Source organism: Scardinius erythrophthalmus (assembly GCF_964197995.2).
Source record: "Scardinius erythrophthalmus genome assembly, chromosome: 14".
Lineage (NCBI taxonomy): Eukaryota > Metazoa > Chordata > Actinopteri > Cypriniformes > Leuciscidae > Scardinius > Scardinius erythrophthalmus.
This window is the reverse complement of record NC_138234.1, coordinates 25173714-25234661: the sequence shown is the minus strand read 5'-3', so window position 1 is coordinate 25234661 and position 60948 is coordinate 25173714. Positions and strand designations below refer to the sequence as shown.

At 34.8% G+C, this 60948-nt stretch overlaps 3 protein-coding genes across 9 annotated transcripts; all 3 read left to right on the top strand.

Moving 5' to 3' along the window:
* The first annotated feature begins 7792 nt into the window (after window positions 1-7792).
* On the top strand, window positions 7793-43456 carry ptprc (protein tyrosine phosphatase receptor type C). 7 transcript variants are annotated; one of them, XM_081384466.1, is made up of 34 exons: window positions 7800-7935; window positions 8024-8118; window positions 14391-14426; window positions 14729-14776; window positions 16717-16779; window positions 17200-17211; window positions 17845-17874; window positions 31631-31648; window positions 31751-32011; window positions 32696-32878; window positions 33188-33289; window positions 33415-33555; window positions 34366-34488; window positions 34741-34917; window positions 36272-36495; window positions 36594-36654; window positions 36824-36926; window positions 37027-37058; window positions 37152-37252; window positions 37339-37429; window positions 37528-37595; window positions 37679-37715; window positions 37949-38046; window positions 38302-38427; window positions 38537-38694; window positions 38787-38922; window positions 40259-40405; window positions 40506-40596; window positions 40730-40860; window positions 41057-41191; window positions 41420-41542; window positions 41647-41810; window positions 41892-42027; window positions 42510-43456. In XM_081384466.1, the coding sequence occupies exons 2-34, from the start codon at window positions 8064-8066 to the stop codon at window positions 42891-42893; spliced, it is 3795 nt and encodes a 1264-aa protein (XP_081240592.1). In that variant the 5' UTR covers window positions 7800-7935; window positions 8024-8063; the 3' UTR covers window positions 42894-43456. The 7 variants fall into 7 exon arrangements, with proteins under 7 accessions (XP_081240594.1, XP_081240595.1, XP_081240592.1 ...); XM_081384467.1 differs by lacking the exons at window positions 14391-14426; window positions 14729-14776; XM_081384468.1 differs by lacking the exons at window positions 14391-14426; window positions 14729-14776; window positions 16717-16779; window positions 17200-17211 and adding an exon at window positions 17981-18025 and having other exon boundaries at window positions 7793-7935; window positions 8024-8122.
* Window positions 18324-26404, top strand: LOC308701577 (uncharacterized protein; the record flags this gene model as incomplete). Its single annotated transcript, XM_081383932.1, has 40 exons — window positions 18324-18400; window positions 18929-18985; window positions 19080-19154; window positions 19249-19323; window positions 19418-19492; window positions 19587-19661; window positions 19771-19845; window positions 19940-20014; window positions 20109-20183; window positions 20293-20367; window positions 20478-20552; window positions 20647-20721; window positions 20845-20919; window positions 21031-21105; window positions 21217-21291; window positions 21402-21476; window positions 21586-21660; window positions 21779-21853; window positions 21968-22042; window positions 22160-22234; window positions 22344-22418; window positions 22528-22602; window positions 22720-22794; window positions 22906-22980; window positions 23091-23165; window positions 23277-23351; window positions 23462-23536; window positions 23655-23729; window positions 23849-23923; window positions 24038-24112; window positions 24223-24297; window positions 24408-24482; window positions 24594-24668; window positions 24782-24856; window positions 24969-25043; window positions 25154-25228; window positions 25347-25421; window positions 25542-25616; window positions 25727-25801; window positions 25910-26404. The coding sequence occupies 40 exons, from the start codon at window positions 18324-18326 to the stop codon at window positions 25986-25988; spliced, it is 2988 nt and encodes a 995-aa protein (XP_081240058.1). The 3' UTR covers window positions 25989-26404.
* LOC308701576 (uncharacterized protein) lies at window positions 26089-30428 on the top strand (the record flags this gene model as incomplete). Its single annotated transcript, XM_081383931.1, has 23 exons — window positions 26089-26169; window positions 26288-26355; window positions 26465-26539; window positions 26650-26724; window positions 26834-26908; window positions 27018-27092; window positions 27204-27278; window positions 27389-27463; window positions 27574-27648; window positions 27766-27840; window positions 27951-28025; window positions 28146-28220; window positions 28343-28417; window positions 28526-28600; window positions 28717-28791; window positions 28901-28975; window positions 29087-29161; window positions 29272-29346; window positions 29457-29531; window positions 29657-29731; window positions 29842-29916; window positions 30042-30116; window positions 30211-30428. The coding sequence occupies 23 exons, from the start codon at window positions 26089-26091 to the stop codon at window positions 30287-30289; spliced, it is 1728 nt and encodes a 575-aa protein (XP_081240057.1). The 3' UTR covers window positions 30290-30428.
* Window positions 43457-60948: the final 17492 nt, after the last annotated feature.

Here is a 60948-nt window from a genome sequence, read left to right as displayed (position 1 = left end):
TGAAAAATATAAAAAACACTCTGAAAATGTCATCAGTATAGTTAGAAACAGATGTCCACATGCAGGAACTTTTGTTCCTATCATACATTTTATTGAGTGAGGAAGTGAAACAACTCCTGTCCTTACGTCACCTCCCGTGTTCTTGCAAATGAACGAAACTTGAGCTCCTTTGTAAAAAAAAAACCCTGCATGCAAATGGGTGTCCAGACATTTTTAACAGATAATGTGGTAGGCCTATAAAACTAAAGAAATGTCACACGTAGTATGATATCTCACACTCTCACATCTATTTCCTCATTTCTATGTACTTCTTAAATTCTTTTTGACTAGGCCCTGTTAATAACACATTATCTACCACAACAAGAAAAAATATTTACAGGAATAATAATTATAATAATGATAATTTTTTACATTTATATAGTGCTTTTCTGGGTCCTCAAAGCGCTTCACATATGGAAGGGGGGAATCTCCTCAACCAGTAATGTGATGCTTTCGGTTATTCTGGATTGTGTTTTGAATATGGAGATATTTTGTTGCTTTTAATACGAAAGGAAATATGAAATGTTCTGGATTTGATACAGCGATGGTCCAAATAGTGAAGTATATAGGCTACTTGATGATATGGTAAAGATAAAATGTGTATAAAACGGGTATTAGCAGTGTTTGCTAAGACTCGTATCACTATTACTTTTGCTCATACTTTGGGAAAGGGGTCTTCTGTTGTTTTTATAATTGTTTGAAAAACTACTATATGCATAAAAACAAAAGTGCAACATTAAATTCACCTCGACAGTTCCACCAATGTTAATTTAGGAAGCTAAAGTTTAGCTACTTGCTAAATGTTTCATTGACCAGTGTTGGAGTAACGCATTACAAGTAACGCAAGCTATGTAATCAGATTACTTTTGTCAAGTAACTAGTAAAGTAACACATTACTTTTAAATTTACAACAAAATATCTGAGTTATTTTTTTCAAATAAGTAACTCAGGTTACTTTGTTTCTCAAAATGAATAAAAATGGTAAAATACTAACTTATGCAAACTTTTAATAATTAAATGTTAACGCAAATATACTTTGTGTTTAATCTCACTTTATTAACCAATGTCTTTGCTGCTGACCTTTGATGAATTAACCATACCAATAAAGCAAAAATGACTTTAGATAAACATCACATTTGTTTCATTTTTGAATTTTCTTCAATGGCAGCTGAAGGTTTGTGTGAGCTGCGCCCTCTACTCTACAGGTATGAATTTGCATTTCCTTCAGTCTGAGGCTTATTCATTTAACTATTGGCATGAAAGAGCCTTTACATTTGTAAAAAATATAACTTTTTTTTGCTATCAAAAAACAAACAAGCTAGTCCAGCCCAGGTGAGAAAAAGTAACGCAAAAGTAACATAACGCATTACTCTCCATAAAAAAGTAACTAACACAATTCGTTTTTTTTTTTAGGGAGTAACATAATATTGTAATGTATTACTTTTGAAAGTAACTTTCCCCAACACTGTCATTGACTTTCTCCTACATTGAAATATGTTATTAAAAGTAAGTCAAAGTAAAATACATGACTGCATTAATGATTATTTTATGGCTGTGTTATGGCAATGTATAATAAAGTATATTAATACAGTAGATTAATGTCTTTATGCAACAATCATTTTGCTCCATTTCTCCATTAGTTTTCATATGATACAATATTTTATGTTTGATTAAAAAAAAATAATAATATATATATATATACATATATAATATATATATATACATATATATATATATATTTCATGACTGCCATATTTCTTCTTTTGACAGAAGTAATCTGTATCGTTATTTGCTGTTATGTCTTTATGGCGCTCAGGTTTTGTGGGCATCCCAGCATGCGTTTCACCCCTCATCATGACCTCCATTCTCCACCTGACCTCATAAGGATGCCAGCTGCATTGCCAAGAACCTCCAGATGTCTTTGGTAGGTAAATTAAGTACAAAATAAAAGCTCCCCCCTCCAAAAAAAACCCATCTGACCACATAAAGATGTCCACATAAGGGGGTCATTGTCTGTGGGATCAAATAGCTGTTTTAAATAACAACTGAACACTTTCACTTTCTACAGTGGAAATCCAGAGATTTCACCATGGAGAAGCAAAGCAAAGAGGAAGAGTGCATGGTTTGTGTAATTTTGTGGTGTGTTTCTCAGGCCTGCCCCTCATGCTCATACTGCAACTGCAGCTGCAGCACACTCAGGTCACGCCTCTTGATTTCCACATACTTAAATGCTTCGTAGTTTAAAAATAGCAGATTTCATCAGCTGCCGACACGACAGTGATCAGGAATCTGTGTGATTCTTTAAATAAGAATAACTAAGCTGGCATAGATCATCAGCTGAACGTACAATGGGGAAATAGATATATATTATATATTACAATAGTGTTTTTTTAATATAATTACATTTATATTTTCATATTCATATGAATTCATTTCATATATCTACACCACATACTAAGGCCCGGTTTCACAGACAGGGCTTAGACTAAGCCAGGATTAGGCCTAGTTCAATTAGGACATTTAAGTTGCTTTCATAAACGTGCCTTAGAAAAAAAAGAAGAAAAAAAAACATTATGGGTGTGAATCTTGAGACAGAACAATGGCACTGACATATTTGAAGATATTTCAGTACAAGTTGCTTTCAGTTAAAACAGTTCAAGCATACATTGTAGTCTGGGACTAGCTTAAGCATTGTCTGTGAAACCAGAATTGGGAGTCTGCCATCGTATGTACACAACGCCATGCCCCTGAGATGTTTATGCAAGCAGGCGGTACACCATTGTGTGGACCAGTGCCAGACAGCCATGAAACATGATAAATATGGTTGCAAGTGCAACAAAGATTTCTTTCAGGTCAGAGGGCTGGTTCTGTCCTGAAGCAGTCCCTCCAAAGGTCGAAAGGTCTGAGAAAAACAGGGAATGGCAGCCAGCAGAATTAATTGGTACATGTGTAATTATTTATGTCCACACAACAGCTTTCAGCCCAGGTTAGACCAATTTTGATCAAATGACACTTAGGTTAGCATGTGTGCTAAAAGTAGCCTAGAATTGCAGTGTTCTTCTCATGTATTTTACAGCTGAATATTAAGATTATTTCTGTCAGCAAGGTGCTCACACTGAAGGCTGAACAATCTAAAGAATAAAATATAGTTTGCTAAAGCTTTACTAAAATGTCTGCTAATGCTATATCAGTTTTTCTGTTGCAACCCGAGGTTATAAAGATTTGAATTAAACTTTGTTGTGTAACTAATCCCTCATTGTTTGAGCAACAGACATGAATGATATATCTCAAATCACACCGCTTGAGTAGAAATGCTAATACTTCTCTTAGCGATCAGATTAGCAAATGATAAAATGCTTGAAAAATCCCATAGACTTGTACTTATTCATTGCCTGATTTAAAATCCCACAAAATGTCTTTACGTCTGATGTTATTCTAATTGTCCTTTAGTTTGTTAGTTTGACTGAAATGAAACATTGCCTGTTCTTTATTTATTTAGATCGCTTGCGTTTGGCAAACTAACAGCACGTTGTACTAGCTTAGCATACTGCTAGCCTGCTAGTTTAACTTAAGCCCCACCCAAATAGCCTATTTTTTTTAAATAAATTAATTCTTGTAATGGTGTTCAGTGTTATGTTTTTATCCATATTAATACATATTTTATACATATTTTCTTCAGAAATGTAAAAATACATTTGTTTTATTGTTAAACACACAATCACAACCACAGTCAACAACGTTGACCTTCCAGGTGCTAGAATATGTTGCTGTAATGCGTCACTATTACATTGTTTTTAGCAAGTACACATAGTGGGTCGACAGGTACGTTTTTCTTGCTTCACACCACAGTACAGGATTACTCATCGGCTATAGCAGTTTTCATAAGTGAGGATGTAGTTTACGCGTCTGATTCTGTATTTGCTTGTGCAAAATTGCAAACGTGCTTTTGAGAGAGAGAAAATACAGACTTCCGGAAGTGGTTGATCACCCTTTGAGGCAGCCAACTACCCACCGCCTACTATTTGATTGTAGACCATGTCTGTTTGAGGTTTTATTCCTTGTTTTACACGTTCATAACATATATTTTCTTCCATTTGGCCAGATGCAGTGTGTGTTTTAGTTCTTAAAAAGCTCTTTTCAAGTGATGAAACAGTTTAAAAAACTCTCCCTCATCAAAGCAGATATATTTAGCCCATGAACGTTCACACTATACTTGGTATCAATGTCACAAGTTTTAGCAGGAAGGTGATTCTACAGTCTTCGGCACGCATCTTCTGAGTATTAAGTGATGTGAGTGACAAAAAAAGTGGAAGAAATGATTCATTTTGCCTATGGTTTCTCTTAAAGTACTATAGAGAAGTAAAGAAAAGAGGAATTCACACACACATGTAATTCTTGCTGTACTTTAGATGCATTGTATTAGATTTGGTCTAAAAAATCTCTTGAATCCTGGTCCTGAATAATCAATCTCTTTGATAATCGGCCTCAGATATTTGAAGTTCATTACTGTTTTACTCTGGTATCTGTTCGTACAGTCAGTAGGTTGTCATTTTTGCATGTCTCTTTGTCTCTGTGCTACTTCCTCAAACAGGCGGGAAACCAAAAAAAAGAGGAGAGAAAAAAAAACAGGCAAGGAAGTGGTATCTTGCAGCACTGCCTACATGCAGAGGGCTTGGAAAGTGAGAAATAGTCAAGAAGCAACGCTGCTTAAGTTTTGTAAGCCATGTGAGAAGAAAATGTTTGAGTTGGTTGTCACCACTGAGCCATTAATGTTTACTGAGGATAAAATATCAATATCACAATGTTAATGAAACTTTTTTTGAGTACATGAGGCACACTTTGTTCGAAAGTGTCATTTTTCACAAAACAATCAGATTAGTTTGGTATTTTAAGCATCCAGTCAGTGCATAAATGATGCTCGTCATACAAAGAGATCTTAAAATACAATATATGCATTGCATTTATGCTATCATACTTAAGTTTTACGGTACAAACGGCTAAAGGAACCACAGCTTTAGCCATGACTCTATTCACAATATGGCTTAGGGTACCATGTCTTTTTTATAAAATAGTTACAGCGTGATAAAACCATTAAATACACAAAGTGACAGCAAAATGTTATTTAAGGAAACAATGGTGGAATATACTTGGTATTACGAAACGAGGAGGCAAAGTCGCATAACTGGGTTTGGAGTTTAAGTTACCTTTTCGGACCCTAAGTCAGATTCTCAGTATACCGCAGTTATCATAGAGGTCGCAGGCACATTAAAAAAAGACCAGAGTGTTCGCTAATTCCCACCTCGCTCACAGATCATTAGTTTGTAACTAATCTGATCTAATTTCAACCCATTCAGGTTGATTTGCAGACTATTTGTGGACCTGATAGATCATGACTTATGTGAATATTTTCTTTTATTTCGTCCCCTTCACATTCATGCCACACTTTAGGATCTCACTGATACCAAAATTTGTTATTTAATCACTACTTTATCCCATATTCTGTAATGTTCCTGGTGTAATTTGTCTTTCAAAAGTTCCCCAAAAATGTACAAGGCACCGCCCCTAGAGAAAATGCCCTTTTTTTTGGTACAGTATGTTCACTAAGGTTATTAGTTGGCCTTAGAGTACATCCCAATATACCTGTGGTGCGTTCACATGACAAAGCTGTACTAAAAATGGAAACAGTTTTCCTTTGTGTTTTTGAAACACATTCACACGGATCCGTAAAAACTAAAAACGCTGTATTATACCTATAGACTGAACACGTAATAGGCTACACATGAGCATAACGTCATTGTTTTTACATATTGGCTTTTTTCTAGTTTACATGGAGATGATAATGGTATCATTTTCAAAAACTAACTTTAAACCCCATTTTCAGGCCCCTAAAACACTGTTGTCGTGTAAACGGCCAAAACGCATATAAAGTTTTCCATTTTTAGTTGAAAACGGTGTGGTGTAAACTGGGGTAACTGTTCTCTGTAAAACATCGAACCGTACCGTTCCCCACCCACGGTTCGGCACGCACTTGCACCGCGGTTCTTCTCAAATCTGATGACGCAGCTATAATATGGTTAGTTGAAAATAAAGCGTAGAACAGACATCTCTAATGTTTCTGTCAATGGATGCACATGCTGGCTTCCCAATAATACATTACAACAGCGATAATCAAAAAAACGTGAACAAAACAGTCACTCTTTGTAAACTTTGTTCAATGCAAGTGCCGTTTGCTCAAACATGACCAGTCATTTGCGTCATCATCATCCGGGGGTTTATAGCGCGCAAGCTGCACACGTTGTGTTTAAACTAAACTCATTTAAGCCTTTCCAATTTAAACATTCAAGAGCAAGACTTGAAAGAGAACTTGCACGCGCTGCGAAAAGATTTGTGTGTGTGCGCACATTGGAAGCGCGCAAACCCGCGTCTCAGATAGCATGCAAATATTGAGTCCTCTTTCAAGTCTTGTGCTTGAATGGACAAATTCACACAAAAATGATGTCAATATGTCCGTCTTGATGACTATCCTAGCAGTCTTGTATGCCATAAGTGAACTTATACGGCTGAGAAAGACAACACATATGTAACAGTATCAGTATTTTGGATCAGTGCATTGTCTTAAAGTGACAGCAACCTAATATTCCTGCTGTCTTGTGTTTTTAATGTTAATCAAACAACACAATACAAGGTAATCACTCACTGCTCTTGATTAAATAGCTTTTGTAACTTTAATAAGGATTAATCTTTAATTGATCAAATATGCAATGTTATTTTACATTTGATTATAGGCTACTTTATTCAATTGCTGTACCTGAAAACTAATGTTAGACCTACCTGAAAAACCTGAAAAGCACTTTTTTTATTTGTATCTTTGCTCTAATGTATTTATTGTTGTTGTTGTTTGTAGTTAGATTATTTGTTCTTATTATTTGACAGTAGTCCTTTTTTCCTGAACATAGCACATACCGAACAGTACTGAAACCGTGAACCTAAAACCGCGATAACCAAACGGTGAGCAATTTGAACTGTTGCACCCCTAGTGTAAACGGCCCCACAGTTGATGACCAATCAGAAGCCTGGATTTGTTTTTATTTTTATTTTATTTACATCTTTTTTTTTTTTATTAAGTTTCTATCATTTAAAACTAATACCAAATACATATTGCTGTATCTTGTATATGTTGGTGTGTAATTGTACTTGTAATATATATTTTATATTATATAATAATATATATTATTATTATTATTATTTTCTAAAAATATTTTATATATAAACTAGTAAAGAGAAACCCTGCACACATTCCAACTTGCAAAAATGGTCAATTTATTCAGCAACGTTTCAGCATCATGTCCTTCAAATGTCCGATGAAGGTCATGGAATCGAAACTTTGTTGAAATGTTGCTGATTTCTCTTTCCTAGCTTATGTTGGGCTTTAGTTATTGTCTTCGTCCTACATAAATACATAGAGTAAAAAAAAATTATTTATAAAAAGTCACTAATACTATGTCTGACTAATTTAATTTAATTTTAATTTTAATCTCTTATGTAACAATTACTGCTTCATTGATGACAATACTTGAATTGCTCATACATTCAAGTGAATGTGATTTTAATTCAAAATTCACATCTTTTGAAGATGCTGCTCACAGGTCGTCAAAAGAAAAAGCAAAAATTAGATAATTCTCTCATTTCCCATTTGAAGGACATGACACGGTACAAGGCGAGAGATGTGTGGCGTAGATGAAAATGCAGCTTCCTGTTAAGAAAGGGCCTTAACACAAAGCTGAAGTGGAGAGTGTCTCTGGCACTGTTCTGCTGTCTCAAGACCCAAAAAAAGGATTTTTTTGAAGGTGAACACTCACCGGCAACAGGACCGACTGATTAGACGCATAAGAACACGTAAGATTACATGAAAACAGAGCAAGAGAGACCAGAAAGCCATTACGCATTCTAATGGTTAACTCAGATCTTTGTCTTTTTCAAATAGGACATATGGTGTCTTAGAAGAGGCTTTTGAACCTTTGGATATGGCGAAATATTTTGCACTAGGACCCTTGGTTTTGGTCCTATGCTTGGTCCTATGTAAGTACAAAATTATATAGGTTTTGTATATATAGATTTTTTTTTTTTTTTTTTTTTTTTTTTTTACTGGTGAAATTTGTGTTTATATGGTGTGTGTATATATAACTGATATGTATTTTTATAATTATTTTTTAATTATTTTTACAGCTGTATTTTATATTTGGCATTTTGTGACTAATTTTGTGAATTAATGGTGTGGATTCATTCATAGTTTGGTCCAGTTTCTGTGTTGTGTAATATTACATCTCTCTGGATAGTAAATATAGTTTACTGAATCTTACTCACCATCGCTAGTACTAAATTTAAAATGAATTGGTGAATGAGTGTGTCCTTGAATCTTGACGGATGTCAGTGATGATTTAAATCTTTGTGTGTACATGCAGGACAAACAGTTTTACTGTCTGAGTCCTCAATTTATTTCAAGTATTTTTATCTGTAATTATTAGCAGTGTTATTTTTTTACTGAGAAACGCTGTCGTCGTTGACCAAGAAGAAGGGGAATTCTCTTTAGACTGCCAAAGAGAGAAGTTGTTACTTTGTAAAACGTCAGAGTGAAGGCGAAATATTGCAAAAGAGCGCTTTGCAAAACGTTTAACGTGATATTTCAAAGGGGTCTGTGGCGGGACACTTGTGAGGTGTGTTGGGTTCTAGTTTGTGTTACCTGGTAAAGGAGCTGTCAAACATCAGGTTGCTTTGGGTGTGTCCCCTCGAGCTTGCTTGAGGTTCTGCTTGATTTGAACGATGCAGAGGCCGAGCTGTCAGTCAATCAGCCCTGCTTTCACATGCCACATTTTGAAGGGTGTTGTTGACAATCTATTTGTTATTTTATAGAGTTCTGTTGTGCTGTCTTAAAAGTAAAGGTTCTTGGGTTGTTCTTGTGAAGAACCATTTTTGACGTTCTTGAGTTGAGTTCTTTGGAATTCTTTGTGGGAACATTGCATCAGGCTATAAAACCCTTTTTGGTTCCAACGTAAACTTGTGTTTTTGGGTAACACTATTTTACAGTGACCTTGTTACACATGTTACATGTAGTTACTATTGTAATAACTAAAATTAAGCATAATTACATACAACTAACCCTAAACCAAACTCTAATCCTAATCATAACCTTATAGTAAGTACATGTAGTTAATATTACTCAGTACTTAAATGTATAATTACACTGTGACACAATGACACCTTAAAATAAAGCGTAACTTATTTTTGCACATTTAGTAAAATAATGTAATACAATATAATCAATACATGTACATTTTGTAATTGTAAATAAGAGATTTTTAATAATATTTTCATTAATGTAAATTCATATGAAGTTCCTAACAATATATTTCTTAATAAATGACACTATTGAAAATATTAATTTGATAATTTGATAATATATTTGTTTATAATATTTTCATTAAAATGTAATTCACTAAGGAAGTTCATATTTGTATGCGGTTCCTAGCCTTATAATATAATATGTAATATGTATATATATATATATGATAAAAATCTAGATTATAAGGATAGGAATGTTCCTCAGTAAATTGCATTTTATTGAAAATATTATTATATGATATTTTTTCATCGGACTCTCTTTTGGTTGTCGTGTTGCATGATGCTCTTGAACATGATGTCTTGCTGCACAGGCCTCTGACCACTTCCTTGTTCCATTTTGAGCCGGTTTCTATGCCTCGTAAATTTGCCGGCTAAAATGGTGCTCGCGAGACTTACTTAAGTCTTACCGTGCTGCATCTAAAATGTCTTTTGACTAAATATAAAAGTGTTGTGGGTTGAGACCGGATAAGAATCATTGTGACTGCACTGTACATGCAAATCGCATAGAAAAGGAAGCCAGAGATCGAAAGATTGGCCTATGAGTGAGATTGAGGCCTAAGGGAATATTCATGATATTAGTATTTGATATTGCTTTTCGGGCTTGTTTTGATGTCTTTATTTGTCTGTACTTTTATTTAAAGGGTTAGCTCATCTAAAAAATGAAAACTCTCTCATTATTTACTCATCCTCATGTCATTCCAAACATGTATGACTTTCTCTCTTCTGTGCAAAGCGAAAGAAGATAGTTAGCGGAATGTTCATGCTGCACTTTTCCATAGTGTGACCAAAGGCTGTTAAAGGGATAGTTCACCCAAAAAAATTTAAATTCTGTCATCATTTACCAACTCTTATGTTGTTCCAAACCTCTATGAATTTCTTTGTTCTGCTGAACACAAATGAAAATATTTTAAAGAATGTTGGTAACCAAAGAGTTGATGGACAGAATTGTTGTCTGAACTATCCCTTTAAAGGGTTAGTTCACCCAAAAATGAAAATTATGTCATTAATGACTCACCCTCATGTCGTTCCAAGCCCGTAAGACCTCCGTTCATCTTCGGAACACAGTTTAAGATATTAGTCCGAGAGCTTTCTGTTCCTCCATTGAAAGTCAATGGACGGCATACTGTCCATGTCCAGAAAGGCAATAAAGACATCATCAAAGTAGTCCATGTGACATCAGTGGCTCAATCTTAACTTTATAAAGCGACGAGAATACTTTTTGTGCGCAAAAAGTAAACAAAAATAACGACTTTATTCCACTATTCATTTCCTTCTCTCTGGGCCTCGAGTGAGTTCACGTAGTGTTTTTGCGCAGCGCGTCTGTGTTGTACGTCACACGTAGGCTCACTATTGGCCGACGCTGGTCATGTGTGATGCATGTGACGTACAACACAGACGCGCTACGCAAAAACACTACGTGAACTCACTCGAGGCCTAGAGAGAAGGAAATGAATAGTGGAATAAAGTCGTTATTTTTGTTTACTTTTTGCGCACAAAAAGTATTCTCGTCGCTTTATAAAGTTAAGATTGAGCCACTGATGTCACATGGACTACTTTGATGATGTCTTTATTGCCTTTCTGGACATGGACAGTATGCCGTCCATTGACTTTCAATGGAGGAACAGAAAGCTCTCGGACTAATATCTTAAACTGTGTTCCGAAGATGAACGGAGGTCTTACGGGCTTGGAACGACATGAGGGTGAGTCATTAATGACATCATTTTCATTTTTGGGTAAACTAACCCTTTAAGCATCAAAATGACTAAATGCATCATAAAAGTAGTTCATACTGCTATATTCATACATTAGTTTTGTGTGAGGAACAGACCAAACTTAAGTCTTAAAAGAATTAAATCCACATACAAATCTCTCAAGACTTGAATTATACTTTGTGTGTCCCATTGACTATGTTAAATGGACTTTTACTGTATGATGCTTTGTTTGTAATTTGCATCATACTGTAAACATCCAACATATCATATTTGAGGTCTGCAAACAAAAAAAATAACAATACAGATTTAGAATGACATGCATGTGAGTAAATGATGACAGAATTATCTTTCTTTGTGTGCGAAATATGTCTTTAATCAATAGTAATATGAATGATGCAAAACTGATTTATGGAATTTTATGGATTTTTCTTTTTTAAATCATGGATGTTACTGTATACAGTCCAATTCTTTGTGAGACATGCTAAAAATATGGTAGCTATCTAATTGAACCTGTCTAATTAATATGACCAAATCAACCTTTCTCCTTTTGTTACACCAAAAAAAAAGTCATTCAAAGGTGCAATCCAAATGAACTCCTTCAGTTATCAACTGCACATTGCGTGTGAAACCACGGAGGTAACAATTAAATAATTGTTCCAGCATCTCCTTCTCAGCGTCTCGCATTAGAATTACTCGTATAGCTTCTTAACATGTTCAATTTCTACAGCTTTCATGCCTGTTTACACACTGTAAAAAAAGTTGCTGCCTTAAGTACAATCAACTTGAATGTTCAAGTAATTTCAACTAAAATTACATTAAACTGACTTGAAGTGCACTGTATCGTCAAAACTTGATTTTCTTACATTTGTTAGATTTTCTTGTTATTGAATTAGTTTTGACTTCATATCTTTTATATCCTATGAATGAGGCTGTTAAAGGCTTCCGTTTAAAGCCATATAGACTGTGCATGCTTAAACTCTGCGGTAAATTTGTCACAATGCATTGACCAAATGTTCCACCTGCATTATTTTTGGTTGTGGCGATGGCTTGGATTCATTTGTCAGAAGAGAAAAAAAAATGGGAGAGTTTTTTTTTTTTTTTAGAACAAACCAACAATTATTCAGAAAACAAGTTTTTTTTTTCTTGAATGCAATTGTAAATATATTATCATAGGTGAAAAGATGCATGTTTTTTTTAACCATGTTTCTTTAGCTCACTCAAATTTTGAAGTCTTATAAGATGGGAGATACATGTCGCAACTTTGGTGTTAAAGTTAAAATAGTTGGTTTTAACTAGCATACAACTTAAGTCTGATATGTCTGGAGAAAACTAGTAAGGACTTTCATGGTATGTCCTGTAGCTTTATGGCCTTTAGTTTTTACCAATTCTACCAAAATATCAACACACAAAAATGATAAACTTAAGTAAAATTAATAAAAATACACTTGCTGCCTTATAATTTTTTTTTTATTATTTAAAAAAATATTTTAACTAGTGGTGCCTGCAGTGTTAAATACACACTTGAAATTGCATTATTTATTGTAACAAGCCTAAAACGATGAAACGTATATATAACTGAAAAACATCTTTTACAATGTTGGTGAAAGAATAAGTTTTAAAAGGAATTATTTGAACATTTCTAGTCTAAGCGTGTGGATTATTGGGCCTTTAATAGTTGTTTTAAAACCGATGTTTATCGCCAGTATTACTGAATCTACTTGATAGACATTGTTTTAAAAGTGCATGTTTGTGGATGTAGTGCAGTTTGGAGGTTTCCGTAACTCTTTAAAAACAGGTTAAATATTATCTTGCTGGAGATTTAGGTTCATGCCGACTTCCCTACGATCACTGTTATCTGTTTGACAAGGCAGTCAAAATAAAAATATAACGTTTTTAAAAGGAATGCTCTGAAAACGAGATAGATAAAGCAGCGCACTTAAAGTCATTATTCTCATACTGTCATGTTCCATGTAATGGGTGGACCTGCTAAAACAGCCATGCTTAAAATGCACGCACCTCGAGTTGTGAACCGAGTCGAGCAAAACCACATCCGGCAAAGAAAATAAGTGAAATGACTGACGCTATGACGCTTCAGCGAGTATAAACGCCAGTTAAAAGTTAAGGAAAGTTATTAGGAAGTTTTTCAGAATGCTAAAAGTGATATATCAAAGTGATTATCTTAGGGTTGCAAATCACCAAATCAATAGTATATCTTGGCCTTGCATTAGATGAATGCACTGATGAATGGTTATACCTATTTAGTAGACTTGCAATGATGTAGTCAAAGGTCTTGTGTAAAAGAGAGCGAGTTGCACAGAAACAATTTGCATATATATAGATATATATTATCTAAAGCGTGAGTACATTTGAGCCCTCCCCCTTCCGCATACGATATGCGAGTGACACGACCGTACATTGGCGAACAGAATAAAAAAGAAAGCAAAGTGCCTGAGCCTTGAGAAGGGGGGAAGGGTTTTGTCAAGCTTACAGGAAGCTGTGGTTGAGAAACTGAAATAGTTTGTGTCTGCGTATCCATGGCAACCAGGTCGCCACATACAGACCACTGCTAGTAACTCCCTTCCCTTTTTCTGATTGAAGCCAATGGTTTTACACGGTGCCAGTCTTTCACTCGGTTTCAAAGAATTAAACTGCTTGAATATAATGTGTGAGTGTTTCGGTGTGCGATAGTTGACTTGTTTCTGAATTAAACAGCTTTTTTTTTTTATTTCTTTGTTTGGTTACCAAACTTTGGTTACACTTTATTTTGATGGTCCCCTTTAGACATTCTGTTGACTGTAAGTAATGTTGTAGACTGTTAGGTGTTCATGTTAGATGAATAAGTTGACATGTTGCAAACTTTCTTTCAGTCAGTAAAATTGGGAGCATCACAATAAAGTGTAAACATTCGTTTTGCTAAATGATTTGCACTATAAGATGTCAAATACTGTTTGGCTTGGTAAATAATTGAAAATATTGTCATTGCTAGTTTTAAAGGACAGATTTCTACATCTAGAATTCTTTTCTAAAAGAAGTTTTAGCGTATGTTTCAAATGTAGTGCTGTTGTAGTGATAACAGATTGGCTTTGGTACTTCTACCTTTTAAGATATTGGCTTCATCAACAGAGGTCTATTTTGAAAGTGTACGGCTTGCTAGAGAAAAGTGTCTTTTGTATGGGTTTGTAGTGTTTGTATTTATGTCCTGTGGTTGACTATCTAAAATAAACTTGCTTTTTCCTTTAGCCACAAGCCCCTCACTCACAGACACGGCTGATAATGGTAATGATTGTCCTCTTTTGAAATTATGTGACATCCCATATCTTTTATAGTTGACCTTGACGGTCGTGCACCAAATCAAACTTTATAGTATTGAGGTGCAAATTCTTGTCTCATTTAAAATGGCTAATGCTAAAGCTAATTCCATTGTTAATGAATTTGAGAACCTATTATCAAGCACGATATTCATCAATAGAGATTTAATTTGAAAGTGTACGGCATGCTAGAAGCTTCTTTAATATTTCGTGTAAGTTTGTAGTTCTTTCCTAATGGATTATCTAAAATAAACTTGCTTTTCCCTTTAGACACAACCCCCTCACCCACACGCACTGAAGACAAAAACTCAGTAAAAGGTAATGTTCATTCTCTTTTGACAGGCTCTCTTGCAGTCAGTGACGAGTAAGGATGTACAACATGATACAAAGGAAAATTACAAAATTAAAGGGTTAGTTCACCCAAAAATGAAAATTCTGTCAGTAATTACTCACCCTCATGTTGTTCCAACCCCGTAAGACATTCGTTCATCTTCGGAACACAAATTAAGATATTTTTGATTAAATCTGAGTGCTGGATCACTCCTCCATAGGCTGCTAGGTGACCGAAACTTGCTGGCCCAGAAAAGTTATTAAAGAGATCGTTAATATAGTCCAAGTGACTACAGTGGCTTAATCTTAAGTATATCAAGCGACCTTTAGCCACAAACCCCTCACCCACACGCATTCCTGAAGTCAAAATCCCAGAAGTAAAAGGTAATGTTCATTCTCTTTTGACAGACTCTCTTGCAGTCAGTGACGAGTAAGGATGTACAACATGATAAAAAGGAAAATTACAAAATTAAAATCTACTTCAACACACGTGGCAAATTTGTCTTGAAATTTAGTTTATTTGAAATTTAATTTCTACAGAAAAAAATCAATAACTTTAGAAATGTAAAGTGGTGAAACCATCAACTACACCACTTAAAAATGTGTTTTATATATGTTAATAATAAAAAATTATAATTCCATAGTTAATGAATTTGAGAAAACCTATTATCAAGCAAGATATTCATCAATAAAGATTTAATTTGAAAGTGTATGGCTTGCGGATAACGCAAAACGCTACAGGGCTTTCGTTTTTTTCACATTTTTGTATCCCCACCCAAAGACAGTTGGATCTCCCCACATTTGTACGTTGATGGGCGTTCCTTATGGGCGTGGTTTTGACCGAGTGGGCAATGTTACGTATTTATATACTGTCTATGATTTAAAACCTGTGAGAGACTTCCATAGGCAGTATAAGGAGACTTCCCCCCATCTCCATATGCTCTACTTCTATTGGATAGTCGCGTCGCGTTCAACGGAATTCATTTACATAAAGATGGGCATCGGCCAGCTTTTTGACGCGCAGCATTTTTCCAAATGAAGCGGCGCCTTCCCAGAATGCTTTGCGGGCGCGTCAAAGAGTAGGTTTATCACTGAAAATGATCTACTCACAGCATTATGGTAAAAATGTAACACTGTGGCAGCAGTTTTCTTACCTGTATGTGGCAGTGTTTTGCTTTGGGGGGTTGGTCAGAACGGCAGATTCATTCAGTTTTTCCTCTCCGTTTGGCCTAAAATCATCTCATATCAAAATCATAAAATCAAATCATAAAATCAAGATTAAATTGTTGACTACAAACACAGAGGTTTTTCAGATTTTCAGCTGTGTTCTCTGAGTATTTGCGAGTATTTGCAGCCTTTAGCCACTGCCTAGAACGTTCTGGATCCTTCACTGGAAACCAGAAGTAATTCCCGCTAAACATTTAGTCTTTACTTCATGCACCTGTGAACAATACATGTCGACACCATTATGACTCAAAGTTTACTAGGAAGTATTTCCTACTAAAGCAAGGTGGTATTTGACTCTGGTAAGCGTATACATAGCAGACTGGTAGGAGTGGTCTTGGATGCCAACTGTGCAAAAAGGAAGACAACAGCCTTTTTGATTTCATGTTTTTTTTCTTTTTTTTTTTCACCTTTCTACTGAATAGGCAGCCAAGCCCTTTAGTAAATATACACTATCATTCAAAAGTTTGGGACCAAATTATGGCATACTTGCTGAATAAAAATACAATTTTTTTAGTTCACTGGTTCAATTAATAAAAATGCAATAAAATAAAATAAAAAGTAATGTAGCCTACTTATTTCTGTAATTTAGCTTGTTGTGGTTAATATTGAATTTGGTTTATTAATCTTGTGGAAAATCTGTCAATTTCATGCATAAGGACTGTTTTTGGATTTAGTTTAAGCTATGTGATTATGTCAAATAGGTTCTGCTGACTCCATCACCAACAGCACTCAAACGCAACCCACTTCTCAAACCACACCTGCAGGTAACCATGACAACACCCATCATCACAGCAAACACACACTTCAGCATTACATCTCTCTATCAATCAGTTTCACTCATGACCTCTGACCTCCATCCCTCTATCATTCTGCATTGCAATCTCACCACCACTTGCATCATCATTCTGGCTTACAGTAACTGCAGTCATGGATTAGTGTAATGGGCAATGTTATATTTTTATCTAAATAAATTGGATTTTTTAAATTGAATTAAACGTATATAGTACAGTAACAGATGTTTCGTGTTTGGTGAGGTAATGTGGGTAAGTAGCTGCACATCATGCAGTAGTTTCAGTGCAATCACCCTTTGATTCCTTGAAATAATTAAAGTAATTAAAAGTTCAGTTGCATAATGCGATTCTGATTCAGTTCATTAATAAAGTTTCATCTCGCACTTTCCACAGGTTCAACACAAGGTATGTGTCACTTTTTACCCATGCTATTTCTGTTATGCTAGTGATGCTTCCTGTCGATTATATCTGTGTGTGTGTGTGTGTGTGTGTGTGTGTGTGTGTGTGTGTGTGTGTGTTTCTTTTGAGCATGTGAAAGTCTGTATATTGTTATTTTTGCAAAGGTCCCTTTAGAGGGTCTATAGAAAATAGATATATGAGAACTTGATATGCTGAGATATATTTTCATAGTGTCAATCCATTATTCATTACAGAAATCAGGAGCCTTTAAACGAGCATAACAGGGTCACATTAATTAGTATCTGAAATTCATTTTCATCACAGAAAAGTTGTATTATAGAAATGTATATTTTCTAATTATACCCATTTCTAGAAATTCTTAAGCATGATTTCTCTTATATCTATACATTCCTCTGTAATAGTGGTTTTCAAATGATAAATCAGACAGCAGATAAAAAAAGCATAGCTAAATGCAACTAGCCACATAATCGTGCATAGTTTTAAAAAGCAGGAGAAAACACTTCTCTTTGGCACAAAAGATGTTTACTCTGTTGATTCTCTGAAGTGATTAAATGACTAAAAGTCCAGCGAGCATAATATAATTCTGATGATGTTAATTAATAAGGTATTATCTTGCAGTTTCAGCAGACCCAAAATCGGACAGTAACGGTAAGTGTCACTTTATGCTGATACTGATGCCTGATTTGAACTTATGGGTCAGAAATATATATGATATTCTTGCATATTCTTTCATGGTGTCAATCCATCATTACAGTCACTCCCACCAATTCATCAGACCCACCTGCACCCACCCAAAAAGGTAACGCTGACATGCACCTCATCCTGCATTATTATTATTCTCTCATGCACAATCTCTCACTCTCAATCTTCCAATCATGCCTTGCTACAAGCACACCATCACTGAGAAAGAGTTTTTTTTTTATTGTTATTATTTTATTATCTGAGACCCAAGCAAACCCATTTAGGCTACGCAGGCTTCACATTTAAAATCCTGCAATGCAGTAATATTAATCATTTATTTTTGGTAATCCAGTTCCTGGGCTAAAATAAGCATTTGTTTCAATCTTTCATTTATTCATTCATTACCATAATACAATATGTATTTGGTAATACCAAAATCTGTCCTGGGAACATTCCCGCACTCATCCCGCAGCAACACAGTCGGCATCTACAAGTGACCTACAGGTTACATGAAGGTGAATGTAGGTGGTCTGGTCTTCCAGTAGTCGTAGATCCCATACTGATCCCAAATGATCTTGCTTTTCCCTTTAGCCATAGTCCCCTCACCCACACTCACGACTCCAGAACCCACAACTTCACTTGATAAAGGTTTTTTATCAAGGATAAGAAGCATAAGAATTTTCAAGGTGATAAAAGCAGAAATCTTTTTAAAATCTTATTTGGAAGGTAAAAATACACATTGAAAAATTATATAAGAAAATAAATAATCACAGATATCTATTATAGTTCCTTTTATGGTTGACATGCAACCAATAAAGTGTTGGTATTTTTATGCCATTTAATATGGCTAAGTCTAGTACAATATTTAATGTTAAATATCAGTTAAATAAAATTCAGTTCTAAGTAATATTTTAATATTTCATTAATATTTGTATTTAATTATTTCATATTTCAATTCATCTTTTTTTATTCATATCTGTACATAAATGTAACATTTTATCAAATGATCATTATCGTGTAGGGACCGGTTCTTCCACATCAACCTTACCCTCACTCACCTCCTCACAACAAGACACAGGTAACAGTGCATTTAACATTGTATTTCATGTTTTTATTCATGTCTGTAAAGTATTTATGAGATTTAATCTGATCAAAATATCATAATCATGAAGGGACCAGTTCTACACCGAAACCGACTCTCGCATCAACCTTACCCTCACTCACCACCTCACAACAACAAAACACAGGTAACAGTGCGTTTAATGTTGTATTTCATATTTTTATTCATATCTGTAAAGTATTTATAAGATTTAATTTGATCAAAATATCATAATCATGAAGGGACCAGTTCTACACCGAAACCGACTCTCACATCAACCTTACCCTCACTCACCACCTCACAACAACAAAACACAGGTAACAGTGCGTTTAATGTTGTATTTCATATTTTTATTAATATCTGTAAAGTATTTATAAGATTTAATTTGATCAAAATATCATAATCATGAAGGGACCAGTTCTACACCGAAACCGACTCTCACATCAACCTTACCCTCACTCACCACCTCACAACAACAAAACACAGGTAACAGTGCGTTTAATGTTGTATTTCATATTTTTATTCATATCTGTAAAGTATTTATAAGATTTAATTTGATCAAAATATCATAATCATGAAGGGACCAGTTCTACACCGAAACCGACTCTCACATCAACCTTACCCTCACTCACCACCTCACAACAACAAAACACAGGTAACAGTGCGTTTAATGTTGTATTTCATATTTTTATTAATATATCTGTAAAAAAAAAAGTGTTTATAAGATAAACCTTTAATTTGATCAAAATATCATAATCATGAAGGGACCAGTTCTACACCGAAATCGACTCTCACATCAACCTTACCCTCACTCACCACCTCACAACAACAAAACACAGGTAACAGTGCTTTTAATGTTGTATTTCATATTTTTATTCATATCTGTAAAGTATTTATAAGATTTAATTTGATCAAAATATCATAATCATGAAGGGACCAGTTCTACACCGAAACAAACTCTCACATCAACCTTACCCTCACTCACCACCTCACAACAACAAAACACAGGTAACAGTGCTTTTAATGTTGTATTTCATATTTTTATTCATATCTGTAAAGTATTTATAAGATTTAATTTGATCAAAATATCATAATCATGAAGGGACCAGTTCTACACCGAAACCGACTCTCACATCAACCTTACCCTCACTCACCACCTCACAACAACAAAACACAGGTAACAGTGCGTTTAATGTTGTATTTCATATTTTTATTAATATATCTGTAAAAAAAAAAGTGTTTTTAAGATAAACCTTTAATTTGATCAAAATATCATAATCATGAAGGGACCAGTTCTACACCGAAATCGACTCTCGCATCAACCTTACCCTCACTCACCACCTCACAACAACAAAACACAGGTAACAGTGCGTTTAACATTGTATTTCATGTTTTTATTAATATATCTGTAAAAAAAAAAAGTGTTTATAAGATAAACCTTTAATTTGATCAAAATATCATAATCATGAAGGGACCAGTTCTACACCGAAACAAACTCTCACATCAACCTTACCCTCACTCACCACCTCACAACAACAAAACACAGGTAACAGTGCGTTTAATGTTGTATTTCATATTTTTATTCATATCTGTAAAGTATTTATAAGATTTAATTTGATCAAAATATCATAATCATGAAGGGACCAGTTCTACACCGAAACAAACTCTCACATCAACCTTACCCTCACTCACCACCTCACAACAACAAAACACAGGTAACAGTGCGTTTAATGTTGTATTTCATATTTTTAATTCATATATCTGTAAAAAAAAAAAAAAATGAAAAAAGTGTTTATAAGATAAACCTTTAATTTGATCAAAATATCATAATCATGAAGGGACCAGTTCTACACCGAAATCGACTCTCGCATCAACCTTACCCTCACTCACCACCTCACATCAACAAAACACAGGTAACAGTGCGTTTAACATTGTATTTCATGTTTTTATTAATATATCTGTTAAAAAAAAAAAGTGTTTATAAGATAAACCTTTAATTTGATCAAAATATCATAATCATGAAGGGACCAGTTCTACACCGAAATCGACTCTCGCATCAACCTTACCCTCACTCACCACCTCACATCAACAAAACACAGGTAACAGTGCGTTTAACATTGTATTTCATGTTTTTATTAATATATCTGTTAAAAAAAAAAAGTGTTTATAAGATAAACCTTTAATTTGATCAAAATATCATAATCATGAAGGGACCAGTTCTACACCGAAACAAACTCTCACATCAACCTTACCCTCACTCACCACCTCACAACAACAAAACACAGGTAACAGTGCGTTTAATGTTGTATTTCATATTTTTATTAATATATCTGTAAAAAAAAAAAGTGTTTATAAGATAAACCTTTAATTTGATCAAAATATCATAATCATGAAGGGACCAGTTCTACACCGAAATCGACTCTCGCATCATCCTTACCCTCACTCACCACCTCACAACAACAAAACACAGGTAACAGTGCGTTTAATGTTGAATTTCATATTTTTATTAATATATCTGTAAAAAAAAAAGTGTTTATAAGATAAACCTTTAATTTGATCAAAATATCATAATCATGAAGGGACCAGTTCTACACCGAAACAAACTCTCACATCAACCTTATCCTCACTCACCACCTCACAACAACAAAACACAGGTAACAGTGCGTTTAATGTTGAATTTCATATTTTTAATTCATATATCTGTAAACAAAAAAAAAAAAAAGTGTTTATAAGATAAACCTTTAATTTGATCAAAATATCATAATCATGAAGGGACCAGTTCTACACCGAAATCGACTCTCGCATCAACCTTACCCTCACTCACCACCTCACAACAACAAAACACAGGTAACAGTGCGTTTAATGTTGTATTTCATATTTTTATTAATATATCTGTAAAAAAAAAAAAAAAGTGTTTATAAGATAAACCTTTAATTTGATCAAAATATCATAATCATGAAGGGACCAGTTCTACACCGAAATCGACTCTCACATCAACCTTACCCTCACTCACCACCTCACAACAACAAAACACAGGTAACAGTGCGTTTAACGTTGTATTTCATGTTTTTAATTCATATATCTGTAAAAAAAAAAAAAAAAAGTGTTTATAAGATAAACCTTTAATTTGATCAAAATATCATAATCATGAAGGGACCAGTTCTACACCGAAACCGACTCTCACATCAACCTTACCCTCACTCACCACCTCACAACAACAAAACACAGGTAACAGTGCGTTTAATGTTGAATTTCATATTTTTATTAATATATCTGTAAAAAAAAAAGTGTTTATAAGATAAACCTTTAATTTGATCAAAATATCATAATCATGAAGGGACCAGTTCTACACCGAAACCGACTCTCACATCAACCTTACCCTCACTCACCACCTCACAACAACAAAACACAGGTAACAGTGCGTTTAATGTTATATTTCATATTTTTATTAATATATCTGTAAAAAAAAAAGTGTTTATAAGATAAACCTTTAATTTGATCAAAATATCATAATCATGAAGGGACCAGTTCTACACCGAAATCGACTCTCACATCAACCTTACCCTCACTCACCACCTCACAACAACAAAACACAGGTAACAGTGCGTTTAACGTTGTATTTCATGTTTTTAATTCATATATCTGTAAAAAAAAAAAAAAAAAGTGTTTATAAGATAAACCTTTAATTTGATCAAAATATCATAATCATGAAGGGACCAGTTCTACACCGAAATCGACTCTCGCATCAACCTTACCCTCACTCACCACCTCACAACAACAAAACACAGGTAACAGTGCGTTTAATGTTGAATTTCATATTTTTATTAATATATCTGTAAAAAAAAAAAAGTGTTTATAAGATAAACCTTTAATTTGATCAAAATATCATAATCATGAAGGGACCAGTTCTACACCGAAATCGACTCTCGCATCAACCTTACCCTCACTCACCACCTCACAACAACAAAACACAGGTAACAGTGCGTTTAATGTTGTATTTCATATTTTTATTAATATATCTGTAAAAAAAAAAAGTGTTTATAAGATAAACCTTTAATTTGATCAAAATATCATAATCATGAAGGGACCAGTTCTACACCGAAACCGACTCTCACATCAACCTTACCCTCACTCACCACCTCACAACAACAAAACACAGGTAACAGTGCGTTTAATGTTGTATTTCATATTTTTATTAATATATCTGTAAAAAAAAAAAAGTGTTTATAAGATAAACCTTTAATTTGATCAAAATATCATAATCATGAAGGGACCAGTTCTACACCGAAATCGACTCTCGCATCAACCTTATCCTCACTCACCACCTCACAACAACAAAACACAGGTAACAGTGCGTTTAATGTTGTATTTCATATTTTTATTAATATATCTGTAAAAAAAAAAAGTGTTTATAAGATAAACCTTTAATTTGATCAAAATATCATAATCATGAAGGGACCAGTTCTACACCGAAACAAACTCTCACATCAACCTTATCCTCACTCACCACCTCACAACAACAAAACACAGGTAACAGTGCGTTTAATGTTGAATTTCATATTTTTAATTCATATATCTGTAAACAAAAAAAAAAAAAAGTGTTTATAAGATAAACTTTTAATTTGATCAAAATATCATAATCATGAAGGGACCAGTTCTACACCGAAATCGACTCTCGCATCAACCTTATCCTCACTCACCACCTCACAACAACAAAACACAGGTAACAGTGCGTTTAATGTTGAATTTCATATTTTTAATTCATATATCTGTAAACAAAAAAAAAAAAAAAGTGTTTATAAGATAAACCTTTAATTTGATCAAAATATCATAATCATGAAGGGACCAGTTCTACACCGAAACAAACTCTCGCATCAACCTTACCCTCACTCACCACCTCACAACAACAAAACACAGGTAACAGTGCGTTTAATGTTGTATTTCATATTTTTATTCATATATCTGTAAAAAAAAAAAAAAAGTGTTTATAAGATAAACCTTTAATTTGATCAAAATATCATAATCATGAAGGGACCAGTTCTACACCGAAACCGACTCTCACATCAACCTTACCCTCACTCACCACCTCACAACAACAAAACACAGGTAACAGTGCGTTTAATGTTGTATTTCATATTTTTATTAATATATCTGTAAAAAAAAAAAGTGTTTATAAGATAAACCTTTAATTTGATCAAAATATCATAATCATGAAGGGACCAGTTCTACACCGAAATCGACTCTCGCATCAACCTTACCCTCACTCACCACCTCACAACAACAAAACACAGGTAACAGTGCGTTTAACATTGTATTTCATGTTTTTATTAATATATCTGTAAAAAAAAAAAGTGTTTATAAGATAAACCTTTAATTTGATCAAAATATCATAATCATGAAGGGACCAGTTCTACACCGAAACCGACTCTCACATCAACCTTACCCTCACTCACCACCTCACAACAACAAAACACAGGTAACAGTGCGTTTAATGTTGTATTTCATATTTTTATTAATATATCTGTAAAAAAAAAAAAGTGTTTATAAGATAAACCTTTAATTTGATCAAAATATCATAATCATGAAGGGACCAGTTCTACACCGAAACAAACTCTCACATCAACCTTATCCTCACTCACCACCTCACAACAACAAAACACAGGTAACAGTGCGTTTAATGTTGTATTTCATATTTTTATTAATATATCTGTAAAAAAAAAAAAAAGTGTTTATAAGATAAACCTTTAATTTGATCAAAATATCATAATCATGAAGGGACCAGTTCTACACCGAAATCGACTCTCGCATCAACCTTACCCTCACTCACCACCTCACAACAACAAAACACAGGTAACAGTGCGTTTAATGTTGTATTTCATATTTTTATTCATATATCTGTAAAAAAAAAAAAAGTGTTTATAAGATAAACCTTTAATTTGATCAAAATATCATAATCATGAAGGGACCAGTTCTACACCGAAATCGACTCTCGCATCAACCTTACCCTCACTCACCACCTCACAACAACAAAACACAGGTAACAGTGCGTTTAATGTTGTATTTCATATTTTTATTAATATATCTGTAAAAAAAAAAAGTGTTTATAAGATAAACCTTTAATTTGATCAAAATATCATAATCATGAAGGGACCAGTTCTACACCGAAACAAACTCTCACATCAACCTTATCCTCACTCACCACCTCACAACAACAAAACACAGGTAACAGTGCGTTTAATGTTGAATTTCATATTTTTAATTCATATATCTGTAAACAAAAAAAAAAAAAAGTGTTTATAAGATAAACCTTTAATTTGATCAAAATATCATAATCATGAAGGGACCAGTTCTACACCGAAACAAACTCTCACATCAACCTTATCCTCACTCACCACCTCACAACAACAAAACACAGGTAACAGTGCGTTTAATGTTGAATTTCATATTTTTAATTCATATATCTGTAAAAAAAAAAAAAAAAAAAAGTGTTTATAAGATAAACCTTTAATTTGATCAAAATATCATAATCATGAAGGGACCAGTTCTACACCGAAACCGACTCTCGCATCAACCTTACCCTCACTCACCACCTCACAACAACAAAACACAGGTAACAGTGCGTTTAACGTTGTATTTCATGTTTTTATTAATATATCTGTAAAAAAAAAAAGTGTTTATAAGATAAACCTTTAATTTGATCAAAATATCATAATCATGAAGGGACCAGTTCTACACCGAAATCGACTCTCGCATCAACCTTACCCTCACTCACCACCTCACAACAACAAAACACAGGTAACAGTGCGTTTAACATTGTATTTCATGTTTTTATTAATATATCTGTAAAAAAAAAGTGTTTATAAGATAAACCTTTAATTTGATCAAAATATCATAATCATGAAGGGACCAGTTCTACACCGAAACAAACTCTCACATCAACCTTACCCTCACTCACCACCTCACAACAACAAAGCACAGGTAACAGTGCGTTTAATGTTGTATTTCATATTTTTATTAATATATCTGTAAAAAAAAAAAGTGTTTATAAGATAAACCTTTAATTTGATCAAAATATCATAATCATGAAGGGACCAGTTCTACACCGAAACCGACTCTCACATCAACCTTACCCTCACTCACCACCTCACAACAACAAAACACAGGTAACAGTGCGTTTAACGTTGTATTTCATGTTTTTATTAATATATCTGTAAAAAAAAAAAAGTGTTTATAAGATAAACCTTTAATTTGATCAAAATATCATAATCATGAAGGGACCAGTTCTACACCGAAATCGACTCTCGCATCAACCTTATCCTCACTCACCACCTCACAACAACAAAACACAGGTAACAGTGCGTTTAATGTTGAATTTCATATTTTTATTAATATATCTGTAAAAAAAAAAGTGTTTATAAGATAAACCTTTAATTTGATCAAAATATCATAATCATGAAGGGACCAGTTCTACACCGAAATCGACTCTCGCATCAACCTTACCCTCACTCACCACCTCACAACAACAAAGCACAGGTAACAGTGCGTTTAACGTTGTATTTCATGTTTTTATTAATATATCTGTAAAAAAAAAAAGTGTTTATAAGATAAACCTTTAATTTGATCAAAATATCATAATCATGAAGGGACCAGTTCTACACCGAAATCGACTCTCACATCAACCTTACCCTCACTCACCACCTCACAACAACAAAACACAGGTAACAGTGCGTTTAACGTTGTATTTCATGTTTTTATTAATATATCTGTAAAAAAAAAAGTGTTTATAAGATAAACCTTTAATTTGATCAAAATATCATAATCATGAAGGGACCAGTTCTACACCGAAATCGACTCTCACATCAACCTTACCCTCACTCACCACCTCACAACAACAAAACACAGGTAACAGTGCGTTTAACATTGTATTTCATGTTTTTATTAATATATCTGTAAAAAAAAAAGTGTTTATAAGATAAACCTTTAATTTGATCAAAATATCATAATCATGAAGGGACCAGTTCTACACCGAAACAAACTCTCACATCAACCTTACCCTCACTCACCACCTCACAACAACAAAGCACAGGTAACAGTGCGTTTAATGTTGTATTTCATATTTTTATTAATATATCTGTAAAAAAAAAAAAGTGTTTATAAGATAAACCTTTAATTTGATCAAAATATCATAATCATGAAGGGACCAGTTCTACACCGAAACAAACTCTCACATCAACCTTACCCTCACTCACCACCTCACAACAACAAAGCACAGGTAACAGTGCGTTTAATGTTGTATTTCATATTTTTATTAATATATCTGTAAAAAAAAAAAGTGTTTATAAGATAAACCTTTAATTTGATCAAAATATCATAATCATGAAGGGACCAGTTCTACACCGAAATCGACTCTCGCATCAACCTTACCCTCACTCACCACCTCACAACAACAAAACACAGGTAACAGTGCGTTTAACATTGTATTTCATGTTTTTATTAATATATCTGTAAAAAAAAAAAGTGTTTATAAGATAAACCTTTAATTTGATCAAAATATCATAATCATGAAGGGACCAGTTCTACACCGAAATCGACTCTCGCATCAACCTTACCCTCACTCACCACCTCACAACAACAAAACACAGGTAACAGTGCGTTTAATGTTGAATTTCATATTTTTAATTCATATATCTGTAAACAAAAAAAAAAAAAGTGTTTATAAGATAAACCTTTAATTTGATCAAAATATCATAATCATGAAGGGACCAGTTCTACACCGAAATCGACTCTCACATCAACCTTACCCTCACTCACCACCTCACAACAACAAAACACAGGTAACAGTGCGTTTAACATTGTATTTCATGTTTTTATTCATATATCTGTAAAAAAAAAAAGTGTTTATAAGATAAACCTTTAATTTGATCAAAATATCATAATCATGAAGGGACCAGTTCTACACCGAAACCGACTCTCACATCAACCTTACCCTCACTCACCACCTCACAACAACAAAACACAGGTAACAGTGCGTTTAATGTTGTATTTCATATTTTTATTAATATATCTGTAAAAAAATAATATGAAAAAAAGTGTTTATAAGATAAACCTTTAATTTGATCAAAATATCATAATCATGAAGGGACCAGTTCTACACCGAAATCGACTCTCGCATCAACCTTACCCTCACTCACCACCTCACAACAACAAAACACAGGTAACAGTGCGTTTAACGTTGAATTTCATATTTTTAATTCATATATCTGTAAACAAAAAAAAAACAAAAAAAGTGTTTATAAGATAAACCTTTAATTTGATCAAAATATCATAATCATGAAGGGACCAGTTCTACACCGAAATCGACTCTCGCATCAACCTTACCCTCACTCACCACCTCACAACAACAAAACACAGGTAACAGTGCGTTTAATGTTGTATTTCATATTTTTATTAATATATCTGTAAAAAAAAAAAGTTTATAAGATAAACCTTTAATTTGATCAAAATATCATAATCATGAAGGGACCAGTTCTACACCGAAATCGACTCTCGCATCAACCTTACCCTCACTCACCACCTCACAACAACAAAACACAGGTAACAGTGCGTTTAATGTTGAATTTCATATTTTTAATTCATATATCTGTAAACAAACAAAAAAAAGTGTTTATAAGATAAACCTTTAATTTGATCAAAATATCATAATCATGAAGGGACCAGTTCTACACCGAAATCGACTCTCGCATCAACCTTACCCTCACTCACCACCTCACAACAACAAAACACAGGTAACAGTGCGTTTAATGTTGTATTTCATATTTTTATTAATATATCTGTAAAAAAAAAAAAGTTTATAAGATAAACCTTTAATTTGATCAAAATATCATAATCATGAAGGGACCAGTTCTACACCGAAACAAACTCTCACATCAACCTTACCCTCACTCACCACCTCACAACAACAAAACACAGGTAACAGTGCGTTTAATGTTGAATTTCATATTTTTAATTCATATATCTGTAAAAAAAAAAAGTGTTTATAAGATAAACCTTTAATTTGATCAAAATATCATAATCATGAAGGGACCAGTTCTACACCGAAATCGACTCTCGCATCAACCTTACCCTCACTCACCACCTCACAACAACAAAACACAGGTAACAGTGCGTTTAATGTTGTATTTCATATTTTTATTAATATATCTGTAAAAAAAAAAAGTGTTTATAAGATAAACCTTTAATTTGATCAAAATATCATAATCATGAAGGGACCAGTTCTACACCGAAACAAACTCTCACATCAACCTTACCCTCACTCACCACCTCACAACAACAAAACACAGGTAACAGTGCGTTTAATGTTGTATTTCATATTTTTATTAATATATCTGTAAAAAAAAAAAGTGTTTATAAGATAAACCTTTAATTTGATCAAAATATCATAATCATGAAGGGACCAGTTCTACACCGAAACCGACTCTCACATCAACCTTACCCTCACTCACCACCTCACAACAACAAAACACAGGTAACAGTGCGTTTAATGTTGAATTTCATATTTTTAATTCATATATCTGTAAAAAAAAAAAAAAAAAAAAAAAAAGTGTTTATAAGATAAACCTTTAATTTGATCAAAATATCATAATCATGAAGGGACCAGTTCTACACCGAAACAAACTCTCACATCAACCTTACCCTCACTCACCACCTCACAACAACAAAACACAGGTAACAGTGCGTTTAACGTTGTATTTCATGTTTTTATTAATATATCTGTAAAAAAAAAAAGTGTTTATAAGATAAACCTTTAATTTGATCAAAATATCATAATCATGAAGGGACCAGTTCTACACCGAAACCGACTCTCACATCAACCTTACCCTCACTCACCACCTCACAACAACAAAACACAGGTAACAGTGCGTTTAATGTTGAATTTCATATTTTTAATTCATATATCTGTAAAAAAAAAAAAAAAAAAAAAAAAAGTGTTTATAAGATAAACCTTTAATTTGATCAAAATATCATAATCATGAAGGGACCAGTTCTACACCGAAACAAACTCTCACATCAACCTTACCCTCACTCACCACCTCACAACAACAAAACACAGGTAACAGTGCGTTTAACGTTGAATTTCATATTTTTATTCATATCTGTAAAGTATTTATAAGATTTAATTTGATCAAAATATCACAATCATGAAGGGACCAGTTCTACACTGAACATGACTCTCACATCAACCTTACCCTCACTCACCACCTCACAACAACAAAACACAGGTAACAGTGTGTTTAATGTGGTATTTCATATTTTTATTAATATATCTGTAAAGTATTTGTAAGATTTAATTTGATCAAAATATCATAATCATGAAGGGGGCGGTGCTACACTGAACACGACTCTCACATCAATCTCACTTTCACTCAACCTCACGAAACAACAAAACACAGGTAACATACGTTTAACATCATATTTCAGGTTTTTATTCATATCTGTATCCTGTTATTAACTGAAAATTTGTCGAAAAAAAAATCTGTGGACGCCTTGAATTTATTGGTTGAATGAGGCATTTTGGATTTAGTGAATGAACACATTCAAAGTGATAGAACAAACTAGACTTTTGCCAAGTTTTTAAAACATAATTTAGAGAACCTAAACATATGAATGCATCAGTAATGCATTGATTTTTTACATTTTTTCAACTATTCTTTTTTTGCATTGTGATCATATTATTACATTTCAATTTTTAGGACATATTTTTACAATATAAATCTGGTATACTATGTTGAGTCACCACATGATGTGCAACCTTCTTACATCTCATATATGACTCTGTAAAAGTATTTATAAGATAAACGTTTTTTTTTTTATCAAATAACTATTATAATTTAGTGAACATTACAGATTGTAAAAACCAGTCCTGTGCAACAACCTCACCCGCACTCAACACCACGCAACAACACACAACCGAACCCACTGCAGGTAACAGTGTATTTATCATGTTTTTATTCATTTACTAATTTGTCAATTTTTCTTTAGCCTAAGTCATATAAATAAATGTGCCTATTTTTGCGCTTATAAGATAAACTTAATGTAACTATTATCATTTAGATGAATGTGTAAACCTGAATAAGACAAAGTACTCTCACCCCCATGCAACACCTCACATCCACATACAGTGTAATATCCATGTGTTTGAGAAGTACATTAAGTAATACACAAATCATATCACAAAAACAGTTAACAAGGTAACAATTCAGAATCAGTGCTTATTCACTATAATTTAGCTATGCTGTATATTAATGCATTTATTTGTGTGAAGCAATAGAGTGAGCTAAATGAGTTTGCAGCACTTCAGTATCCTGGTCAGCGAGTTTTAACTCTTTTATTGTCACTTACCACCTAAACAAGATTCAGGGAACGTGACCTCCTCACCTGCAAACACCACCGCACCTCTCACCTCCACTCAATCCAACTCAACCTCACTCCCACTCACCAGCGGTACCACCATGGGTAACACCACGCTATCTGTGCACTCTGTACAAATCATTACTGCTTCTTTTTTTTGTGCGAAAAAATTGCATGACTCACGATGATTAACTTGTAAATATGTGTTTTTCACAGGTGCCACAAAAAAGCCATGTGAGTATTTATTTATTGCACCTGTTGTTTTTTAACTCGGATTGTGTTTTTGAGGACGTATTTTGATTCTTATGATTTGTGAATATTCATATGCATTGACAGGTGAATTCAACGTTACACAGACTGAGAGCAGATCAATAGTCCATGTGTGGAATGTGAATGCCAATGACAATGAACAAATGTACACAATCAGATTAATGAGTAAGAATGAGACTCTGAAGTATGAGAATAGGTCTCCCTTTGAAATTCCATCTAAAGGGTTAAAACCATGCATTAAATACACCGTCCAAGTTGATGGCTGTCAGCTTGGAAAGGAGACTATTGGAAATGGGACTATTGGAAATGGGACTATTCATTTTGAAGGTAAGTGATTTACAGACAGAAATTTCTAATTACAGTATAATGCTATTTTGCTAGATGTAAATGTGAAGTTTTTTTGAAAGGACTTTTAATTTATTTGTCTATTTGTTTCTCTCTGCACAACATAGCCAGAATTGATTTCTTGATTTGCATTCATAACTGTAGGTTTCTATCAATTAATGTAACCAGCATGAAGATGAACAGTGTAAATGTCTGGCTAAACATAGTGCACACTTGAAAAAAAAAAAAGGTTCTATATAAAAGACTAGAGGGTTCTTGACTCGATTTTAAAGAACCTTATAGGTTCTATATAAGAAGAAATGTCTTAAATGATTGCGTAATACTTTTGTGTTTAACTGGTTATTTAAAATTTTCTAGTGATAAAGTACGTTTACAAGCTGCTTAATTCATACAATTAAATTAAATTAATTAAAACTTAATTAATTAATAAGTTAAATCCATAAAGTTATCTCATGATGGGAACCCCTAAGAGATTCTATATCCGAGGCACCTGACAGAATTTTTTCTAAGAGTGTGCTTACTGTATATCCTGATGTTGTGCTATGAAATTGTGTTTTATTTGATTGCATTGCCTCTCTCTTTTAATTTTTTTATTTAATTTTTTTTTTTTTTTAGATATGGAAAATAATGTCTCTGATTCCTTGTAAATTCTTTATTTCTTTTTAGACAATGTAAGTAAAGGCCATTCTGCAAAACTTGATGTGGGTGAAAAGGAAGTGTGTTTTGAGGATGGCAAATGGAATCTGTCCAAATGTTTTAATATAACAAATAACAACTCCTGCAAAAATGAGAACATTACCTTGGAACTTGACACATGCAACTACACAATGACAGTCCAGATGCCCCCAGGTGAGAATTTGATCAATTAAACAGAAAATAAACAAACTAGTGGGGCAAAATTTATATTTGGCTTTCAAGAGTGTGTGTTAAGAGTGCATTTATATACAAATGTATTATTTTGATTTGTGTATTTGATAATTATGATTACTTATCATTTACATTACGTATTTACATTACAATAACTCTTCCATGGAAAAAATGCATTATGATATAGATAGAAAGATACAAGTTTGTAGCTACATGATTTATACTAAATACTACTTATTTTAATTAACTTAATGTGTGTTGATGCTGTTGTTGTTGTTGTTGTTGTTTTAGTCAAACCTGAAATAACCTTCAATAAAACGATTCCCACTAAGTTTATGTGGAGTAATAAACCTGAAAAATGTCAAGATAGCGGATTGCAGGTCCATTGCATTGGTAAGTAATGGCAGTGTTTGTTAATTTATTTATTTTTTGCTAAGTAATAATGTATTTAAAAGAAAATCATATTCACATTGATGCATAAACACTAAAGATTGAGTTTTCTCTTCCTACTTTTTCAGACGAATCTAAGAATCCTAAGAATTATGGTTTGAATACCAGTGTGTTTTTGGTACCCTCCAAAATGTACAACTGCACTGGAAAATACACATATTACGATTTGTCCATTGAAAGCAATCAAAATGAAATTAACATCAATTGTGGTGAGTTGCTGACTATGGCTCCCCACACCTGCAAATATTTCACAATAATGCTATGACTTACAAAACATTATACTGTATTTGCTTTATTCATTTTATTTATGTTGCTGTTTCTTCAACTATGGTCCCTGTGGATTTATAAAACACTAGTTTACTAGTTTATTTTATTTGTACACCAACAATTCCAAACAGTGTATACATGCATAAAAGAGAATCCTGTTATTTTATAAAGTATATTTTTCTTAAAGTCATGATCATTTCCACCACATGTCAAATTGTGTGTTTAATAGCATTCTGTGGTGGAAGTGACATTTTAGGCGTTTTAAACATTGTTGGTATAAAATGTCCAACTGTCTTGCAAAGGATAATTTCACAGCTATCATTTTATGCATCCAAAATACACACATTAAAATAATATTTTCATATTATTTTGCATAATTTGGTGAAATTATAGCTTGACTGGAAATGATGCACAATAAAAATGTATTCTTTGCAAGAGAGATATTTATTTTTTCAAATAATATCACATATTAAGCTCTTCTCTGAAACCGTTGTCTAGTTGGTAAACAATGCACAAGCTTATAACAAAATCTATACATTTTCTACCACATTTGAAAATAAATGTTGAAGGCATGAAAAACAATAGTCAATTTTTTTTTTGGTGATTTACAAATAAACTTTAAAAAAAAAAAAAAAATCTGGAAACATCTGGGTCATAAAGTGCCCTTAGTTGAAGAAATATCCAGCTACATATGTCACAGTCTCATGCTTTATGTTTTGCTTTGATCCTGAATTCTGTTTTCTCTTTTACAGATTTTAAAAATGAAACTAAAGTACTTTCAATTACCTACAACTCAATTGAGATCAGATGGGAATTTTCCCCTGGAGAAAATTGCTCTGGCATTAAATTAACATTTTCAGGCTATTGTGAAAATGGTAGTTATAAAACTTTTTCCCCTATATTACCAATTCAGTATCACTGAAATTAGATTTTGAAATGATATTTAACGGAATAGTCACTCACAAATAAAAATCCTATAATTGTTTACTCACATTAATATTAATCCAAATAAATAAATGCTGCAGTTTTGTTTGTGGAACACTATCCATTTTAATATTCTGAGGGCTTCAATGCATTTATCAATCAGTTAACTTGACAGTGCACATGTCTTCCTTTTACCTTTTCAGACCAACGGACTCAGACCGATCTTGACCATTTGACCAGTTCCACAATCTACAAAACTAAAGAATTATATCCATATGAAGACTACACATGCAATATTAAGGCCACAACCAATATCGAAACACAGTACCAAGGTCACTTTGTTTATAACATCTCTCATCGCATAAAAACACTTTCTCACAGTAAGTGTAACATTTTTAAATATTTATTTCATAATTTGAACTTCTATATATTTATTTGTAAAGAAACATACAGTTTCTATGCAGGTTTATGTCCTACATAATGTAAAATATATTAGAAAGTGTGATGCCAAAAAAAGAAGATCAAAACATCACAAAATATGACAGATTACTGCCTGTTATGTTAGCGACCCCTTTTTTTTCAATTATTAAAGGGGTGGTTCGGGATTTTTGACATCGGACCTCATTTTTAAGTCAGCCTGGTTGTTATTCATCAGTGGAGACTTTTTTTTTTTTTTAATTATCCAGTCCTTATATTTGGATAGTTAGCCGATGCTAGGCTAGCGCGAGTCAAGGGTAGATGTTAGCCAGCCATTAAACAACGTTTTACCCACTCCACAGTGCACCAAACGCAAATCAATTATAACACTATCGATGCAAATGTCCGTTGAGAGAATAATGTTAGAAATCAAACTTACCTTTCATCACATTGCATTAGTTATAATTTGTTCCCTGTAATCATAAGCCTTGTCTACAGCAGCAGCGGAGTGATATTGATTACCTAGGCAACCGAGTGAGCCGGTACACACATGTACTGCACACACTGTAGTGGCTTCTTTTCTGTGTTTACTTTTTGCCGCATTACTAACTAGAGCAAAGTAAAATTCCGCAGCTGCTGAGAAACTAGTTCCTTTGGGATCATTGAGATGAAAGGTAAGTTTGATTTCTAACATTATTCTCTCAACATACATTTGCATCGATAGTCTAGTGTTATAATTGATTTGCGTTTGGTGCACTGTGGAGTGGGTTAAACGGTTTTTAGTGGCTGGCTAACATCTACCCTTGACTCTAGCTAGCCTAGCATCGGCTAACTATCCAAATATAAGGACTGGATAATTTTTAAAAAAAAATGTCTCCACTGATGAATAACAACCAGGCTGACTTAAAAATGAGGTCCGATGTCAAAAATCCCGAAGCACCCCTTTAATATATTATTTGATTATCCAGTGTTAGTCGTCACTAACAGTGCTTTCTTGATATATTTTGCCCTGATTGAAAGAAATGTTATGTGTTGTTTCAGAAAATAGATCATACTATGTATTTTTGCTATTAATGCTTGCATCATATTTACGAGTCCAATTATTGTTTATTTTGTGGTTTTATGACTGCTTTGGGTTTTTATCTTGTAGTTCAACAGATTATTGGATTTCCTGGAAGTACCAATAAACGGGCAATTTTTTAAATCCATAACTGGTGAAATGTCATAGAGAATATAATCTAATCGGAAATAAAGACATCTTATCAAATTATCAATTTCCCATCACATATACACTGTTCTTTTTCTGTATTTTAATAGATCCCATTTTTGGAACGGAAAATCCACAGCATTACCTTAAGAAAAAATCTCACAATTCTTTTACTCTGAACTGCAAGACCTGGCAAGGAAATTGGAATGGACTTCCCGGAAATTATAGTGCTAAAATCATGTATAAAGGAGCACCTAAAAAAGAAACAGTAGAGAAAGAGAACTGTTTGTTTGAATTTGACAATCTTTACTACCTCACAGAATATACATTTGAGGTATCTATTTATTTTTTGCTGCAGCCTGAATAACATTTACAGTGTTTTAATTTGTGTTTCACATTTATTAATTAATTTATTCATTCAATTAAATTCAGATTACAGCCAAAAATCGTAACGGTAAGATGACCACTGTTAGAATTGACGGATCCACTAGCTGTAAGTACAACCTTTTCTTACTCTTACATATCTATAATATTATTTGCTTTTTTAGATATGTTATCAAATAAAATTAAAACATAAAAAGTATTCATTTGTTTACAATAACAAAATGTTATAAATATAGTTATATGGGCAGAATAACTGAAGTGGTGTGTTCCTCTCTCAGATAATGATAAGGCTGTCATCGGATTCTTGACATTCCTCATCATTGTGACGTCACTTGCCCTCCTTTTTGTGTTGTACAAAATTTTCCTGCTCAAAAGAAAACGGTCAGTCATCAAATGTATTATTTTCGATTGATATAAAATCACTATAGTATCAACATCAGCATAAATATGAATCTGTTTCCGATGGGATTTCTTACTACAGGAGTCCTGAAGATGAAGAGATTCTTCTCACACGTATGTTATTAGCTCATATCAAAGTCAAATCAGTGTATTTTGAAAGTGAATTGATTTGAGAAGGACTCTTTGGTTTTCCGTCTCCTCTCATAGAACCCCTGCGTCCAGTTGAGCCCATCTACAGAGACCATTTAATCGAGGCTTACAAGACCAAGATCGCAGATGAGAGTCGTCTGTTTATGGATGAGTTCCAGGTGATTCTTTATGTGATAAATCTATAGTATCTGCTACTTCTGTTTAAATATAATGAGAAATGCATTCAGATTCTGCTTCTCCTCAGAGCATTCCCCGAATTTTCTCCAATTACACCATCAAAGAGGCAAAGAAACAGGAAAACCACTCCAAGAACCGCTATGTTGACATTCTGCCATGTAAATATCACTCCAATATTCATAAAAACATCTATTACCCACAATTCCTTGAGTAGTTTTCAGTCTGAGAATTTATTGTTTTACGCGTGGGTTTGCAGATGACTATAATCGCGTTCCTCTCTTAACTGGAGGTGAACGTGACTACATCAATGCCAGCTTTATCGAGGTGATGTCATATAAACACACACATTTCAAGAATCACAATTTCTGAGTTTATAATTTATCAAATTCTTTCTTCTTCCCATACAGGGATATCGAGAGCCAAAGAAATACATTGCAGCTCAAGGTATAAATCCTCTTAGTAAATAGTGATTCTAGATTGTGATTTGCTGAGGCCCATTCAAGGCGGCCAATGAACGCTCACTTTGACCCAACGTTCAATATCACTTTTGCTTTGGCAAACATAAAATGCAGTGAAATTGTTTAAGCCCACAATTTAGATTATTAAATGTAACAATTAACTGCCATATGAAGTTTAAATAATAGCTACATTTCATTTTTGTTGGACGTATTTTCCAGGTCCCAAGGATGAGACTATTGATGATTTCTGGCGAATGGTTTGGGAGCAAAAGTCATCCATTATTGTCATGGTCACCCGTTGTGAGGAAGGAAACAAGGTAAGTGCTTGTGTTTGGTCTAGTGTTTTTTAATTACTATTATAGTATTTAGTTATATTTTTCTTTTTATTTTAGTTTAATTATTTTTTATTATTAATTTTAGTACTTAAATTGAATATATATTTATATTTTATTTCAGCTTTTGTTTCAGTCTCAGTTTATTTCTGATTGGCATTGTTTTTTATCATCAATCTTCATCATAGAGACCCTGAAAGTGAATTATTTCCACTGACTGCTGCTTGTTTGTCCTCTCAGATCAAATGCGCTCAGTACTGGCCATCTCTGGACAGAGAGACTGAGATTTTCGAAGATTTTGTCGTGAAAATCCGATCTGAGGAACACTGCCCTGATTATATCATTCGCAATCTGGTCCTGGTCAATGTAAGTGTGTGCAGTCTGGTCATTCTTACATGCTTTATTCAGACGGTTTTAACTTAATAAAGTGTGTGTGTGTGTGTGTGTGTGTGTGTGTGTGTGTGTGTGTGTACAGAAGCGAGAGAAAGCCCCAGAAAGAGAGGTCACTCATATCCAGTTCATCAGCTGGCCTGACCACGGAGTGCCCGGAGACCCCAGCCTGCTTCTGAAGCTCAGGAGAAGAGTCAACTCCTTCAAGAACTTCTTCAGCGGGCCTATCGTGGTCCACTGCAGGTAAGACGGGACCGTAGACATTACTGCCTATTAAAAAGGTATTTGTCTAAAGGGTCAGTAGGAGTTGATGAATGTTGGCGTATCATCTATAGTGCAGGTGTTGGCCGCACAGGAACCTATATTGGCATTGACGCAATGATTGAAAGTCTCGAGGCGGAGGGAAGAGTGGACATCTATGGATATGTAGCGAAACTACGTCGCCAGCGTTGCCTCATGGTTCAAGTGGAGGTGAGTGAGACTGCAGGGGGGAAAGTGATATTAAAAACAAAAAGCTCAATTTGGTCATTAACTTTAAAACTAAATGACAAACCTAACTTGGGCTAAATATTTAGAGAACATGCAAAAATGACATTTTGATTCATACAGTATCTAAGTTTTATATTTTTTGGTTAGTTCAACTAAAAATGAAAAAAAAGTCATAATTTACTCATCCTCATGTTGTTCTAAACCTGTTAGACTTTCGTTCATCTTTGGAACACAAATGAAGATTTTTTTTTTTTTATGAAATCTGAGACATTTCTGTCCCTTTATTGACAGTCTGCGCAACTACCACTTTGGCGACTGATTCTTGCTGAAGCTCAAACGTGCTGCGTAACACGAGAATGAACCTCATTGGTTCTTGCAGAAGCTCAAACGTGCTGCGTAACACAAGAATGAACCTCATTGGTTCTTGCTGAAGCTCAAACGTGCTGCGTAACACTAGAATGAACCTCATTGGTTCTTGCTGAAGCTCAAACGTGCTGCGTAACACGAGAATGAACCTCATTGGTTCTTGCTAAAGCTCAAAGTGCTGCGAAGCACAAGAATGAACCTCATTGGTTCTTGCTGAAGCTCAAAGTGCTGCGTAACACTAGAATGAACCTCATTGGTTCTTGCTAAAGCTCAAACGTGCTGCGAAACATGAGAATGAACCTCATTGGTTCTTGCAGAAGCTCAAACGTGCTGCGTAACACGAGAATGAACCTCATTGGTTCTCGCTAAAGCTCAAACGTGCTGCGAAACATGAGAATGAACCTCATTGGTTCTTGTGGAAGCTCAAACGTGCTGCGTAACACGAGAATGAACCTCATTGGTTCTCACACATCAAGCGAACATGCTTGAGCTTCCGTTTACTATAACTGTGAGTTGATGAATGTTAATATGTGAATAAAAGCCAAAATTCAATTTGTTAATCATATAAAGTGATGGAGTCTCTTCAGAAAATTTGGACTAAACCACTCAATTCATATGAATTAGTTTTACAATCTCTTTATGAACTTTTTGAAGCATCAAAACGGTAGATGCGTAGGCTGTCAATGAGGGGTTTGTGGGGGTTTTTTGTGTTCATTTTTATTTATTTTTTTATAAAGAAATCTAAGTCTGGCCAAATGTTTTATAATTTTATTTTTAAACATGATTTATTTCACACTTCAAAAAAATATGTATTAAACCATATATATCAGTTAAGTCTGGCAAAATTGGATTGTTTTGGTGACAAAACCTGACAAAAAAAATCTTTTGTAGCACCCTTTGTTTTACATTTGGTTAATTGATATTTAAGTGTGTGTGTTGTTGATTGTTTCAGGCCCAGTACATACTGATCCACACCGCTCTGATAGAGCACAACCAGTTTGGAGACACAGAGCTCTCATTGTCTGAATTCCACTCAGAGCTCAGCACCCTCAGAAAGAAAGATGGAAGTGAACCCACTTTGCTTGAAATGGAGTTCCAGGTTTGTCCTCATATGATTGTCTCCTGGTTATGGACACTGAAGTGTTCAGTATGTGTATTAGATCATTAACGCAGCACGTGTTCTTGTTGTTTTCATAAAGGGACTCCCCAAATTTAAAAACTGGAGAACATTCAACACAGGAAGCAGCGAGGACAACAAGAAGAAAAACCGCTACTCGTCTGTTATCCCATGTGAGTGATCAACACCAACTTTATTGATGTGCAGATCCTAGTTTCGTCTTCATGTTACAGCATTATACACCACATTATTTATTCATTATAAATGAACAACGATCTGAGTAACCAGAAAACATTTCTGTTGCAGATGACTTTAATCGAGTCCTGTTTAGACTGGACATTGATGGCAACCAGACCAGTGACCCTGAGGATGAGGAAGAGTATTCATCAGATGAGGAGGAAGAATCTAATGAATACATCAACGCTTCATTCATTAGTGTACAAAACTTGATTCCCTTGACTTTATATAAGCTAATATATCATATTTTTTATATATTTTTATATTTCATTCTTTTATATGTGTGACTTAGGTATATACAATTATGAGAAAAGGAAATGCCTGCCTAATACCTAATAGTTGACATCAATAATATGTTAAACTCAACCAAATATGCTTGTTATTGCTTTCCAACAGGGCTACTGGTGTCATAAGAGTCTGATCGCTGCACAGGGGCCTTTACCAAACACAACACAAGAGTTCCTGCTCATGCTGTATCAGCAACAGACTAAAACACTGGTCATGCTCACCGACTGCCAAGAGGACGGCAAGGTAAGACCTCCCACAATACCAGACAGACAGACAGATAGATAGATAGATAGATAGATAGATAGATAGATAGATAGATAGATAGATAGATAGATAGATAGATAGATAGATAGATAGATAGATAGATAGATAGATAGATAGATAGATAGATAGATAGATAGATAGATAGATAGATAGATAGATAGATAGATATCTGCCCAGTTTTTCAGGCCATATCTGTATTTTTTCCAGGATTTTTGCAGTCAGTACTGGGGAGATGAAAAGAAAGTGTTCGGAGAGATGGAAATTGAGGTGAAAAAGACAGAAAGCTTCCCGACCTACGTCAGACGGCACCTGGAAATACAGTCCTCAAAGGTAAACAAAGTCCTTGTCCTCGGCATGAATATCTGTCGTCATTAACTGCAGATATGTTTTCTGATACGTATGAAGTAACTGATCCATCTTGGATCCTATAACAGAAGAATGAGATTTTGAAGGTGGATCAGTACCAGTTCCTGAAATGGAGAAGTGAACTTCCAGAGAACGCTCAGGATTTAATAGAGATGATGAAGAACATCAGAGAGAACGGCAATTATGACAACAGCAAAAAGAACCGGAATGTCCCTATAGTGGTGCACTGCAAGTAAGTCCCAATCCCAGAGACTTTTCTTTCCCAGATGGATGGATGAATGCATTTTAAAATTTACTTTGGTTTTTTTTCCAGCAATGGATCGTCGCGCACTGGAATCTTCTGTGCCTTATGGAATCTCATGGACAACGCATTGACAGAAAAGTTGGTGGACGTCTTCCAAGAGATCAAAAACTTGCGCAAGGAGAGGCAGGGAATGGTGGAAACATTCGTAAGTTCTTGCTTCGTAAATAAAAACAATAGAAGAATGACTTTATCTCACAATTGCACCAATTGCAATTTTTCCTCAATAGAATTTTACTTAAGTCCAATTTGTTTCAATTTTAATATTCATCCCATTACCTTTTTATTTTTCCTCTGCAACCGGAATGGACTTCCTTAAAATACAGATCTGTTTCAGAAATTACTCTAAAAATTTAGTTTTTACACTGAAAATTGTTATAATAGTGTCTTTCATTGTTATCTTGTTCCATGTATCACGTTCGTTCATATTTAGCCTGGGCTAATTCAAACTGTATATCTTTGCTAACCGTTGCTAAATGTTAAAAGAGTGCTTTAAAGAGGTTTCAACCCAAAATTAAGTGTATTTTACAAACGTATATCTCACAAAAGTTCTTTAACGATCAATGAACAGATTGTATCTTTTGCTGCTCGTTCAAAATGCTCAAGTATTTGTCACCTCTCTCTCCACAGGAGCAGTATCAGTTCCTCTACACGGCTATAGAGGGCGCTTTCCCGGTGCAGAACGGCACCGTAAAGACACCAACTGCAAACGACACCGCGCAGATCATCAACGAAACGACGGCGCTCCTCACCGAGCCCAACAGCAAAGATGTTGCTGAGCAGAAGAAGACGGAGGAGGAGAGCAAAGCCCCGGACAGCAAAGCTGAGGAGAGCAAAGCTGAGGAGAGCAAAGCCGAGGAGAGCAAAGCCGAGGAGAGCAAAGCCCCGGAGAGCAGTGAACAGCAAGCCTCGGAGAGCAGCACTGCAGCGGCTTCACCAGCAGAGGGAGACAGCGAGAAAACCACAACAACCGAGGGCACCACCAACGGCCCTGCGGCCACCGTAGAGGTTTAGAGGCTCAAACGTTTGCTCTGCATTTGACACCAAGTGTCTTTTTTAACTAGTGTTGTTATGCTTTTGATTTCTTGTTTTACATTAGAGTTTGACTGTACATTTGAGAATTCAGGTCGGATCAGACGGATCCATTACAACTTACGTTTCTGCCTCAAGTTTCGTTGTTTTTTGGTTGTTTTTGAATAAACTTTATGTATAATGATGCTGTTTGTGTGAAATCTGTGCATATCGATAATGTTTATTCACATGTGTAAAGGTTTTGCTTTATGGATTGATTTTTAGGCTATCAAATTGCGTTTTTGAATGTATTGTAAAATAAGACCTTACAAACAATATTTTTTTATGTTAGTGTTCTAGTATGGAAATTGTATCAAAGCACGATCTTATTGCATCTAAATTATGTTCGAGAGCGTTGAAAAAAAGGCAAAGAATTATGACTTTGCACTACATGGCTGTCATCAAACTATCTTTCATTTCACTGTTTTTTCCCAATCGCTCAATACTTGTTTAATTTTAAGCAGATGTAACATAATAAAAAACAATAAAAGATAGCTTGAACAATACGACTGTTGTGTTTTAATTCATTATAAGCCAGGTGGGGGGATAACACTAGGAACACCACCTAGAAAAATCACAGGCTAATGTAAAACCAGGGTAATATGCCTTAAAACAAGCCTTTGTTATACAAACATGAGCCACAAGATGGCGCTTGCCAACAAAGAAGCGACTACAACAGACTTTCCATCACGCTTTTTCTAGTATGAATAATGGCTATACATTTTAAATACAAAATTCTTTGTGATGATAGACTAGTAAATATGTGAGTTATTGTCACATAATATTTTAATATAATATGATTTGTGAATGCATTTACATGTATGCATTTAATAATATTTTAATATAAATGTGAATGAGAGTAGCCTATAAAGAAAATAGTTTTACTTGTTTAAAAAAAACTCAAAATATAGTGTAAGGGGGGAGAAAAAATGTATGGTTTTGTTGACTGAGGTCTCTGAAAAACTATTTGTCTCACTTCATTTCATTTTCCCCTTTAACTCGGTAAAAGAAAAATGGGGCATCAATGGCCCTGCAGTGATTCCGGAGATAGAAACGATTGTCTTCTCATAACACACTGGAATAAAAAATAAAAAAAAAACATATAGCCTATATACATTCTTAAAATCATTTTATATATATTTTGCTTTTACACTTTAAAAATTAAAATTAAAAATGATATAGCGTATCAAAATATAAATTTTCACTCCTTGATATGATCTAATTATGGGGTTTAATTTTGACCTTTAACTGTAAATAAGTGCTAACGCTTGTGAAGATTATAAAGGGCAGCACGAGGTGAAGGCGAGCGGGTTTCGCTGTCTGTACGGGTCACAGAGGGAAATTCCCTTTAAATAAATCATCAGTAAATCTGCGGAGCAACATTTGCATTCAGCTGTCACGTGTAACTCCACCCAGCCGTGCAATTATCATACCATCTTCCGTGCAACATTTGTGACGGATGTTTCCCTCTTTGAACATATAGGCCTACTGTAGGTTTGTTTATTTCTGTAAAAGTATCAGAATCAGCCTCAAAGTATCTCCAGTATAGGTTGTATATGTGAAGCTGGCCTTATTCTCTCTGTAATTAGTGTGTTTCTCTGTTTCGCCTCTAATTGAGCACTTCAAGCTCACACTAAATATAGCAGATAAGTTCAGAGATGCTCAAATGTTCTCTGCGGTTCCTCGTTATGCATGTTAACATGTTATTGGCCACGCTGGATGTTTGTAACGGGCAGAAAATGAGCGCAGGGCTTTATATTTAATGCTTTATTCACAGCCACTTTACAAGTTCTTTCCCTTTAGCACTTTAAGGCACAAACACTGCATTTATAATGAAATTTGTTTTAAATGCACGCAAAATTATGATCTAAAAATCTGAGATTATTAGCCTAATATTTATGTTTGCATGGAGTGGGATTTTTTATATTTATTAGTTTTCTTTAAGTCTTTAGTTGGAGCTCATCACATTCACTTTAGAAACAAAAATTTAAAAACAAAAAAAAACGTTTTTTTAAAATAAAATGTAACAATTTTGGTTTAAATGTAGGGCTACAATCAATATTTGTTATACAGGCTAATCTGAAATTATTACAATAGTTAGGCTATGTCTTATTTATTTTCAAGTAAACCATTTATTTTTCTTTGTTTGTTTGTTCTTTTTGTTAGTCTTCTTGGAAGAAACACAAACAAATCAGCGCTCGTTGTCTTTTGACTTCCGGTCTGTATTTTCCCAGCGATTTTGCTTGTTTATTAATGAACGGCTCGTTTTCAAATCTTCCCGGTCGACTTACATTTGTTAAGTCATCTGCTTTAAACATTACAGTCCTCAGGATAACTTTTGTTAACTTTACATTAAGTAAATCCTCTTCAAATGTTTACTCCTGGACTGAAATGCCATATAGAGCGACCGCAAAAACGGAAGTTCAAAAACAATATTCTAAAGATGGCGGCGCCCTCGTTTCTCTGGCGCATAAGGTCTAGCCTAATGTCAACAAACCGAATTTCAAAGATGTTAGCATTTAATCATGTTTTGCAAACACTCCCCCATCTGTAATTTGTCGAAAAATCTGGTAGTCCCGCCCAAAACTCACACTATTGGCAGAGAGCTGCGATCGTGGCTATTTGTTTGTTTGTTTCTTAGAGCATGTATTTCTTAATATCTGTCAAATAGTCAGACATTTTATGTATGGTCGCACATTTTATGTGGGTTCCTTCACACCAAGGACGATAATGATAAAAGTATCTAAAAATTGTTCTAAATATAAAAGAATACCGGAGTCCACACCACAACAAGATAACGCACAGAGAAACAATATCGTTTCAGAACATTTTTTTCAACTGATGATGAATGGTTAAACATTGATAGCAAAGACTATAGAATAACACTCTTTGTTGATGATAGCTAATCAGAATGTATTCTGCTTTTATAGCTCGAGCATTTAAAGTGACAGACGACGACTGAGACGCGTATAAGTGACAGACGACACTTATATAAAAAAGGTGTGATTATCATTATTGGTGTTAGCAGGTCTTTATTCTAAAAATAATAATAATTTAAACCAACCTAAAGGCCCATTCACACTAAGAACAATAACTATAGCATAAATATAACTACATGTAGCGTCCACACCAGCACTGCAGGTTTGTCGTCTGACGCTTTAAATGCTCGAGCAGGATGGATCCTGATTGGCTGTCAATATTTTCATCCTTCATCAGCTGGAAAAAAATAGTTCTGAAAGTGATTTGAACGTTATCGTTCCTCTGTGTCACTATTCAAAGTTGTGGCGTTGTGGATTCTGCCATTCTTTTATATTTAGAATGATTTTTAGAACTGTATATTTATCGCTATCGTCCTCGGTGTGAATGGGCCTTAAGACACAGCCCTGCATTATACTCTTTGGACATATCAAAGATTCATTCATTGATGGATCAATGACTATAAATGTCTTGACACACATGTGGCTCCTACAGAGACGTCCCGAGACAGATTCAGATGGCCAGGCCTCAGGTGACGCTCTGCTCCACAGCTGGAGACCCATAACATCAGTAACAGCATCTGACTGTGGAGATGATGAGCAGGTCTGGCTTTGAGGGTGTGCACTTATACCCCATTTTACATTCAGATGGATGAAGTGACCCGAGAAGACACAGTGACTCTGCTTCCATTGAGAGACGGCATGATGGAGCTTGCAGTGAGTGTGTTTCAAGGTTTTTGAGCGAGGTGTACACGTGACTGTCTGAGACGGCCCAGCCCCAGACTGAGTATTCTAATGCAAACAAGGTCTCTCAGCACACAAAGAGGCTACATATCTCATACAAAAGATGTGTTGAGCCCGGACACAACCCACACAGTGTCCAATGTCCTCATACAGTCATGTTTTGTCTCTCTCTCTCTCGTTCTGTGTGAGTCTTGAGTGGTACAGGCCTGGAACAATGAGGAATTCACACACAAACACACACTTAAACACACTTGGTGTTTTAGTCTCTTCGGATCACGTCTGGTATGATGTGTGAATCCAAGATGAAGTTTTCAACGTTTTAGTCGTGTCCATTTTGACCAATTTTATATCATATTAATTATTTACGTACCTGTAAATGCATCCCACAGTAACGCAATTTATTGAAAGCCAAAATCAAACTGTTATAATATTATTAGTGAGGAGTATATGCAACATTTTACATTCATTTAACATTACTATGTTTTGTTTTTTTGGACAAGGTCACATGGTTTTTGAACATTTAAAGTATCTTTATTTAAAAAAAAAAACAATGTGTACATTTGTATCATGGTAAAACCATGGTACGCAGGGAAGTAGCATGGAGTACTGTACAAATACAATGATACTTGAATATGACAAACATTCAGTTAAAAGTACAAAAGTATCATGTTTTATAGCACATAACACATATAAAAATGGTACCGTGATGTATCAGATGGTGATACCATGGTAATTTGATGTAAACAATAGTACTGACATGTATGCAAAAGCATAATTTTATGGACATGCTTTATGGTATTCTGTGAAGTACTGTGGAACATTTACTATGAATGACAGCAACTCTATTTGAATTGTTAGACATGGTAACATGCAAATACAATTTTTTGGGGGGTATGTTTGTTTTGTGTGGAGTGTCATGTGCTATAAACACCAAATACCATAAATGACATCCATTTTGTTTTGTTTGGGTGGATACGGTAACATGCAAATACCATTTCTTTGGACAATGTTTTGTTTTGTGGTACTGTGGAGTACCATGTACACATCAATTGCCATAAATGACTGCCATTTTGTTTTGTTGGACACTGTAACATGCAAATTATATTTATTTTTTGGGGGGGATGTTTGTTTTGTGGTACTGTGGTGTGCCACGTAAACACCATTTACCATAAATGAAAGCCAATTTGATTAGTTGGATATAGTAAAACAAATGCCATTTTTGGACAGTTTGTTTGGTGGTAATATGGAGTACCATGTACACAACAATTATCATAAATGACAGCCATTTTGTTTTTTGGACACTGTAACATGCAAAAACATTGTATTTTGGACATGCCATGTAAACATACCATACGTACCATAAATGACAGCCATTTTGTTTTGTTGGATACAGTAACATGCAAATACCATTTTTGGGACATGTTTTGTTTTGTGGTACTGTGGGGTACCATGTAAACATCAATTTACATAAAATTTGTTTTGTTTTGTTGGAAACGGTAACATGCAAATACCTTTTTTTTTTTTTACATGTTTGTTTTGTGGTACTGTAGAGTACCATATAAACATCACTTAATGACAGTCGTTTTGTTTTGTTTTGTTTTGTTTTGTTTTGTTTTGTTTTGTTTTGTTTTGTTTTGTTTTGTTTTGTTTTGTTTTGACGGTAACATGTAAATACCATTATTATTTGGAAGTTTTGTTTTGTGGTACTGTGGAGTTCCATGTAAACATCAATTACCAAAAATGACAGCCATTTTGTTTTCTTTGATACGGTAACATGCAAATACCATTATTTTTTGGACATGTTTTATTTTTTGGTACTGGGGAGTGCCATATAAACATCAATTTCCATAAAATTGTTTTGTTTTGTTTTGTTTCATTTTGTTTTGTTTGATATGGTAACATGCAAATACCATTATTTTTTGGACATGTTTTGTTTTTTGGTACTGTGGAGTTCCATGTAAACATAAATTACCATAAATGACAGCCATTTTGTTTTGTTTTGTTTAGTTGGATACGGTAACATGCAAATACCATTATTTGTTTGACATGTTTTGTTTTTTGGTACTGTGGAGTTCCATGTAAACATCAATTACCAAAAATGACAGCCATCTTGTTTTCTTTGATACGGTAACATGCAAATACCATTATTTTTTGGACATGTTTTGTGGTACTGTGGAGTGCCATGTAAACATCAATTTCCATAAAATTGTTTTGTTTTGTTTTATTTTCTTTTATTTGATATGGTAACATGCAAATACCATTATTCTTTAGACATATTTTGTTTTGTGGTACTGTGGAGCGCCATGTAAACATCAATTTCCGATTTGTTCGGCTCTGATCGGTTTTGGTTTGGTTTTCACAGTAACAAGGCATACCATTATTTTATGGACATGTGTACTTTTTTAATAAATTATTTTCTTGCATGTTTGTATTTTTCTATTATTTTTATTTATATTTCAGGACAATTTTCTGGTCATATGTGATAAATCAGTTACAATTCAAAGGTTATTCATTATAAATAATAATACTAAATATTAATAATTATAATTATTATATTGCATAAGATGGTCAAGCATGATGTAAAGATGTGTGTTTTGCCATAGTGAAATCATTTGTGTTATGTTGTGGCCCTTACAGCCTGTAAGCCAGACCTTTTCAATTGAGCGTGGCTCACAGGACATCACGGCAGTAAATGATACATGTGCTGGACTAATTCATGATTGTATGTGTAGTGAATGGGTGTGCCTGGCAGGGCCACTGTCCCAAATAACTGTGACGCTCTATTGCATGGCTCATTGTTGCGCGATAACACAGCGCCGGGATAACAGACGCCCCCACCCCCTGGAACACCAATCAGATTCCACCTTTCCAGCATATAATTCCCCATGTAGGGGCCATTTATGAGGCATTATGGGAGCACTTTAAAATCTCATTAGACGGGACAGCTGCACTTCGATACTGCATGCTGCTTTAGTCATTTCTATTATTGCTGCTGGGGATAGCACTACCCCCTCTGTTTTGAGATGAGCCCCATTTTGGAAGCTTAAATGGAGCTAATTGTAAGCTAAGTCAGTGCGCGTCTTTGCAGGCGTCATGATGCATAGTAAAAACTGTAATGCTGCAGGCAGAAACAAGGCCGTAAAAAATGATTTATCTGAAGTGTTTGTGTACAGTGAGCAAGGGGTCTTGTAATGTAACATGCAAAGAGATGGAAAAATATATTTCTAAATTAATCAGCAACATGGTTTCTTTGAATAATTAGCATAAATATTATGAATCAAGATCTCGTCAACTCACTGGTGGTTTTATAATCTAATATTAACACATTTGCTACCCACAGTTAAGTAAAAAACTTGGCAAAATAACAAATATAATACATATTTTTGTATTTCTCTTGAGCCTGAAATGTTCTTTTTGTTTATAAGATCTTGCTAATAATCTACTTTGCACTGCAATAACTGCAAATATGTAATTGTTAGGTTTGTTAGGCTTGATCTGACCCTTCAGTGGTTCATTTTTTCACATAAAATAATATTTTTGACTGAGCCAGTTATTTTAGTACATTTTTAGTTTAGCTGACAAGTGATTTTTACAGTATGACAGACAACAATGATAAAGTCATGAAATGCACTAAGCAAGCACAAAAATGTATTGTTAAATAATTTTATATATTTAACGTATAAAAGAAAAAAAACGTATATTTCATTTGATGCTAGTGTATTTTTAAAAAAATATCTGTAGAGTATAGGCTAAGCATCCTGACTTATTTGTAGGCCTATAATATAATTAACATAACTCTGTCATGATCAAATGTGTAGCCTATTCGTTTTCTTATTAACACTAGATTTGTATATTTATTTTTTATTAAAACAGGATAATTTAACTGTCTGTCATTTTAAATGTCCTACCTCACACACACACCACTTATTTACTTTATAATAATAGCGCAGTGCCACTAAATATGTGATCAATAGGAAGTTACATCATCTTCAGTTTTCAGAGGAACAATAAAAACTTGGTAAGTTCTGATTTAACATTCATGTTCTTTTGTCATGCTGATGCTTTACAAGATTTGCCATTTGCCACGTAGAACAGTGTTTTTGAACTATTTACAGAAAAGCCATAGGCTATATCGTTGCTAATGCTAATGCTAGGTCTGGATAGAAAAACAAATGAATCGAGATTGAATCAAGATTGGTCAAATTTCTCACTCCAAGCTGAACTCAAAAGTTGGCAGCATGGGCTGAATATAGGGCTATATATTTTTCATAAGTATATTTTTAGAATTTAAGTTTGCGGTTTCATTTCTAAACTAGTTGGCTAACGTTAGTTTAACGTCAAAATAGCAACAGGCTAAGGTCCTTGCACACTGAATCCGAAAATTTCGCATGTGTTTTTTCGTATACGTCACTCTGTGGCTCTAAACTGTCAAAACACCATTCAAATGCTTGTTACGGATGCGAAAAACGCAGAAAATCGAACCCGATCCGATTTTTTTTATTATTTTTTTGACGGACGAATGTTTCGGAGGCAGTGTGCAAGTGTGATTGACATAACGTGAGGTTGTATTTATTTTTTAACGTGCGAAAATTTCGGACGCGAATTTCGCACTCAGTGTGCAAGGGCCTTAACGGCCCTCTGTTCTGGGAATGACTTTAAAATATCCATATTTAGTGTTTACTTAATACTTGAAAATAAAAATATATTGCTTTTACACAGGGTTAAAGGAACGTTGCCTGTGTTGTATAAAGGTTTAGTGTAGAACAAACCCTGTGAGAGTGCTGTCGTTGCGTTAGCTTCAGACGGAGGTGAGCACACTGGTGTTCTCTGTTCACACCTGATATTTTTGGAGCTCTCTTGTTCCAAATCGTGAGGGGAAAAAGACGGAGAGAAAAAAAAATTGTCAATGTTTATGTGGAAAGCTCAGCGCTCAGATTCTCCTGCCATCTGAAGCCAGTGAGAGAGAAGAATTTGGCGGAGAGTATTTTTAAACCCCAGAGAAACCTCAAAGGCTGTACTTAGAGGGGGTCAGCCGAGGCAAGATGGAGGCGCGCCATACAAAAACCTCCCAGGCAGATGAGCCTTTCAGAGCCCTTCTGCTACTGTCACAGTCAGGCCTACCTGTGAACACACTCTTCTGTTTTTATACTAAGGACAAAGGGGAAAAGTACTGGAGGAAATGGGATTGTTACATACAAAAACCAAATAATTAGTAGACTTTTAGAACTGCACCACAATTTCTACTTGTATCTCACAGACTCCTTGAAAGATCTCACATAACAGTTATCGGTAATGGTTGTGTTCTTCTTGTTATTTTTTTCTTTAATTTTTTGCACTATTTCTAGATAAACAGGCCCAGGTCACTCTTTTTTTTTAAAGAACAATTTTGTTTAGATGTACTTTTCCCAGTGGCAGATTTAGTCAGGCGGGTTTGATTTAAGCTCAAAGGGCGCCATGTATGTAATAAGGATTATCTGAGTGAGGAGATATACTGTGATCGCTGCTGCAGCGTGAGACACGTTTAGGATATTGGAGCAGACGTTCTCATAACGTCACATCAGATCATTCCCCTCTCACGCTCAGACTTGAGGAAGACAGAGAGAGAGAGAGAGAGGAGTGAGACGACATGCTGTGTGAGAGAAGCTACAATTTTTTTTAACCGCTATTTTCATGCTTTCAATCAAAATTTACCCTATTTACATTCATTACACACATTCTTGGTCTTATTGATGATGATTAACGTTCAGATTCATGCACATACAAATTTATTGTAATAGGGCTGGATATTGATATACATTTCCTGATACAATTCAGATTCACAAGCTCTTGATTCGATTTTGATTCATTCCAGTTACAATGTCCATTTATTTACATATGAAAGAAATCACCCTCCTCTCATACATATAACAAAGTTGAATAACTTACAGTTTTTTTGTTGTTGCTTCAAACAAAGCCAAAGAAGAAAAATCTCTTCTGACGAGAAAGTGACGAGAATACTTTTTGTGCGCAAAAAAAAGGAAATGAATAGTTGAATAAAGTCGTTATTTTTGTTTTGTTTTTGCGAAACAAAAAGTATTCTCGTCGCTTTATAAACTTAAGATTGAGCCACTGTAGTCACTTGGACTATATTAACAATCTCTTTAATACATTTTTTGGGCCAGCAAGTTATAGTGCCTTAGAAGCCTATGGAGAAGTGATCCAGCTCTCAGATTTAATCAAAAATATCTTCATTTGTGTTCTGAAGATGAACGAAGGTCTTACGGGGTTGGGACAACATGAGGGTGAGTGATTACTAACAGAATTTTCATTTTTGGGTGAACTAACCCTTTAAGAAACCTGTTTCTGAGTCATTTGTTCATGAATCAGACTACAGTTGTTGCATGCTTTTTTTTGTGATTCAATATAAAGATCCTGATCATGGGTCATTTATTGGCGAATATAGGCCTACTACCACTTTATTAATGGCACACGGCCTTATGTTTTATCACATTCACTTCGGACATCAAAATTTATTTTGCAGTTGGAGCCCAGATTGGACAGTGGAGAACACAGGCATTTTTAAAATAAAATAAAAATGATTCCTGAAATATGACTATCCTTCACACTTTTTAAGACTGCAGGTAAATGTGTCCCAAATCTGATTTATTTATTTTTTGCTCACATGTGACTCAGATGTGTTTTTGTCATGGCAGTAATCTGATCTTTTCTGATTTGGTCCACTTTAGGACCACATATGGAAGAGGCAAAAATCGGGATTGAAAAGATCAGATTCCACGTGGTTTGTGCTGTTCACACTGACATGAGGAAAAACTGATCTGAGTCACACGTGATAAAATTGGATTTGGGCCACATTTACCTGCAGTGAGAACGCACAGTCTTCAGAAATTGTTAACTGACAATGTATAGCCAAAATGCAAGTTATTTGAGTGAACATTTGGAATTATTTAATTAGTAGGCTATCTGTTTTTAATCATATCTATTTGTTGCTTGCCTTTTAGTCAGAATACACGATTAGAACTAAAAGAGAACCAAAGCACACCGTTTCAGATGTTCATTAGCCTACTAGATCTTCAAGCTATAAGTGACCCAGATTGCACAGAAATGCATCCATATGTGCCGCGTGCCCACGCATCTGAAAGAACACGAATCTGCATGCTCGACGAGCAGTGACCTGTGACAAGAGCACGTGAACTGTGTCGTCCAGCTGACATTCCTCGCCATATGTTTCTTTTAGGCACGCTAGATGAATTTGTAGCTAACCAAACACCAATTCGCGTAACGTCAACTTCACGAGGGACATTAAAATCCATTAGCGTTTCATTGACTCGCATATAGAGTAGATTCAATTTGGACGCGCGGTGGCTGTGTAAATATTGCATAAACATTTTTCTCGCCGTTCATACAGTAGAGTTTGAATGAGAATGAACTAATGGCTGGGATTTATGATGCCCGCTGATGGCTAACAGTAAGAGTTTTGTTCCATTTACCTGCTTGGAGTATTTTGAATAAAAAGCCAATAATGTGTGTGCTGGGAAACATCCAAGAAATTACATGAAATGACTCTTGCGCTCCAGCGCCTGCACTTCAGCCAAATGAAGTACATTTTTAACATAATGAAAAAGGCCGTCGCATTAAGTCAGTCGAGCGGTTTATAGTCTGGGAAACCGATGCTGATTTCGTAATGCACGTTGAGATGACGGTATGCAGATCGGCACACATGATGTGATTGCGATCATAATTACAATCATTAATATGCAGTTCAAACCCACCTAAAGTTGGGACCCCTCGACCAAATTGAGGATACGATGGCTACGCCTTTATTTTGCTTAAATAAATGTTTCCCAGGGCTTCTAAATATGTTTAAACAAGCCAGACCTGAATGCAAATGGCCTGCAATTATGTATGAAAATGCGTGCAGGTTCAGTCAAGTGGAGTCGAGCGGCAGTGGGTAGCATTGTGCATTTGAACAGATTCATTCAGTAGACTTTCAAAAGCAAATGAATTACAATCCAAAGAAAAACAGGTTCGGGGTTTGATTAATGGACTCAAGTGACGCATAAAATACTGGTCAATAGCGTTGGTAAATCTCTCCAGTGCTACCTAATACTCCCAGCACTGGTCAACGTAAACACAGCTGTTTAACACCCTCCGCGAGCGCGCGCCCGTGAGGTGAGGTCACGTGGAAACCTTTCCCTCCGTTTCCTCTCGTTCATAAATTCCTTTAAAAACGCTAAGTTAGTGGTCCGAGGACGAATGTAATGACAAGTAATTATAAATATATTAACGTAAAACTAATTAGGCAATTATACGTTAATACAAATACGACGATGCGAATGTTACACAGCAGTCAGATTAACGTCAAAGTCGCTGTCAGGCTTGTCAGAGCCTTCAGCTCCGTTTACCACGTCTGGCACTCAAAGCCACGTATAAGTTCGTCTTCTGGACAAATAATTATTCACAGGCATTGACGAATCTAAAGCAACGTTTGAACAAGTGTCTGTCCTGATAGCCGTGAAGTGCCTCTGGCTCATTCTCATGGAGTGTTTTAATATACGAGATTCTAGTAGCTCTCAAATACTTAATCAGCTATATCAGCTATTTCTGTGTTTAAATAGTTGATGGAGCTTCTAAAAATGAAGAGCTATGAGTTGCTTTTAATATATTCTGGCTGTGCACGATCAGTGAAGGAGAAAATGGCAACCGAATAATGATGCTTTTACATACTAAGTGGGAAAAGCACTATTTTCCTAGTAATACCCCTTTCAAAATCTTCTTAAATTATCTTAAAATGAAATGTTTGCATGTTGCTCCAACCCTGTATTTTTATTTTGGCTATGGAACACCAAAAGAGTTATTGTGCAAAATGTCTTTGCTGCTCTTTTCCATACAATAATTGGGGACTGGGGCTAATGAGCTCCAAAAACGTCAAATAAATGTTACTGGATGATTTTTTTCACACAAACTATGACTTCAGAGGACTCATAGTGCATATCATATTTTTTTTATGCTTTTATGGTACTTTTTTGTCATATTTGGAGCCTGACCGCTCCAGTCCCCATTCGCTTTGATTGTATAGAAAAAAGTGAAAAGGAAATGATCTCCTGCTAAATAACTCCTTTTGTGTTTTACAGAAGAAAGTAAGTCAAAAGGGTTTGTAAAAACATGAGTGTAAGCAATTTTAAATTTTGTCTACTTTGTTATTTTCTAGAGCCTGACTGCTCCAGTCCCCATTCACTTTCATTGTATAGAGAGAAAAAAAAAAGCGAAAAGGAAATGAACTGCAAAAAATAACTCATTGTGTGTTTCACAGAAGAAAGTAAGTCACAAGGGTTTGTAAAAACATGAGAGTAAGCAATTTCCATTTTTGGGTGTACTATCTCTTTAAGACCACAGTGACTACCCGTTCATAATTCTGGTGGGATGAGTATTAGCAAGTTTACACTTGTTTATGAAGGGAAATTTATTTTCAGCCCTCTCTCAGGAGTAAACACAAGACGCAGCAGGCCCTGACGCCAAAAAAGAATATCAAACTAATTCAAATAAACAGCATGCCGTCGAGCAGAGGTCAAGCAGGTTTAGGTCAACTATTGCTGATGCTCTAGACGCAACGTGTGTGTCTGAGGTTCTGTAATTTAATTCATACGTTCTGATGTGAATATACTTGCATTTCTAATCAGATTTTGTGGGAATTATGCCTAGAGATGGCAGCCAAAGTAAAACCGCATATACTTTTACAGTATCACACCAGGAAAACAAATATTGCTATTTCATTTTAGTTGGTTGTTTTTAGGTCATTCGCAATGTTGACAGCATGCATTAATGTTATGTTGTGATTCTGTATCAAAAAGCAGATGGATTTTTAGGAAAAAAAAAAAACATTTTAGCAAAAAATACTGTGGTGGTACCATATACAGTGATAGTTGTTTATATAAAAATTACATGACATGCCAAAACACTTTAAAGAAATTATAGAAAAAGCATGAAGTTATTGGGACACTGTATGCGTTGTCAGCTCAGTTTCTTTAAAAAATATTTCAATAATATAATAGAAAATGTCTTTTTTTATTGTTGTTTGTTATTCTACTTCCTCCGTTGGGGTTAAATAGGCTGCGCTGACAGATGAGAACAAAGTTTGAACCGTATTTAGCTGGATACATGACACTAAATTTGCCCTGAATTGAATCAACATTAACTTGAGCTGAACGATGAGCTGCTTATAGCTTATAGTTCATAATTGATGAAGTTTGACACAGTTATTGAACTGAATTGAATCAACACTGAACTAAATTGAGCTGAATAATGACACTATTATGTTCTATAGTGCTACTGAAATTAAATTTGTTGCATAATTGGTTAATTTGACAACATTAACACCGTTGACCCAGGCAACAAGCCATCATGGTGTTACGTTTTGCGCCATTAACATTTTCTCTCTTTTTGGTAAAAATATGATTTGAAGGTCATGCTTTCCAAGTAAAATAGCTTGTTTAATTCTAAATTCCTCAAGCAATGCTTTCTAGAAGCTATGGTAAATGGCAGACTAGGTAAATAATTCGCTGCCAAGTTCCCTGTTTAAACTCTTTCCTTCAGCAAATTTGTCAGTAATGAGAATATTCCTTAGTGTCTCCTGAACCATCAGGAACCCCAGAGGAACGTCGATTAACCTCAAACCTCAGCCACATAATAATTGTATTACTTTGAATTGCCTCGTCAGGAACGGACACAGTGGCTTTTAAGATTATTTCCACCGAGTCGACAGGTTTGATTTGAAATATGCGTTTAATAGCCAGCGTACTGTAAATAAGTTTCGCTGACCCTCCGAGTGCGATTGAGCTTTGCTAGTCTTGTTGCATCACTCATATTTTGGTAATATTAACTGCTTCCCAGTCTATTAAAACAAAGAAAGGATTACAAATTGACACCAGATATAAAACTATGTGACCCCGTGTACAGCATACGCGTCTCTGATGTGCCATAGCTACAGGGCTCTCCGGAGACTTGTTCCAAGTTATTTATGATTCAGGAATTAATCTCACTTAGCGCAAGCTCCCGAAGAAGTGATGGTCTTGAAAAGCGGAGAGGGGGAGGGCTGCGGCAGGGGTAGGGAAGAGGCTGAAATGCGATTCAAGACTTATTTAAATCCCCCTCGTAGATTAGAAACCAGTTTGACAACCCTTTCACCACTTGTGATATCTGAGGGGTTTTTTATGCCACGGCAAAAAGGAGGTAATCCATTCGGAATTTACAAATGATTTGAAGCAGAGCGGGAGACAAACTGTGCCGGCTGTTTCCGGAGAAATATTTCCATATTAGCGATAATTTGTCAACAGAAATGCAAATAAGGGCTGCATTTGAGCCATTGTACAGCTGAATGCCATATTTCCCCATTGTTGGGGCTGAATCGCCCAAGGCTTTTCTTCCTGGGGCTCATCAACATTTCAAAAATGGATTATTATTTATGGCTGGGGATATATCATTGGCATATCGTAGAAGTAAATAAGGAAATATTGTGTTGTCGTGAAATATATAGGGAAATGTATGGCTCGTCTAAATGAGCTGTAATGGATGGATTGTAGTGGTGGAGGCTCAGCTGGGCAGGATTTCTGCTTAAAATTGTGTCTGCACAGACCTTATGTAAGAAGATATAAACATTTATTTTATTAAAAAATGCCCCTAGGTATTCTGTTCATCGGTGCAAGAAATAAAAAGACTTCACGAGAGCCCCAATTAAATACAAGGTATCAAATCTAATTAATTTCACCATTTCATCATGAACTGATTTTGCATCTTTGATTGCTCATTACGAAAACAGCAACGAAGCTTCATGAGCTTATTAATTAAATCATCATCAATCTTGCTACGGTACGTTTGAGCCATAAGAACAAGCCAATTAGATCATTATAATATGTTTGTTTGTTTGATGGTTGGTTGGTTGATTGTCCATTCCAGAGACTATGCAAATATATGACATTTATATATTTTCATGATGAAAATATTGAGCAAATATTTAAATGTGCATTTGGTCGTCTCTCATGGGCTGTTTTTGCCATTCATTTACACGACAACAGCGTTTTGGGGGCCTGAAAACACACATTTTTGAAAACGGGATTCAAGTTTTTGAAAACGATATCATTATTGTCTCTGTGTAAACTACGAAAACGGTGACGTCATGCGCATGCGTATTACGTGTTCAGTCTTTAGGCTCGTAGTGTTTCTTTATACAGTGACATCGCCATCTACTGGCCTGGCATGAATGAATACAGCGTTTTAATGTGTATACGTCTCTGAGTTTGCAAATTTTTTAGCGCAATTTTCCACCGGACAAATTGCGATTGTTAACTCATGATTTCTGTTCTGTGCGTCTGTGCGCACCAATCTTGCACTTCTATCTACTCCTCAACCAGACCACCTAGAGACTTCGGGTTTTCGGCATTATGTTAAGGAAGGTCTAATCTCGGGAACGCACAAAAAAAATCCAGGAAAAGATTTACTATCTCTTAGTGTTGTGATCCCATGAGGTGAGAAAATTGCGCTAAAACACTCACCGAGTTTTTATTACTTGTTTGTCCATTTTCCCAAAAGAGAGACAACTACTTATAATGCGTAGGCCTATATCTGCTAAAACGAAATTGTCAAAGGAAAATCAAGGTAATACATTTTTTTTATGTTAGTCAATCTGTAAATTATGCAAAACATGTTAAAATATGATTTAATTGTCTATTTAGGACACATAAAATGCTAGCTATGAAATTAGCCTTAGCCAAGACAAAGGAGTTGGACATTTTATTTCAATAATGCCATTATTATCCCAGAATTTCATATGCATCCATAAATGTCTAGAACAAACATGGATATCCTTAAATAAATAATATGATCAAAGATGGCTATAAAAATAAATCTGCATTGTTTATCCCTTTGATCTTTCATTCAAATAAATTGCAAAACTCCTTTTATTGAAGTAAATGAATTGAAAGTGGGGGGAAAATCACATTATGAAATAAATGTTTTTCTCCAAAACACGTTGGCCATAATTATTGGCACCCTTTTATTAACTATTGCCTTTTTGCAACCTCCTTTTGCCAAGAGAACAGCTATGAGTTTTCTTCTATGCCTGATGAGTTTGGAGAACACCTGACGAGATCAGAGACCATTCCTCCATACAGAATCTCTCCAGATCCTTCAGATTCCCAGATCCATGTTGGTGGTTCTCCTTTTCAGTTCAGCCCACTCATCTTCTAGGGTTCTGGTCAGGGACTGGGATGTTCATGGCTAAAGCTTCATTTTGTGCTCAGTGACACATTTTTGTGTTGATTTCCAGCCACGGCCCATTATAAGCTTTCTAGCAGAGGCCATCAGGTTTTGAATCCATGATGCCATGTATCTGAACAAGATGTCCAGGACCTCCAGCAAAAAAATAAATAAATAGGCCCACAACATTAAAGATCCAGCGGTATATTTAACCGTGGGCATGGGGTACTTTTTATCCTTGTGTGCATCAAACCCATCTGGTGGCTTTGCTGCCAAAAAGCTCTTTTTTAGTTTCATCTGACCACAGAACCTCATCCCATTTGAAGTTCCAGTCATGTCTGACAACTGAATATGCTGGAGTTTGTTTTTGGATGAGCGAGAACATGTGGGGATGTAGGGGTTGTTGACCCCAAGACTCAACTAATCTCTGCAATTCTCTATCTATGATCCTTGGAGAGTCTTTGGCCACTCAAACTTTCATCCTCACCGTCCATCAACACAATATAGACGCACGTCCTCTTCCTGGCAGATTCGTAACATCTTTAGTTGATTGGAACTTCTTAATTTTTGCCCTAATGGTGGAAATTGGGATTTTCAATGCTTTAGCTATTCTCTTACAGCCACTTTCTATTTTGTGAAGCTCAATAATCTTTTGCTGCACATCAGAACTATATTCTTTGGTTTTACTCACAGTTATGGATGATTAAGGGAATTTGGCCTTTGTGTTTCCTCATATTTATACTTAGAAAAAATGTTATTTATACATTGTGTTCATATAACGTTTTTCTGAAACATTTTAGTTGGACGTTTTTTAAACATTACAAATAACTACTTGTTTCAGATGGTTCAGAGAACGCTCAAACGTTCCCATAATGTTTGCTAAATGATCAGATGTAACATTCCCCTAATGTTTTCTCTACAGTTCACAAAAAAAACAACTGAGATAGTGTTTCATACTATCTCATAGTATTTCATAGATATGTTTTCAACAATTAATGGGAATGTTAGCAAAGCGTTCTTAGAGCATATTT

What these genes read in the sequence shown, in the direction of transcription:
- ptprc (XM_081384466.1), top strand. Translation starts at nt 8,064, where the DNA reads ATGGCGAAATATTTTGCACTAGGACCCTTGGTTTTGGTCCTATGCTTG. An exon ending in TGGGACTATTCATTTTGAAG is followed by an intron (nt 32,012 to 32,695) that starts GTAAGTGATTTA and finishes ATTTCTTTTTAG; the next exon opens with ACAATGTAAGTAAAGGCCAT. An exon ending in CATAAAAACACTTTCTCACA is followed by an intron (nt 34,918 to 36,271) that starts GTAAGTGTAACA and finishes GTATTTTAATAG; the next exon opens with ATCCCATTTTTGGAACGGAA.